The sequence below is a fragment of the Somniosus microcephalus genome, chromosome 24, assembly GCF_052327205.1.
Source record: "Somniosus microcephalus isolate GS21.2 chromosome 24, FLI_Smic_1.0, whole genome shotgun sequence".
NCBI classification, from domain to species: Eukaryota; Metazoa; Chordata; class Chondrichthyes; order Squaliformes; family Somniosidae; genus Somniosus; species Somniosus microcephalus.
In genome coordinates this window covers 61,371,866-61,443,954 of record NC_141010.1, presented here as the reverse complement: position 1 = coordinate 61,443,954, position 72,089 = coordinate 61,371,866, and positions in this window count along the sequence as shown.

Sequence of the window (72,089 nt, the reverse complement as noted above, 5' to 3'; positions counted from 1 at the left end):
GGGAAGTAGGGAAAAACCGGGGAACTACAGGCCAGTGAGCCTAACATCAGTGGTAGGAAAATTATTGGAAAAAATTCTGAGGGACAAAATTAGTCTCCATTTGGAGAGGCAAGGATTAATCGGGGATAGTCAACATGGCTTTGTCAAGGGAAGATCATGTCTGACTAATTTGATTGAATTTTTTCAGGGGGTGACTAGGTGTGTGGATGAGGGTAATGCAGTGGATGTGGTATACATGGATTTCAGTAAGGCCTTCGATAAAGTCCCACACAGGAGACTGGTCAAGAAGGTAAGAGCCCATGGAATCCAGGGTGCCTTGGCACATTGGATACAAAACTGGCTTAGTGGCAGAAGGCAGAGGGTGATGGTCGAAGGTTGTCTTTGTGACTGGAAGCCTGTGGCCAGTGGGGTACCACAGGGATCGGTGCTGGGTCCCTTGCTGTTTGTGGTCTACATTAATGACTTGGATATGAATGTAAAAGGTATGATCAGTAAGTTCGCGGATGATACAAAAATTGGTAGGGTGGTAAATAGCGAGGAGGGTAGCCTCAGTCTGCAGGACGATATAGATGGGTTGGTCAGATGGGCGGAACAGTGGCAAATGGAATTTAAAACATAGAGATAGGAACAGGAGTAGGCCATTCGGCCCTTCGAGCCTGCTCCGCCATTCAATGAGATCATGGCTGATCTTCGTCTGAGATCATAGCTGATCTTACCAGTTCAGTACCCCGTCCCCACCTTTTCTCCGTAACCCTTAATCCCCTTAGCCTTCAGAAATATATCCAATTCTCTCTTGAAAATATTTATTGAATTAGCCTTCACAGCCCTCTGTGGCAGGGAATTCCACAGGCTCACCACTCTTTGAGTGAAGAAATTCTTCCTCATCTCTGTTTTAAATGATTTGCCCGCTATTTTTAGACTGTGGCCCCTGGTTCTGTGCTCCCCGGCCATTGGAAACATTCTCTCTGAATTCAGCCTGTCCAGGCCTGCCATAATTTTATATGTTTCGATGAGATCCCCTCTCAATCTTCTAAACTCCAGTGAGTACAAGCCCAAACTATTTAATCTCTCTTCGTAGGTCATTCCCGCCATTCCAGGTATCAGCCTGGTGAATCGCCGTTGCACTCTTTCCATGGCAAGAACATCCTTCTGCAGATGGGGCGACCAAAACTGTACACAATACTCCAGATGCGGTCTCACCAGCACCTTGTACAGCTGTAGTAAGGTATCCCTATTCCTATACTCGAACCCCCTTGATATGAAGGCCAACATACCATTTGCCTTCTTAATCGCCTGTTGCACCTGCATGCTCTCCTTCAGTGACTGGTGCACAAGAACACCCAGGTCCCTCTGCACTTCCCCATCTCCCAATCTATTGCCATTTAGATAATAATCTACCCTCCTGTTTTTACCCCCAAAGTGGATAACCTCGCATTTATCCACATTATAGTGCATCTGCCACGTATCCGCCCATTCCCCCAACCTGTCCAAATCGCACTGTAGCCTCCTGACATCCTCATCAGAGCCCACCCCTCCTCCTAGTTTAGTGTCGTCAGCGAATTTGGAAATATTGCATCCAATTCCCTGATCCAGATCATTTATATATATTGTGAACAGCTGGGGTCCCAGGACAGATCCTTGTGGCACCCCGCTGGTCACTGCCTGCCACTCCGAAAATGAGCCGTTTATTCCAACTCTCTGTTTTCTATCCGCCAGCCAGTTCTCTATCCACGTTAATACTTTGCCCCCAATCCCATGAGCCTTAATTTTGCATGATAATCTTTTGTGTGGAACCTTATCGAAGGCTTTCTGGAAGTCAAGGTACACCACATCCACTGGCTCTCCCCCATCTATTTTACCAGTTACTTCCTCAAAAAATTCCAGCAGATTAGTCAAACACGATTTACCCTTTGTAAATCCATGTTGACTCTGTCCGATCCTTTCCCCATTTGTCAAGTGCTCCGCTATTTTATCCTTAATAATGGACTCTAGCATTTTGCCCACAACCGATGTAAGGCTTACTGGTCTATAATTCCCTGCTTTCTCTCTACCCCCCTTTTTAAATATTGGGGTAACATTAGCTACCCTCCAATCCACGGGTACTGTTCCCGAGTCAATGGAGTTCCGGAAGATGATCCTTAGAGCATCTGCTATCTCCAGGGCCACCTCCTTAAGTACCCTAGGATGTAGTTTATCAGGCCCCGGGGATTTGTCGGCCTTCAGTCCCCTCAACTTACCCAACACCATATCCCTAGAGATACTAATTTCTGTCAGCTCCTCCCTCTCATTAGTCCCTATGTTTGCCGATATTCCTGGGAGGTTATTTGTGTCCTCCTTTGTGAATACAGAACCAAAGTATGAGTTTAATTGGTCTGCCATTTCCTTATTCTCCATTATATATTCTCCCGAATCGGACTGCAAGGGACCGACTTGGGATTTTACCAGTCTTTTCCTCCTGATATACCGATAAAAGCTTTTGCAGTCTGTCTTTATATTTGCTGCAAGTTTACTTTCATATTCTATTTTCCCCTTCCTGATTAATCCCTTTGTCCTCTTTTGCTGTATCCTGTACTGCCCCCAATCTTCCGGTCTGGTGCTTTTTTTTGCCAGTTGATATGCCCTTTTTTTTGATTTTATGCTGTCCCTAATTTCCCTCGTTATCCACGGTTGAGTCACCTTTTTAGGTTTATTTTTATGCCAAACCGGTATAAACATGTTCTGGAATTCTTCCATTCTATCTTTGAATGCTTGCCATTGTCTATCCACTGTCAATCCCCCCAGAAACACCACCCAATCAATCTTACCCAATTCCCGTCTCATACCCTCGTAATTCCCTTTATTTAAGTTCTGGACCTTAGTCTCTGATTCAATTTCCTCACTCTCCATCTCGACTGAGAGCTCGATCATATTATGATCGCTCTGACCCAAGGGGCCTCGTACAAGAAGATTGCTGATAAGTCCCTTCTCATTGCACAATACCCAGTCTAAAATGGCCTGATCTCGAGTCGGCTCCTTGACATATTGGTCCAGATAACCGTCCCGAAAACATTCCAGGAATTCCTCCTCCTCAGAATTTTTACTAATTTGGGTAGTCCAATCAATATGTAAATTAAAGTCACCCATGATGACAGCTGTGCTCTTATCGCACGCTTCTCTAATTTCCCTTTTTATGCCTTCCCTCACCTCCATATTACTATTTGGAGGCCTATATATCACACCCACTAACGTTTTCCTCCCCTTGCTATTTCTCATTTCTACCCATACAGATTCCGTTTCATCCGAGTTAATATCCTTCCTTTCCATTGCATTAATCCCCTCCTTTACCAGCAATGCTACCCCACCTCCCCTACCTTTTTGCCGATCCTTCCTAAATATTGTATATCCCTGGATGTTAAGTTCCCAGCCTTGCCCACCCTGCAGCCACGTTTCTGTAATCCCAATCAAATCATACTTGTTTACCTCTATTTCCACAACTAATTCATCCACCTTGTTCCTAATGCTTCTAGCATTAAGATACAAAGCCTTCAGGCTTGCTTTTTTCACACTCTCATTATGAATTAGTTTGGCCCTTTGTGTTTCTCTCCTTTGCTTATTGCTTCTCACCTTTCTACCATCTATTTCTAACTTCATATGACTTCCCTCTTTTCCACTACCTAGGTTCCCATCCCCCTGCCAAATTAGTTTAAATCCTCCCGAACCGCCCTAGAAAATATTACCCCGAGGACATCGGCTCCCTCACAGTTCAGGTGTAGACCGTCCCCTTGGTACAGGTCACTCCTCCCCAAGAACTGGTTCCAGTGCCTCAAGAATTTAAATCCCTCTCCCTTGCACCACTGCTCAAGCCACGTATTTAGCTTATCTATCTTACTCTCTCTAAACTTATTAGCTCGTGGCACTGGTAGCAATCCAGAGATTACTACCTTTGAGGTCCTACTTTTCAATTTAGCTCCTAACTCCCTAAATTCAGCTTGTAGGACCTCCTCCCTCTTTTTACCTACATCGTTGGTACCTACATGTACCATGACAACTGGCTGATCCCCCTCCCCCTTCAGAATGCTCTGCACCCGCTCCGAGACATCCTTGACCCTTGCACCAGGGAGGCAACATACCATCTTGGAGTCTCGGTCTCGGCCACAGAAACTCCTATCTATCCCCCTTACAATTGAATCCCCTATCACTATAGCCCTATCCCTCTTTTTCCCGCCCTTCTGTGCAGCAGAGCCAGTCATGGTGCCCTGAACCTGGCTGCTGGTGCCTTCCCCTGATAAGTCATCTCCCCCAACAGTACCCAAAACGGTAAACCTGTTTTGGAGGGAGATGACCGCAGGTGACTCCTGCACTACCTTCCTGCCTTTACCCTGCCTTTTGGTCACCCATTTACTGTCTGAGCTAGCCTTTACCTGCGGTGTGACCAACTCACTGAATGTGCTATCCACAACATCCTCAGCATCGCGTATGCTCCAGAGTGAGTCCATTCGCAGCTCCAGCGCCGCCATGCGGTCCGCTAGGAGCTGCAGCTGGACACACTTCCTGCACACATAGTTCACAGAATCACAGAATCACAGAAACCCCACAGTGCAGATAGAGGCCATTTCGGCCCATCGAGCCTGCACCGACACATATCCCAACCGATCCCCGTAACCCCTGCACCAACACATATCCCACCCTATCCCCGTAACCCCACGTATTTAATCCCCCTAACACTAAGGGTCAATTTATCATAGCCAATCAACCTAACCCGCACATCTTTGGACTGTGGGAGGAAACCGGAGCACCCGGAGAAAACCCACGCAAACACGGGGAGAATGTGCAAACTCCACACAGACAGTCACCCGAGGCCGGTGACTGTCAGGGACAGTGTCCCTGATTTCCCACATGGCACAGGAGGAGCATGACACGGGTCCGAGCTGCCCTTCCATGACTTAACCCTTACAATACCCTTTTATTTACTACGATTTAGCTTAATTATTGAATTCTACTTAGAATAAGTTTGTGAAAGTACTCACCAACCAGTCACCTACCTGTTTTCTGGTGTTGTATTTTCACTGCTGCCTCCTGTCCTGGAACCTTTTCCACCTAGGTTCGGCTCCTGAAATAAAATAAATTGAACCTACCTTTTCAACTTCCCCTAACCCCTAAAACCCCGGAAAAGTGCGAGGTGATGCACTTTGGGGGGACTAACAAGGCAAGGGAATACACAATGAATGGTAAGACCCTAGGCAAGACGGAGGGTCAGAGGGATCTGGGTGTGCAAGTACACAGATCCCTGAAGGCGGCGGAACAGGTGGATAAGGTGGTAAAAAAGGCATATGGGATACTTGCCTTCATTAGCCGAGGCATAGAATATAAGAGCAAGGAGGTTATGATGGAGCTGTATAAAACACTGGTTAGGCCACAGCTGGAATACTGTGTGCAGTTCTGGTTGCCACACTACAGGAAGGATGTGAACGCTTTGGAGAGGGTGCAGAGGAGGTTCACCAGGATGTTACCAGGGCTGGAGCGCTTCAGCTATGAAGAGAGACTGGGCAGATTGAGTTTGTTTTCCTTGGAGCAGAGGAGGCTGAGGGGGGACATGATTGAGGTGTACAAAATTATGAGGGGCATAGATAGGATGGATACTGAGGAGCTTTTTCCCTTAGTAGAAGGGTCAATAACTAGGGGGCATAGATTCAAGGTAAAGGGCGGGAGGTTTAGAGGGGATTTGAGAAAGAACTTTTTCACCCAGAGGGTGGTTGGAGTCTGGAACTCACTGCCTGAAAGGGTTGTGGAGGCAGAAACCCTCACAACATTTAAGAAGCATTTGGATGAGCACTTGAAATGCCATAGCATACAAGGCTACGGACCAAATGCTGGAATATGGGATTAGATTAGACAGGGCTTGATGGCCGGCACGGACATGATGGGCCAAAGGGCCTCTATCCGTGCTGTATAACTCTATGACTCTATGACTATACCATTTTATAAAGTCCCGCAATCTTACCCACTCCATCGAGGAGGTCAGGGCAATGACCAGAGCCTGCCTCATCTGTGCGGAATGCAAGCCTCGTTTCTACAGGCCTGACCTTGCACACCTTATCAAAGCCACACGGCCATTCGAGCGCCTAAGTCTGGACTTCAAGGGACCCCTTCCCTCTGCCGACCGTAACGTATACTTCCTCAATATCATTGATGAATATTCCCGCTTCCCCTGCGCCATTCCCTGCCCAGACATGACCAGTGCCACGGTCATCAAGTGTCTCTGTAATCTATTCTGCATGTTTGGCATGCCGAACTACATACACAGCGATAGGGGGACATCATTTATGAGTGACGAGCTGCGCCAGTTCTTGCTCTCGAAGGGGATAGCCACTAGCAGAACCACTAGCTACAACCCCCGGGGTAATGGGCAAGTGGAAAGGGAGAATGCTACTGTTTGGAAGGCTGTCACGTTAGCCTTAAAGTCAAAAGGCCTTCCGACCTCCCGCTGGCAGGAAGTCCTCCCAGACGTGCTCCACTCCATAAGGTCCCTGTTATGTACAGCCACTAACGCTACCCCTCACGAAAAGATGTTCGTTTTCCCCCGGAAATCCACCTCGGGCATATCTCCACCCACGTAGCTGACGTCTCCGGGGACAGTACTATTGCGGAAGCACGTGAGAGGCCATAAAATGGACCCCCTTGTGGAAAAGGTACAGCTCCTCCACGCAAACCCTCAGTACGCCTATATCGAATACTCTGACGGGCGAGAGGACACTGTTTCCATAAAAGACCTCGCTCCCTCGAGGAGCAGAGAGAACGATGGGAGACTACCCGATGAAGACCTACACTACAAAGAGACAGGACGCCCAAAGGTATCAATACCCAACTTTAACCTGGAGGACACTGCAGATAACCTGGAAGACACTGCGGAGGCCCGGACAGCGGAGGAACCAGAATCCACTCCCCTAGAGGCACCCCAACCGGCTTTGCGCCGATCACTGAGAACTGCAAAACCTCCTGACAGACTCACTTATACCAACTTTTAAGAAACATCACCCCGATGGACTAAATCTATAGAAGGGGTGAATGTAATGAAATCTGTTTGTCTTGATCCTGTATTCGTTTTGCACTCATGTATATTACCCTCCCCCACTGTGTATAGTTTCACTTCCTCTTTCCCGACTAACCTGGGAGGTTCCAGGTCTTGGCTCTTGGCTCCGCCCCTGACCTCTCTTACATAAAGATCCCAGGATCTGTATGACTCATTCCTGTGAACCAGTCGGCGTGTTGAGATGTTAGCTCTGATCTTAGTGATTAAAAGCCAACTTGTTTAAGTCTATAACTTCTAGTTTTGTGGTTATTGAAGGCCCATCAATTTTAATCACTAAAGAATACTAGGATGGATCGACTCCTAAAACCAGAGCGTCTGGACTTGGATCCACATTCTGCTGAGGCATCAAATCAATTTGGACACTGGCTCAAATGCTTCGATCTCTTCGCGGGGGCCTCATCCGCTAGCGAGGTAGATAAACTGAGTCTACTGACTACTCGCATAAGTCATTGGATTTATTCATTCATCCGGGATGCCACCTCTTACACGGAGGCCATCACTATCCTGAAGGCCCAATACCAGAGGCCGGTAAACGAAGTGTATGCCAGACATCTGCTGGCTACACGCAGGCAGCGACCAGAGGAATCAATGGACGATTACTTACAGGGCCTAAAGGACCTGGTCCGGGACTGTAACTGCAAGGCCGTGACGGCCAATGCATACTCTGATGAATTGGTACGCGATTCCTTCATCACGGGCCTCAAATCGAATTATATCCGGCAGAGACTGCTGGAGAAGGAGGTCCTGGACTTAAAAAAGGCAGTGGCCACTGCGCGATCGCTGGACATGGCCCAGAAAAACTCTGACTCTTATTCTTCCGGCCATGCGGCCCTCACCGCCTCGTGCGCGCCGAGGGGGCCGCCATCTTGGAATCAGCCATCTTCCCCATCCAGGTCTCAGACCAGCTCTACGCCGCCGGAGTCCCCACACAGAAGTTCACCCAGGAGTCCTACTACAGCGGCAATGTCTCAAGGCCCGAAATGCTACTTCTGCGGCCAGGCCAAGCACCCCAGACAACGATGCCCAGCGAAGGACGCTACATGCTTCAAATGTAAGAAAAAGGGGCATTTTAGCAAAGTCTGCAGGGGGAATCCGATTTCCAACTCCGTCACCGCCTCGTGCGTGCCGTGCGGGCCGCCACCTTGGGATCCGCCATCTTTTCCCGATTCAACGGCCGCCCAGGGCCCAACAGTGGCTTCGATCACGGTGGATCAATCCAGGCCACACCCGTTGACAAAATCCATGATGGACATACAGGTAAATGGGAATTTAACGAAATGTTTAATTGACTGTGGGAGTACCGAGAGTTTTATCCACCCTAGCCTGGTACGGCGGCACTCATTAACGGTAACCCCTACACGGAGCAGAATTGCTATGGCTGCTAAGCCCCACACTTCGGACATTTTGGGCTACTGTGTGGTAACACTGACTGTAAAAGGCACGGACTACAAGGATTTTAAACTCCTCGTGATGCCAGAACTCTGTGTTAATGTAATCTTGGGCCTGGACTTCCAGTGCCACCACGAAAGTGTCACGCTAGCATATGGCGGGTCCCAGCCGCCACTCACAGTCTGTGGCCTATCAACCTTAAAAATCAGCCCGCCCTCTTTATTCGCTAATCTCGCTCCGAACTGTAGGCCCATAGCGACCAAAAGTAGACGGTACAGTCTGGAAGACAGACACTTTATCAAGGCGGAAGTGGACAGACTCCTGCGGGAAGGCATTATTGAATGCAGTACCAGCCCGTGGCGTGCCCAAGTAGTCATAGTTAAAAATAGCGAAAAGAAACGGATGGTAATTGACTACAGCCAGACTGTTAATATTTATACCCAGCTGGACGTCTACCCTTTACCCCGCATATCAGAAATGGTCAACCAGATTGCGCAATACCGAGTCTTCTCGACTATCGACCTCAAATCCGCGTGTCACCAGCTCCCCATTAGAATGGAGGACCGCCCATACACCGCCTTCGATGTGAACGGGAGCCTCTACCATTTTCTCAGAGTGCCCTTCGGAGTAACAAATGGGGTCTCGGTCTTCCAACGTGAGATGGACCGCGTGGTTGATGAGAATAAACTACAAGCTACCTACCCCTATCTGGACAATGTCACTATCTGCGGGCACAACCAGCAAGACCACGATCTAAATCTTGCGAGATTTTTAAAAACTGCCCTAAAGCTGAACCTAACCTACAACGAAGACAAATGTGTCTTCAACACAACCCGCCTCTGTATCCTCGGCTGTGTGGTGGAAGATGGGGTAATTGGACCGGACCCTGACCGATTACGCCCCCCAAAGGAACTGCCCCTGCCACACAATTCCAAAGCTTTAAAAAGGTGCCTGGGATTGTTTTCGTATTATGCCCAATGGGTGCCCAATTACTCTGATAAGGCCCGACCCCTCATTAAATCGACGTCCTTCCCACTATCAGCTGAAGCTCGGGAGGCTTTCACCAGTATTAAACAGGACATTGAAAGGGCTGCAGTGTGTGCAGTGGACGAATGCATTCCCTTTCAAGTCGAAAGCGATGCGTCAGACTTTGCCTTAGCTGCGACCCTCAATCAGGCTGGGAGACCTGTGGCCTTCTTCTCCCGAACCCTTCAGGGACCTGAAATCAGGCACTCTTCTGTCGAGAAGGAGGCACAGGCTATAGTGGAGGCACTGGAGACACTACCTAGCCGGCAAACGTTTCACCCGGCTCACCGACCAGCGGTCGGTGGCTATCATGTTTAATAACAAACAAAGGGGGAAAATCAAGAATGACAAAATACTCAGGTGGAGGATCGAACTATCCACGTTCGACTATGATATTATGTACAGGCCGGGAGCCCTTAATGAACCCCCAGACGCCCTATCGCGGGGAATGTGTGCCAGCATTCATACGGACAAATTACAGGGTCTCCACAACGACCTCTGTCACCCAGGGGTCACCTGGGTGATATGCTCGAACATATTAACATCGAGAGGGAGGAGGTATTGATGGTTTTAGCAGGCCTAAAAATGGATAAATCCCCAGGCCCGGACGAAATGTATCCCAGGCTGCTGTGTGAGGCAAAGGAAGAGATTGCGGGGGCTCTAACACATATATTCAGGACCTCTCTGGCCACAGGGGATGTGCCAGAGGACTGGAGAACCGCTAATGTAGTACCATTATTCAAGAAGGGAAGTAGGGAAAAACCGGGGAACTACAGGCCAGTGAGCCTAACATCAGTGGTAGGAAAATTATTGGAAAAAATTCTGAGGGACAAAATTAGTCTCCATTTGGAGAGGCAAGGATTAATCGGGGATAGTCAACATGGCTTTGTCAAGGGAAGATCATGTCTGACTAATTTGATTGAATTTTTTCAGGGGGTGACTAGGTGTGTGGATGAGGGTAATGCAGTGGATGTGGTATACATGGATTTCAGTAAGGCCTTCGATAAAGTCCCACACAGGAGACTGGTCAAGAAGGTAAGAGCCCATGGAATCCAGGGTGCCTTGGCACATTGGATACAAAACTGGCTTAGTGGCAGAAGGCAGAGGGTGATGGTCGAAGGTTGTCTTTGTGACTGGAAGCCTGTGGCCAGTGGGGTACCACAGGGATCGGTGCTGGGTCCCTTGCTGTTTGTGGTCTACATTAATGACTTGGATATGAATGTAAAAGGTATGATCAGTAAGTTCGCGGATGATACAAAAATTGGTAGGGTGGTAAATAGCGAGGAGGGTAGCCTCAGTCTGCAGGACGATATAGATGGGTTGGTCAGATGGGCGGAACAGTGGCAAATGGAATTTAAAACATAGAGATAGGAACAGGAGTAGGCCATTCGGCCCTTCGAGCCTGCTCCGCCATTCAATGAGATCATGGCTGATCTTCGTCTGAGATCATAGCTGATCTTACCAGTTCAGTACCCCGTCCCCACCTTTTCTCCGTAACCCTTAATCCCCTTAGCCTTCAGAAATATATCCAATTCTCTCTTGAAAATATTTATTGAATTAGCCTTCACAGCCCTCTGTGGCAGGGAATTCCACAGGCTCACCACTCTTTGAGTGAAGAAATTCTTCCTCATCTCTGTTTTAAATGATTTGCCCGCTATTTTTAGACTGTGGCCCCTGGTTCTGTGCTCCCCGGCCATTGGAAACATTCTCTCTGAATTCAGCCTGTCCAGGCCTGCCATAATTTTATATGTTTCGATGAGATCCCCTCTCAATCTTCTAAACTCCAGTGAGTACAAGCCCAAACTATTTAATCTCTCTTCGTAGGTCATTCCCGCCATTCCAGGTATCAGCCTGGTGAATCGCCGTTGCACTCTTTCCATGGCAAGAACATCCTTCTGCAGATGGGGCGACCAAAACTGTACACAATACTCCAGATGCGGTCTCACCAGCACCTTGTACAGCTGTAGTAAGGTATCCCTATTCCTATACTCGAACCCCCTTGATATGAAGGCCAACATACCATTTGCCTTCTTAATCGCCTGTTGCACCTGCATGCTCTCCTTCAGTGACTGGTGCACAAGAACACCCAGGTCCCTCTGCACTTCCCCATCTCCCAATCTATTGCCATTTAGATAATAATCTACCCTCCTGTTTTTACCCCCAAAGTGGATAACCTCGCATTTATCCACATTATAGTGCATCTGCCACGTATCCGCCCATTCCCCCAACCTGTCCAAATCGCACTGTAGCCTCCTGACATCCTCATCAGAGCCCACCCCTCCTCCTAGTTTAGTGTCGTCAGCGAATTTGGAAATATTGCATCCAATTCCCTGATCCAGATCATTTATATATATTGTGAACAGCTGGGGTCCCAGGACAGATCCTTGTGGCACCCCGCTGGTCACTGCCTGCCACTCCGAAAATGAGCCGTTTATTCCAACTCTCTGTTTTCTATCCGCCAGCCAGTTCTCTATCCACGTTAATACTTTGCCCCCAATCCCATGAGCCTTAATTTTGCATGATAATCTTTTGTGTGGAACCTTATCGAAGGCTTTCTGGAAGTCAAGGTACACCACATCCACTGGCTCTCCCCCATCTATTTTACCAGTTACTTCCTCAAAAAATTCCAGCAGATTAGTCAAACACGATTTACCCTTTGTAAATCCATGTTGACTCTGTCCGATCCTTTCCCCATTTGTCAAGTGCTCCGCTATTTTATCCTTAATAATGGACTCTAGCATTTTGCCCACAACCGATGTAAGGCTTACTGGTCTATAATTCCCTGCTTTCTCTCTACCCCCCTTTTTAAATATTGGGGTAACATTAGCTACCCTCCAATCCACGGGTACTGTTCCCGAGTCAATGGAGTTCCGGAAGATGATCCTTAGAGCATCTGCTATCTCCAGGGCCACCTCCTTAAGTACCCTAGGATGTAGTTTATCAGGCCCCGGGGATTTGTCGGCCTTCAGTCCCCTCAACTTACCCAACACCATATCCCTAGAGATACTAATTTCTGTCAGCTCCTCCCTCTCATTAGTCCCTATGTTTGCCGATATTCCTGGGAGGTTATTTGTGTCCTCCTTTGTGAATACAGAACCAAAGTATGAGTTTAATTGGTCTGCCATTTCCTTATTCTCCATTATATATTCTCCCGAATCGGACTGCAAGGGACCGACTTGGGATTTTACCAGTCTTTTCCTCCTGATATACCGATAAAAGCTTTTGCAGTCTGTCTTTATATTTGCTGCAAGTTTACTTTCGTATTCTATTTTCCCCTTCCTGATTAATCCCTTTGTCCTCTTTTGCTGTATCCTGTACTGCCCCCAATCTTCCGGTCTGGTGCTTTTTTTTGCCAGTTGATATGCCCTTTTTTTTGATTTTATGCTGTCCCTAATTTCCCTCGTTATCCACGGTTGAGTCACCTTTTTAGGTTTATTTTTATGCCAAACCGGTATAAACATGTTCTGGAATTCTTCCATTCTATCTTTGAATGCTTGCCATTGTCTATCCACTGTCAATCCCCCCAGAAACACCACCCAATCAATCTTACCCAATTCCCGTCTCATACCCTCGTAATTCCCTTTATTTAAGTTCTGGACCTTAGTCTCTGATTCAATTTCCTCACTCTCCATCTCGACTGAGAGCTCGATCATATTATGATCGCTCTGACCCAAGGGGCCTCGTACAAGAAGATTGCTGATAAGTCCCTTCTCATTGCACAATACCCAGTCTAAAATGGCCTGATCTCGAGTCGGCTCCTTGACATATTGGTCCAGATAACCGTCCCGAAAACATTCCAGGAATTCCTCCTCCTCAGAATTTTTACTAATTTGGGTAGTCCAATCAATATGTAAATTAAAGTCACCCATGATGACAGCTGTGCTCTTATCGCACGCTTCTCTAATTTCCCTTTTTATGCCTTCCCTCACCTCCATATTACTATTTGGAGGCCTATATATCACACCCACTAACGTTTTCCTCCCCTTGCTATTTCTCATTTCTACCCATACAGATTCCGTTTCATCCGAGTTAATATCCTTCCTTTCCATTGCATTAATCCCCTCCTTTACCAGCAATGCTACCCCACCTCCCCTACCTTTTTGCCGATCCTTCCTAAATATTGTATATCCCTGGATGTTAAGTTCCCAGCCTTGCCCACCCTGCAGCCACGTTTCTGTAATCCCAATCAAATCATACTTGTTTACCTCTATTTCCACAACTAATTCATCCACCTTGTTCCTAATGCTTCTAGCATTAAGATACAAAGCCTTCAGGCTTGCTTTTTTCACACTCTCATTATGAATTAGTTTGGCCCTTTGTGTTTCTCTCCTTTGCTTATTGCTTCTCACCTTTCTACCATCTATTTCTAACTTCATATGACTTCCCTCTTTTCCACTACCTAGGTTCCCATCCCCCTGCCAAATTAGTTTAAATCCTCCCGAACCGCCCTAGAAAATATTACCCCGAGGACATCGGCTCCCTCACAGTTCAGGTGTAGACCGTCCCCTTGGTACAGGTCACTCCTCCCCAAGAACTGGTTCCAGTGCCTCAAGAATTTAAATCCCTCTCCCTTGCACCACTGCTCAAGCCACGTATTTAGCTTATCTATCTTACTCTCTCTAAACTTATTAGCTCGTGGCACTGGTAGCAATCCAGAGATTACTACCTTTGAGGTCCTACTTTTCAATTTAGCTCCTAACTCCCTAAATTCAGCTTGTAGGACCTCCTCCCTCTTTTTACCTACATCGTTGGTACCTACATGTACCATGACAACTGGCTGATCCCCCTCCCCCTTCAGAATGCTCTGCACCCGCTCCGAGACATCCTTGACCCTTGCACCAGGGAGGCAACATACCATCTTGGAGTCTCGGTCTCGGCCACAGAAACTCCTATCTATCCCCCTTACAATTGAATCCCCTATCACTATAGCCCTATCCCTCTTTTTCCCGCCCTTCTGTGCAGCAGAGCCAGTCATGGTGCCCTGAACCTGGCTGCTGGTGCCTTCCCCTGATAAGTCATCTCCCCCAACAGTACCCAAAACGGTAAACCTGTTTTGGAGGGAGATGACCGCAGGTGACTCCTGCACTACCTTCCTGCCTTTACCCTGCCTTTTGGTCACCCATTTACTGTCTGAGCTAGCCTTTACCTGCGGTGTGACCAACTCACTGAATGTGCTATCCACAACATCCTCAGCATCGCGTATGCTCCAGAGTGAGTCCATTCGCAGCTCCAGCGCCGCCATGCGGTCCGCTAGGAGCTGCAGCTGGACACACTTCCTGCACACATAGTTCACAGAATCACAGAATCACAGAAACCCCACAGTGCAGATAGAGGCCATTTCGGCCCATCGAGCCTGCACCGACACATATCCCAACCGATCCCCGTAACCCCTGCACCAACACATATCCCACCCTATCCCCGTAACCCCACGTATTTAATCCCCCTAACACTAAGGGTCAATTTATCATAGCCAATCAACCTAACCCGCACATCTTTGGACTGTGGGAGGAAACCGGAGCACCCGGAGAAAACCCACGCAAACACGGGGAGAATGTGCAAACTCCACACAGACAGTCACCCGAGGCCGGTGACTGTCAGGGACAGTGTCCCTGATTTCCCACATGGCACAGGAGGAGCATGACACGGGTCCGAGCTGCCCTTCCATGACTTAACCCTTACAATACCCTTTTATTTACTACGATTTAGCTTAATTATTGAATTCTACTTAGAATAAGTTTGTGAAAGTACTCACCAACCAGTCACCTACCTGTTTTCTGGTGTTGTATTTTCACTGCTGCCTCCTGTCCTGGAACCTTTTCCACCTAGGTTCGGCTCCTGAAATAAAATAAATTGAACCTACCTTTTCAACTTCCCCTAACCCCTAAAACCCCGGAAAAGTGCGAGGTGATGCACTTTGGGGGGACTAACAAGGCAAGGGAATACACAATGAATGGTAAGACCCTAGGCAAGACGGAGGGTCAGAGGGATCTGGGTGTGCAAGTACACAGATCCCTGAAGGCGGCGGAACAGGTGGATAAGGTGGTAAAAAAGGCATATGGGATACTTGCCTTCATTAGCCGAGGCATAGAATATAAGAGCAAGGAGGTTATGATGGAGCTGTATAAAACACTGGTTAGGCCACAGCTGGAATACTGTGTGCAGTTCTGGTTGCCACACTACAGGAAGGATGTGAACGCTTTGGAGAGGGTGCAGAGGAGGTTCACCAGGATGTTACCAGGGCTGGAGCGCTTCAGCTATGAAGAGAGACTGGGCAGATTGAGTTTGTTTTCCTTGGAGCAGAGGAGGCTGAGGGGGGACATGATTGAGGTGTACAAAATTATGAGGGGCATAGATAGGATGGATACTGAGGAGCTTTTTCCCTTAGTAGAAGGGTCAATAACTAGGGGGCATAGATTCAAGGTAAAGGGCGGGAGGTTTAGAGGGGATTTGAGAAAGAACTTTTTCACCCAGAGGGTGGTTGGAGTCTGGAACTCACTGCCTGAAAGGGTTGTGGAGGCAGAAACCCTCACAACATTTAAGAAGCATTTGGATGAGCACTTGAAATGCCATAGCATACAAGGCTACGGACCAAATGCTGGAATATGGGATTAGATTAGACAGGGCTTGATGGCCGGCACGGACATGATGGGCCAAAGGGCCTCTATCCGTGCTGTATAACTCTATGACTCTATGACTATACCATTTTATAAAGTCCCGCAATCTTACCCACTCCATCGAGGAGGTCAGGGCAATGACCAGAGCCTGCCTCATCTGTGCGGAATGCAAGCCTCGTTTCTACAGGCCTGACCTTGCACACCTTATCAAAGCCACACGGCCATTCGAGCGCCTAAGTCTGGACTTCAAGGGACCCCTTCCCTCTGCCGACCGTAACGTATACTTCCTCAATATCATTGATGAATATTCCCGCTTCCCCTGCGCCATTCCCTGCCCAGACATGACCAGTGCCACGGTCATCAAGTGTCTCTGTAATCTATTCTGCATGTTTGGCATGCCGAACTACATACACAGCGATAGGGGGACATCATTTATGAGTGACGAGCTGCGCCAGTTCTTGCTCTCGAAGGGGATAGCCACTAGCAGAACCACTAGCTACAACCCCCGGGGTAATGGGCAAGTGGAAAGGGAGAATGCTACTGTTTGGAAGGCTGTCACGTTAGCCTTAAAGTCAAAAGGCCTTCCGACCTCCCGCTGGCAGGAAGTCCTCCCAGACGTGCTCCACTCCATAAGGTCCCTGTTATGTACAGCCACTAACGCTACCCCTCACGAAAAGATGTTCGTTTTCCCCCGGAAATCCACCTCGGGCATATCTCCACCCACGTAGCTGACGTCTCCGGGGACAGTACTATTGCGGAAGCACGTGAGAGGCCATAAAATGGACCCCCTTGTGGAAAAGGTACAGCTCCTCCACGCAAACCCTCAGTACGCCTATATCGAATACTCTGACGGGCGAGAGGACACTGTTTCCATAAAAGACCTCGCTCCCTCGAGGAGCAGAGAGAACGATGGGAGACTACCCGATGAAGACCTACACTACAAAGAGACAGGACGCCCAAAGGTATCAATACCCAACTTTAACCTGGAGGACACTGCAGATAACCTGGAAGACACTGCGGAGGCCCGGACAGCGGAGGAACCAGAATCCACTCCCCTAGAGGCACCCCAACCGGCTTTGCGCCGATCACTGAGAACTGCAAAACCTCCTGACAGACTCACTTATACCAACTTTTAAGAAACATCACCCCGATGGACTAAATCTATAGAAGGGGTGAATGTAATGAAATCTGTTTGTCTTGATCCTGTATTCGTTTTGCACTCATGTATATTACCCTCCCCCACTGTGTATAGTTTCACTTCCTCTTTCCCGACTAACCTGGGAGGTTCCAGGTCTTGGCTCTTGGCTCCGCTCCTGACTTCTCTTACATAAAGATCCCAGGATCTGTATGACTCATTCCTGTGAACCAGTCGGCGTGATGAGATGTTAGCTCTGATCTTAGTGATTAAATGCCAACTTGTTTAAGTCTATAACTTCTAGTTTTGTGGTTATTGAAGGCCCATCAGGGAGGGTTTAAACTAAAATGGCAGGGGGTTGGGAACCTGTGCAAGGAGACAGAGGAAAGGGAAGCAAGGATAGAAGCAAAAGACAGGAGGGAGAAAAGCAAAAGTGGCAGTCAGAGAAATCAAGGGTTTAAATCAAACATGGCCACAGTAAATAATAATTCTAAAAGGTCTAAGAGTGTTAAAAAAACAAGCCTGAAGGCTTTGTGTCTTAATGCGAGGAGCATTCTTAATAAGGTGGATGAATAAGCTGCGCAAATAGATGTAAACGGATATGATGTGATTGGGATTACGGAGACATGGCTCCAGGGTAACCAAGGCTGGGAATTCAACATCCAGGGGTATTCAATATTCAGGAAAGACAGGCAAAAAGGAAAAGGAGGTGGGGTCGCATTGCTGGTTAAAGAGGAGATTAACAATAGTAAGGAAGGATATTAGCTCTGATGATGTGGAATCTGTATGGGTAGAGCTGAGAAATACCATGGGGCAGAAAACGTTAGTGGGAGATGTATACAGACCCCCAAACAGTAATGCTGAGGTTGGGGATGGCATTAAACGGGAAATTAGAAACGCGTGCAATAAGGGCACAGCAGTCATCATGGGTGACTTTAATCTACATATAGATTGGGCTAACCAAATTAGTAACAATACTGTGGAGGAGGAATTCCTGGAGTGTATACGGGATGGTTTCCTGGACCAATATGTCGAGGAGCCAACTAGGGATCAGGCCATCTTAGACTGGGTATTATGTAATGAGAAAGGATTCATTAGCTATCTTGTTGTGCGAGGCCCCTTGGGGCGGAGCAATCATAATATTATAGAATTCTTCATTACGATGGAGAGTGAAGTAGTTGACTCAGAGACTAGGGTCCTGAATTTAAATAAAGGAAACTACGATGGTATGAGGCGCAAGTTGGCTAGGATGGATTGGGGAACGTTACTTAAAGGGTTGACGGTGGATAGGCAATGGCAAACATTTAAAGATTGCATGGATGAACTACAGAATTTGTTCATCCCTGTTTGGCATAAAAATAAAACAAAAATGATGACTCAACCATGGCTAGCAAGGGAAATTAGGGATAGCATAAGATCCAAGGAGAGGACATATAAATTGGCCAGAAAAAGCAGAAAACCTGAGGATTGGGAGCAGTTTAGGATTCAGCAAAGGAGGACAAAGGGATTAGTTAAGAAGGGGAAAATAGTGTATGAGAGTAAGCTTGCAGGGAACATAACAACTGACTGTAAAAGCTTCTATAGATATGCGAAAAGAAAAAGATTGGTGAAGTCAAGCGTAGGTCCCTTGCAGTCAGAATCAGGGGAATTTATAATGGGGAACAAAGAAGTGGCTGACCAATTAAATACATACTTTGGTTCTGTCTTCACAAAGGAGGACACAAATAACCTCCCAGAGATGTCGGGGAACATAGGGTCTAATGAGAGGGAGGAACTGAAAGAAATCAGTATTTGTACGGAAATGGTGTTAGGGAAATTGACGGGATTGAAGGCCGATAAATCCCCAGGGCCTGATAATCTACATCCTAGGGTACTTAAGGAAGTGGCCCTAGAAATAGTAGATGCATTGCTGGTCATCTTCCAAAATTCTATAGACTCTGGAACAGTTCCCACGGATTGGAGGGTAGCTAATGTAACCCCACTATTCAAAAAAGGTGGTAGAGAGAAAATGGGAAATTATAGACCGGTAAGCCTGACATCGGTAGTGGGGAAAATGCTAGAGACAATTATAAAAGATGTAATGGCAGAGCACTTGGAAAACAGTGACAGGATTGGACAAAGTCAACATGGATTTACAAAAGTTAAATCATGCTTGACTAATCAACTGGAATTTTTTGAGGATGTAACTGGCAAAATAGATAAGGGAGAACCAGTGGATGTGGTGTATTTGGACTTTCAGAAGGCTTTCGATAAGGTCCCGCATAAAAGATTAGCGTGTAAAGTTAAAGCACATGGGATTGGGGTAAGGTACTGACTTGGATAGAGAACTGGTTGGCAGACAGGAAGCAAAGAGTTGGAATAAACAGGTCTTTTTCCAAGTGGCAGGCAGTGACTAGTGGGATAGCGCAGAGATCGGTGCTAGGACCCCAGCTATTCACAATATATATTAATGATCTAGATGAGGGGATTAGATGTAATATCTCCAAGTTTGCAGATGACACAAAGCTGGGTGGGCGTGTGTGCTGTGAGGAGGATGCTGAGAAACTCCAGGATGATTTGGACAGGTTGGGTGCTTGGGCTGATGCATGGCAGATGCAGTATAATGTGGATAAATGCAAGGTTATCCACTTTTGTGGCAAAAACAGGAAGGCAGCTTATTATCTGAACGGCAATAGATTGAGAGAAGAGAAAGTGCAATGAGACCTGGGTGTCCTTGTGCACCAGTCGCTGAAGGTGCAGCAGGCGGTTAAGAAGGCAAATGGTATGTTGGCCTTCGTAGCGAGAGGGTTTGAGTACAGGAGCAAGGATGTCTTGCTGCAGTTGTACAGGGCCTTGGTGAGACCACACCTTGAGTATTGTGTGCAGTTTTGGCCGCCTTATCTGAGGAAGGGTGTTCTTGCCATGGAGGGAGTGCAGCGAAGATTCACCAGACTGATACCTGGGATGGCAGGGATGACGTATGAGGAGAGATTGGGTCGATTGGGCTTGTATTCACTGGAGTTTAGAAGAATGAGAGGGGATCTCATTGAAACTTATAGAATTCTAACAGGACTAGACAGACTAGATGCAGGAAGGATGTTCCCGATGGCGGGGGAGTCCAGAACCAGGGGTCACAGTCTAAGGATAAGGGGTAAGCCATTTAGGACAGAGATGAGGAGGAATTTCTTCACCCAGAGAGTGGTGAACCTGTGGAATTCTCTACCACAGAAGGCAGTTGAGGCCAATTCATTAAATATATTCAAGAAGGAGTTAGATATATTTTGTGAGGCTAAAGGGATCAAGGGATATGGGGAGAAAGCAGGGACAGGGTACTGAATTTGGATGATCAGCCATGATCTCATTAAATGGCGGAGCAGGCTCGAGGGGCCGAATGGCCTACTCCTGCTCCTATCTTCTATGTTTCTATGTTTATAGACTAATACCTGGAATGGTCGAGTTGTTTTATGAGGAAAGGTTGGACAGGCTAGGCTTGTATCCGTTGGAGTTTAGAAGAATAACGGGTGACTTGATTGAAACATATAAGATCCTGGATCCTGCAAATCCATTGGCAGGATAGGCGCACCAACGTCAGTGTTCTTGCTCAGGTCAACATCCGCAGCATCGAAGCTTTGACCACGCTCGATCAGCTCCAATGGACGGTTCACATTGTCCGCATGCCCGATACGGGACTCCCAGAACAAGCGCTCTACTCAGAGCTCCGGTGCGGCAAGAGAGCCCCAGGTGGGCAGAGGAAACACTTCAAGGACACCCTCAAAGCCTCCTTGAAAAAGTGTAACGTCCCCACTGACACCTGGGAATCCCTGGCCCAAGACTGCACAAAGTGGAGGGGAAGCATCCGGGAAGGTGCCGAACACCTCAAGTCTCTTCGCCGGGAGCAAGCAGAAGCCAAGCGCAGGCAGCGGAAGGCGCGCTTGTCAACCCAAGCACCCCACCCACCCGTCCCTTCAACCACTGTCTGCCCCACCTGTGACAGAGACTGTAGGTCCCGCATTGGACTCATCAATCACCTGTGAACTCATTTTTAATGTGGAAGCAAGTCATCCTCGGTTCCGAGGGACTGCCTAAACGAAGAGGATAAGATCCTGGGGGGTCTGGACAGGGTGGATGTGGAGAGGATGTTTCCTCTTGTGGGAGAATCTAGAACTAGGGGTCACTGTTTAAAAATAAGGGGTCGCCCATTTAAGACAGAGATGGGGAGAATTTTTTTCTCAGAGGGTCGTGAGTCTTTGGAACTCTCTTCCTCAGAGTGCGGTGGAAGCAGAGTCTTTGAATATTTTTAAGGCAGAGGTAGATAGATTCTTGGTAAGCAAGGGGGTGAAAAGTTATCGGGGGTAGGCGCGAATGTGGAGTAATCTAATCAGCTATGATCTTATTGAATGGCGGAGCAGGCTCGACGGGCCGAGTGGCCTCCTCCTGCTCCTAATTCGTATGTTTGTATGTATGTTCGTATGTAGTGCCCAAAGAAGACAAAACTGTACGCTTGTGTGGTGACTACAAAGTTACTATCAACCGAGTAGTTGACGATGAGCAGTACCCATTACCTACATCGCAAGATTTGTATGCAGCACTCTCTGGGTCAAAGGTTTTCTCCAAGCTTGACCTGTCGCACGCTTACGCTTAGCTGAATGTTGACAAAGAGAGTCAGCAGTATCTCACCATCAACACACACAGGGGACTGTACTCATACACCAAGCTACCGTATGGTGTAAAGTCCTCCCCCAAAATCTTCCAGGCTATGATGGATAAGATTCTGCAAGGAATTCCAAATTGCTTATGCAATCAAGATGATGTGCTGATCCCAACAAGTAGCGAGGAAGAAAATCTAGAAGTGTTAGATTTAGTGCTTCAAAGGTTGAATTCCCACAATGTCAAATTGAGAAGGAGCAAATGTACTTTTGTGCAGCCCGAGATTGTGTACCTTGGTCTGAAAGTTGATGCAAATGGCTTGCAGCCAGTTAAGGAAAAGGTTGATGCTGTCATCAATGCTCCAAAGCCACAGAACGTGTCTGAGGTAAGATCTTTCCTTGGAATTGTCCAGCACTATACACGTTTCTCACCTGAGTTAGTGATCATGTTAGCGCCATTGCACGAGCTCCTCAAGAAGGATGTCCAGTGGAAGTGGACAAAAGCGCAACAGGAAGCTTACGACGCTTGTAAGAGAAGTCTCTCTAGCAATGCTCTACTTGTGCACTATGACACAGAGCGTGAGCTTAAGTTAGTGTATGTTGCTTCTAGCTACAGTGTGGGAGCTGTCGTAAGCCATGTAATGGATGACAGCTAAGAGAAACCAAACGCGTTTGCATCGCAAACCCTCACAAAGAGTGAAAGAAAGTAGGTGCAAATTGAAAAGGAAGCACTCACCATTGTTGGATCCGTGGTTCAGTGGATATGCTGTTATTAAATAATCACACGGATGCTGTACATTAACAATAAACAGGTCTTTACTGGAGGAGGGTAGTCTCAAGACTGGGGGTACAGAGGCATGCGCAAAGCTTATATACAGGTGTGGTCACTGCCGGTACTACAGTATACAGGAGCTGTAAAAGTAGTTCTGACTTAAAGGCACATACACTACAATTCCTCCCCTTTTAGATTAGTAGTACCCCTAATATTCAAATAACAATTAACATTTCAACATGTACATTAAACAACAAAAGCCCATTTATAGATTCAGTCTTTAGGGCGGCTTCCTGACCCTTTCGGGATAGTGCCTTTCCGGAGGTTCTTGTTCTTGGTGCAGAGGCGATTCTGACCCCTTTTCATCGGGTAGTTCATCGGGTTCCACTGCTACTGAGTCTGAGGTAGATGCTACCGGTATGTCGGGTTCATCCCCAGGTACTCGAGTCATGGGGTTGACGCATTCCTGTGACGCTAAGATCTGATCGACGTGGCGTCTCACAATGTTCTCCCCGACATCCACTGTGTACATTAATGGCACCTGTCTTGTACATATCGTTCCGGGTTGCCATTTCTCTGTTCGATAGTCATGGGCCAAGACTGGTTGCCCTACATTGAAGTTCCTTGTCGGCTTCTCATTGATGTGCTGGAATTGTTTGTCATCAACATTTCTTCGCACACTTGGTCTGAGCAAGTCCAGACGAGATCTCAACCTTCGGTTAAAGAACATCATGGCCGGGGTCTGGTTGGTAACTGCATGTGTTGCGTTTCGGTAGGCTAATAAGAAATTGTCCATCTTATGCTGTAGTGGAATTTCATCATCGCACATGGCCTTTATCGCCTTCTTAAAGGTTTGTACGAACCTCTCAGCCAATCCATTTGTGGCTGGATGATACGCGGCAGATGTGTAATGCCTTACCCCATTCCTTCTCATAAATTTTTGGAACTCGTCGGACTCAAACTGTGGTCCATTATCAGAGCAAATCTGCTCTGGCAAACCATTTCTGGCAAATATGGTCCGTAGGACTGCAATCGTTTTCTCTGTAGTGGTTGAAGACATTTTTATAACCTCAGGCCACTTTGAATGAGCATCCACTGCTATTAAGAACATTGAGTCCATGAATGGACCAGCGAAATCAATATGCACCCGTTGCCATGGAGAGGAGGGCCACTTCCATGGGTGTAGAGGGGCATGTGGTGGTGCATTTTGGACCTTCTGGCATCCTAAGCAGCTCTTAGTTAGGTCTTCGATTTGTTGATCGATTCCCGGCCACCACACATAAGCCCTAGCAAGGCTTTTCATTTTCACTCCCCCCAGATGACCTTCATGTAGCTCATTTAACACTCTCTCCCTTAACTTGGGTGGAATCACCACTCTGGATCCACACATCACTGTCCCCTGGCATACTGACAGCTGTTCTCCTCTGGATGAGAATGCTGGCAACAGTGAGTCGCCAAGAGTTGGCCAACCCCTCACCGTCAATTCATATACCCGAGACAGCGCGGATCATTGCGGGTCTCCTTCACTATATCCGCGTTCGTTACTGGCAATCGTTCAATTATTGACGAATAAAATATCTCGATAGGGTCCACTGCTGGTGCTTCCTCCACAGTAGGCAGTGGCAGCCGCGATAGCCCATCAGCGTTCCCATGCTGTTTCGTGCCTTTATATTCTATTTCATATTGATTCGCCCCTAGAAACAGGGACCATCTTTGTAACCACTGTGCAGTCATCACTGGAACGCCCTTCTTAGGGTTAAAGATGGAGACAAGTGGTTGGTGGTCAGTCAGCAAGGTGAACTTCTGCCCATGCAGATAGTGGTTGAATTTTTTTACTCCCCATACTAGGCTGAGGGCCTCCCTGTCAATCTGGGCATAGTTGCGCTCGGCTGAGGTTAGTGACTGAGACGCAAAGGCTACTGGCCTCTCCAACCCGTCAGGGAATTTGTGCGACAGCACCGCTCCAATACCATAGGGTGATGCATCACATACCAAACAAATTGGTAGTGCTGGGTTGAAATGGGCCAACACCTCTTTTGATGTGATCAATTCTTTACACTTCTGGAAAGCTCGTCTACGTTTGTCATCCCACTTCCATGGTACCCCTGTTTGCAGTAGGGTGTTCAGTGGGTGTAATACCGTAGACAAATTTGGTAAGAACTTGTGGTAGTAGTTTACCAGCCCGAGGAACGACCTCAGTTGTGACACATTTTCCGGTGCTGGAGCCTTGACTACTGCCTCAATCTTGTCAGGGGACTTATGTAACCTCTCTTCATCGATGACGTGGCCACAATACGAGATCTGTTTGTGGAAAAACTCGCACTTGTGGCGATTAGCTCGTAGCCCATACTCCTTTAATCTGGTGAGCACCTTCTCCAAGTTGGCGAGGTGATCACCGTCATTTTTGCCCGTGACCAAGATGTCGTCCGAATAACACTGGGTCCCTGGAATCCCTTGCAGGACCTGATCCATCGCCCTTTGCCAGGTAGCCGGAGCTGAGGCTACTCCAAACACCAGCCGGTTGTACTGATAGAGACCTTTATGAGTGTTGGGTCTCTGTGGTGTAGTGGGGACAGCTGGTAAATAAGCGCCCTAGAGTATATCTTTAACTGGTGGTATTGAATTGATTTAAATTAATTAAAGGGGTAAGTCATGCCAGGAGAGCCCAGCCCCGTGTTATGCTCCTCTTGCTCTATGTGGGAATTCAGGGACGCTGCCAGTGTCCCTGATGACCACGTGTGCCAGAAATGCATCCAGCTGCAGCTACTAACAGGCCGCATGGAGGCGCTGGAGCTGCAGATGGATGGGTTGTAGAGCATTCATGATGCTGAGAGGGTCGTGGATTACACATTTGATGAGTTGGTCACGCCGCAGGGTAGGGCTGCACAGGCAGAAGGGAAATGGGTGACCACCAGGTGGAGCAGTAGAAGCAGGCAGGTAGTGCAGGAGACCCCTGTGGCCATCCCCCTTTCAAACAGGTATACCAATTTGGATACTGTTGAGGGGGATGACTCACCAGAGGAAGGCAGCAGCAGCCAATTTCCTAGCACCGGGGGTGTTGCTGCTGCTCAGGAAGGGAGGAAAAAGAGTGGGAGAGCAATAGTGGTAGGGGATTCTGTCGTAAGGGGAACAGATAGACAGTTCTGTGGCCGTAGATGTGACTCCAGGATGGTTTGTTGCCTCCCTGGTGCCAGGGTCAAGGATGTCACTGAACTGCTGCAGGGCATTCTCAAGGGGAAGGGTGAACAGGCAGAGGTTGTGGTTCACATTGGGACCAACGACATAGGTAGGAAGAGGGATGAGGTCCTGCAACAAGAATTTAGGGAGCTAGGTAGCAGGTTAAAGAGCAGGACCTCAAAGGTTGTAATCTCTGGATTACTCCTGGTGCCATGTGCTAGTGAGTATAGGAATAGGAGGATAGAGCAGATGAATGCATGGCTAAAGAGTTGGTGCAGGAGGGAGGGCTTTAGTTTCCTGGATCACTGGGCCTGCTTCTGGGAAAGGTGGGACATGTACAAGTCGGACGGGTTGCACCTGAACCAGAGCGGGACAAATATCCTTGCGGGGAGGTTTGCTAGCACTGTTCGGGGGGGTTTAAACTAAAATGGCAGGGGGTTGGGAACCTGAGCAGGGAGACAGAGGAAAGGAAATCAGGGATAAAAGCAAAAGATAGGAAGGAGAAAAACAAATGTGGCAGTCAGAGAAATCAACGATTTAAATCAAACGTGGCCACAGTAAATAATAATTCTAATAAGTTTAAGAGCATTAAAAAAACAAGCCTGAAGGCTTTGTGTCTTAATGCGAGGAGCATTTGTAATAAGATGGATGAATTGGCTGCGCAAATAGAGGTAAACGAATACGATTTGGTTGGGATTACAGAAATGTGGCCCAAAGATGGCCAAGACTGGGAACTCAACATCCAGGGGTATTCGATATTCAGGAAAGATAGGCAAAAAGGAAAGGGAGGTGGGGTAGCATTACTGGTTAAAGAAGGGATTAATACAATTGTAATGAAGGATATTAGCTCTGATGATGTGGAATCTGTATGGGTAGAATTGAGAAATACTAAGGGGAAAAAAACATTAGTGGGAGTGGTATATAGACCTCCAAACAGTAAGGTGAAGGTTGGGGATTGCATTAAAAGGGAAATTAAAGAAGCATGCAATAAGGGCACAGCAGTCATCATGGGTGACTTTAATCTACATATAGATTGGGCCAATCAAATTAGTAACAATACTGTGGAGGAGGGATTCCTGGAGTGTTTACGGGATGGTTTCCTGGACCAATATGTCGAGGAACCAACCAGAGATCAGGCCATCTTAGACTGGGTATTATGCAACGAGAAAGGATTAATTAGCAATCTTGTTGTACGAGGCCCCTTGGGTCAGAGCGATCATAATATGATCGAATTCTTCATTAAGATGGAGAATGAAGTAGTTGACTCAGAGACAAGGGTCCTCAATTTAAATAAAGGAAACTACGATGGTCTGAGAAACGAGTTGGGTAGGATTGAGTGGGGAATGGCACTCAAAGGGTTGATGGTGGATAGGCAATGGCAAACATTCAAAGACCAAATGGATGAGCTACAGAATTTGTTCATCCCAGTTTGGCGTAAAAATAAAACAAAAAAGGTGGCTCAACCGTGGCTAACAAGGGAAATTAGGGATAGCATAAGATCCAAGGAGAGAACATATAAATTGGCTAGAAAAAGCAATAATCCTGAGGATTGGGAGCAGTTTAGGAGTCAACAAAGGAGGACAAAGGGATTAATTAAGAAAGGGAAAATAGGATATGAGAGTAAGCTTGCAGGGAACATAAAAACTGACTGTAAAAGCTTTTATAAATATGTGAAGAGAAAAAGATTAGTGAAGTCAAGCGTAGGTCCCTTACAGTCAGAATCAGGGGAATTTATAATGGGAAACAAGGAAATGGCAGACCAACTAAATGCATACTTTGGTTCTGTCTTCACAAAGGAGGACACAAATAACCTCCCAGAGATGCCGGGGAACATAGGGTTGGATGAAAGCGAGGAACTGAAAGAAATCAGTATTTGTAGGAAGATGGTGTTAGGAAAATTGATGGGACTGAAGGCCGATAAATCCCCAGGGCCTGATGGTCTACATCCCAGGGAACTTAAGGAAGTGGCCCTAGAGATAGTAGATGCATTACTGATCATCTTCCAGAACTCGATAGACTCTGGAACGGTACCCATGGATTGGAGGGTAGCTAATGTTACCCCACTATTCAAAAAAGGTGGTAGAGAAATCTGATGTAACACCCTCCCTGCCATCTGTAATCTGATGTAACACACTCCCCGCTATCTGTAATCTGATGTAACACACACCCCGCTATTTGTAACCTGATGAAACAGACTCCCCGCTATCTGTAATCTGATGAAATACACTCCCCGCCATCTGTAATCTGATGTAACACACTCCCCGCTATCTGTAATCTGATGTAACACACTCCCCGCCATCTGCACTCTGATGTAACACACACCCTGCCATCTGTAATCTGATGTAACACACTCCCCGCCATCTGTAATCTGATGTAACACACTCCTCCCTATCTGTAATCTGATGTAACATACTCCCCGACATCTGTACTCTGATGTAACACACTCCCCGCTACCTGTAATCTGATGTAACACACTCCCTGCCATCTGCAATCTGATGTAACACACTCCCCGCTACCTGTAATCTGATGTAACACACTCCCCGCTACCTGTAATCTGATGTAACACACTCCCCGCTATCTGTAATCTGATGTAACACACTCCCTGCCATCTGTACTCTGATGTAACACACTCCCTGCCATCTGTACTCTGATGTAACACACTCCCCGCTACCTGTAATCTGATGTAACACACTAACTGCCATCTGCACTCTGCTGTAAAAAATCCCCGCTACCTGTAATCTGATGTAACACACTCCTCCCTATCTGTAATCTGATGTAACACACTCCCCGCTATCTGTAATATGCTGTAACACACTCCCCGCTATCTGTAACCTGATGTAACACACTCCCCGCTATCTGTAATCTGATGTAACACACTCCCCGCCAGCTGTATTCTGAAGTAACACACTCCCTGCTATCTTTAATCTGATGTAACACACTCCCCTCCATCTGTAATCTGATGTAACACACTCCCCTCCATCTGTAATCTGATGTAACACACTCCCCTCCATCTGTAATCTGATGTAACACACTCCCTGCCATCTGTAATCTGATGTAACACACTCCCCGACATCTGTACTCTGATGTAACACACTCCCCGCTACCTGTAATCTGATGTAACACACTCCCTGCCATCTGTAATCTGATGTAACACACTCCCCGACATCTGTAATCTGATGTAACACACTCCCCGCTATATGTACTCTGATGTAACACACTCCCCGACATCTGTAATCTGATGTAACACACTCCCCGCTATATGTACTCTGATGTAACACACTCCCCGACATCTGTACCCTGATGTAACACACTCCCTGCCATCTGTAATCTGATGTAACACACTCCCCGCTATCTGTAATCTGATGTAACACACTCCCTGCCATCTGTAATCTGATGTAACACACTCCCCGACATCTGTACCCTGATGTAACACACTCCCTGCCATCTGTAATCTGATGTAACACACTCCCCGCCATCTGTAATCTGATGTAACACACTCCCCGCCATCTGTAATCTGATGTAACACACTCCCCGCTACCTGTAATCTGATGTAACACACTCCCCGCCATCTGTAATCTGATGTAACACACTCCGCGCCATCTGTAATCTGTTGTAACACACATCCCGCTATCTGTACTCTGATATAACACACTCCCCGCCATCTGTAATCTGATGTAACACACTCCCCGCTATCTGTAATCTGATGTAACACACTCCGCGCCATCTGTAATCTGTTGTAACACACATCCCGCTATCTGTACTCTGATATAACACACTCCCCGCCATCTGTAATCTGATGTAACACACTCCCCGCTATCTGTAATCTGTTGTAACACACATCCCGCTATCTGTACTCTGATGTAACACACTCCCCGCTATCTGTAATCTGATGTAACACACTCCCCGCCATCTGTACTCTGATGTAACACACTCCCCGCTATCTGTAATCTGATGTAACACACATCCCGCCATCTGTAATCTGATGTAACACACTCCCCGCTATCTGTAATCTGATGTAACACACTCCCCGCCATCTGTAATCTGATGTAACTCACTTCCCGCTATCTGTAATCTGATGTAACACACTCCCCGCTATCTGTAATCTGATGTAACACACTCCCCGCTATCTGTACTCTGATGTAACACACTCCCCGCTATCTGTAATATGATGTGACAAACACCCCGCCATCTGTAATCTGATTTAACACACTCCCCGCCATCTGTAATCTGATGTAACACACACCCCGCAATCTGTAATCTGATGGAACACACTCCCTGCTATCTGTAATCTGATGGAACACACTCCCCGCTATCTGTAATCTGATGGAACACACTCCCCGCTATCTGTAATCTGATGGAATACACTCCCCGCTATCTGTAATCTGATGTAACACACTCCCTGCTATCTGTAATCTGATGTAACACACTCCCTGCTATCTGTAATCTGATGGAACACACTCCCTGCTATCTGTAATCTGATGGAACACACTCCCCGCTATCTGTAATCTGATGTAACACACTCCCCGCCATCTGTAATCTGATGTAACACACTCCCTGCTATCTGTTATCTGATGTAACACACTCCCCGCAATCTGTAATCTGATGGAACACACTCCCCGCCATCTGTAATCTGATGGAACACACTCCCCGCTATCTGTAATCTGATGTAACACACTCCCCGCTATCTGTAATCTGATGGAACACACTCCCTGCTATTTTAATCTGATGTAACACACTCCCCGCTATCTGTAATCTGATGTAACACACTCCCTGCTATCTGTAATCTGATGGAACACACTCCCCGCTATCTGTAATCTGATGGAACACACTCCCTGCTATTTTAATCTGATGTAACACACTCCCCGCTATCTGTAATCTGATGTAACACACTCCCCGCTATCTGTAATCTGATGTAACACACTCCGTGCTATTTTAATCTGATGTAACACACTCCCCTCCATCTGTAATTTGATGTAACACACTCCCTGCTATTTTAATCTGATGTAACACACTCCCCTCCATCTGTAATCTGTTGTAACACACTCCCTGCTATTTTAATCTGATGTAACACACTCCCCGCTATCTGTAATCTGATGTAACACACTCCCCGCTATCTCTACTCTGATGTAACACACACCCTGCCATCTGTAATCTGATGTAACACACTCCTCCCTATCTGTAATCTGATGTAACACACTCCCCGCTACCTGTAGCCTGATGTAACACACTCCCCGCTATCTGTAATCTGATGTAACACACTCCCTGCTATCTGTTATCTGATGGAACACACACCCCGCCATCTGCAATCTGATGTAACACACTCCCTGCTATCTGTTATCTGATGGAACACACACCCCGCCATCTGTAATCTGATGTAACACACTCCCTGCTATTTTAATCTGATGTAACACACTCCCCTCCATCTGTAATTTGATGTAACACACTGCCTGCTATCTGTAATCTGATGGAACACACTCCCCGCTATCTCTACTCTGATGTAACACACACCCTGCCATCTGTAATCTGATGTAACACAATCCCCGCCATCTGTAATCTGATGTAACACACTCCCCGCTACCTGTAATCTGATGTAACACACTCCCCGCTATCTGTACTCTGATGTAACACACTCCCCGCCATCTGTAATCTGATGTAACACACTCCCCGCCATCTGTAATCTGATGTAACACACTCCCCGTTATCTGTAATCTGATGTAACACACTCCCTGCCTTCTGTAATCTGATGTAACTCACCCCCCGCCATCTGTAATCTGATGTAACACACTCCCCGTTATCTGTAATCTGATGTAACACACTCACCGCTACCTGTAATCTGATGTAACACACTCCCCGCCATCTGTAATCTGATGTAACACACTCCCCGCTATCTGTAATCTGATGTAACACACTCCTCCCTATCTGTAATCTGATGTGACACACTCCCCGCCATCTGTAATCTGATGTAACACACTCCTCCCTATCTGTAATCTGATGTAACACACTCCCCGCTATCTGTAATCTGATGTAACACATTCCCGCCATCTGTAATCTGATGTAACACACTCCCCGCTATCTGTAATCTGATGTAACACATTCCCGCTATCTGTAATCTGATGTAACACACTCCCCGCTATCTGTACTCTGATGTAACACACTCCTCGCTATCTGTAATCTGATGTAACTCACTCCTCGCCATATGTAATCTGATGTAATACACTCCCCGCCATCTGTAATCTGATGTAACACACTCCATGCTATCTGTAATCTGATGGAACACACTCCCCGCTATCTGTAATCTGATGTAACACACTCCCCGCCATCTGTAATCTGATGTAACACACTCCATGCTATCTGTAATCTGATGTAACACACTCCCCGCTATCTGTAATCTGATGTAACACACTCCCCGCTATTTGTAACCTGATGTAACACACTCCCCGCTATCTGTAATCTGATGAACTACACACCCCGCCATCTGTAATCTGATGTAACACACTCCCCGCTATTTGTAACCTGATGTAACACACTCCCCGCTATCTGTAATCTGATGTAACACACTCCCCGCCATCTGTAATCTGATGTAACACACTCCCCGCTATTTGTAACCTGATGTAACACACTCCCAGCTATTTGTAACCTGATGTAACACACTCCCCGCTATCTGTAATCTGATGTAACACACTCCCCGCTATCTGTAACCTGATGTAACACACTCCCCGCTATTTGTAACCTGATGTAACACACTCCCCGCTATCTGTAATCTGATGTAACACACTCCCCGCTATTTGTAACCTGATGTAACACACTCCCCGCTATCTGTAATCTGATGAAATACACACCCCGCCATCTGTAATCTGATGTAACACACTCCCCGACATCTGTAATCTGATGTAACACACTCCCCGCTATATGTACTCTGATGTAACACACTCCCCGACATCTGTACCCTGATGTAACACACTCCCTGCCATCTGTAATCTGATGTAACACACTCCCCGCTATCTGTAATCTGATGTAACACACTCCCTGCCATCTGTAATCTGATGTAACACACTCCCCGACATCTGTACCCTGATGTAACACACTCCCTGCCATCTGTAATCTGATGTAACACACTCCCCGCCATCTGTAATCTGATGTAACACACTCCCCGCCATCTGTAATCTGATGTAACACACTCCCCGCTACCTGTAATCTGATGTAACACACTCCCCGCCATCTGTAATCTGATGTAACACACTCCGCGCCATCTGTAATCTGTTGTAACACACATCCCGCTATCTGTACTCTGATATAACACACTCCCCGCCATCTGTAATCTGATGTAACACACTCCCCGCTATCTGTAATCTGATGTAACACACTCCGCGCCATCTGTAATCTGTTGTAACACACATCCCGCTATCTGTACTCTGATATAACACACTCCCCGCCATCTGTAATCTGATGTAACACACTCCCCGCTATCTGTAATCTGTTGTAACACACATCCCGCTATCTGTACTCTGATGTAACACACTCCCCGCTATCTGTAATCTGATGTAACACACTCCCCGCCATCTGTACTCTGATGTAACACACTCCCCGCTATCTGTAATCTGATGTAACACACATCCCGCCATCTGTAATCTGATGTAACACACTCCCCGCTATCTGTAATCTGATGTAACACACTCCCCGCCATCTGTAATCTGATGTAACTCACTTCCCGCTATCTGTAATCTGATGTAACACACTCCCCGCTATCTGTAATCTGATGTAACACACTCCCCGCTATCTGTACTCTGATGTAACACACTCCCCGCTATCTGTAATATGATGTGACAAACACCCCGCCATCTGTAATCTGATTTAACACACTCCCCGCCATCTGTAATCTGATGTAACACACACCCCGCAATCTGTAATCTGATGGAACACACTCCCTGCTATCTGTAATCTGATGGAACACACTCCCCGCTATCTGTAATCTGATGGAACACACTCCCCGCTATCTGTAATCTGATGGAATACACTCCCCGCTATCTGTAATCTGATGTAACACACTCCCTGCTATCTGTAATCTGATGTAACACACTCCCTGCTATCTGTAATCTGATGGAACACACTCCCTGCTATCTGTAATCTGATGGAACACACTCCCCGCTATCTGTAATCTGATGTAACACACTCCCCGCCATCTGTAATCTGATGTAACACACTCCCTGCTATCTGTTATCTGATGTAACACACTCCCCGCAATCTGTAATCTGATGGAACACACTCCCCGCCATCTGTAATCTGATGGAACACACTCCCCGCTATCTGTAATCTGATGTAACACACTCCCCGCTATCTGTAATCTGATGGAACACACTCCCTGCTATTTTAATCTGATGTAACACACTCCCCGCTATCTGTAATCTGATGTAACACACTCCCTGCTATCTGTAATCTGATGGAACACACTCCCCGCTATCTGTAATCTGATGGAACACACTCCCTGCTATTTTAATCTGATGTAACACACTCCCCGCTATCTGTAATCTGATGTAACACACTCCCCGCTATCTGTAATCTGATGTAACACACTCCGTGCTATTTTAATCTGATGTAACACACTCCCCTCCATCTGTAATTTGATGTAACACACTCCCTGCTATTTTAATCTGATGTAACACACTCCCCTCCATCTGTAATCTGTTGTAACACACTCCCTGCTATTTTAATCTGATGTAACACACTCCCCGCTATCTGTAATCTGATGTAACACACTCCCCGCTATCTCTACTCTGATGTAACACACACCCTGCCATCTGTAATCTGATGTAACACACTCCTCCCTATCTGTAATCTGATGTAACACACTCCCCGCTACCTGTAGCCTGATGTAACACACTCCCCGCTATCTGTAATCTGATGTAACACACTCCCTGCTATCTGTTATCTGATGGAACACACACCCCGCCATCTGCAATCTGATGTAACACACTCCCTGCTATCTGTTATCTGATGGAACACACACCCCGCCATCTGTAATCTGATGTAACACACTCCCTGCTATTTTAATCTGATGTAACACACTCCCCTCCATCTGTAATTTGATGTAACACACTGCCTGCTATCTGTAATCTGATGGAACACACTCCCCGCTATCTCTACTCTGATGTAACACACACCCTGCCATCTGTAATCTGATGTAACACAATCCCCGCCATCTGTAATCTGATGTAACACACTCCCCGCTACCTGTAATCTGATGTAACACACTCCCCGCTATCTGTACTCTGATGTAACACACTCCCCGCCATCTGTAATCTGATGTAACACACTCCCCGCCATCTGTAATCTGATGTAACACACTCCCCGTTATCTGTAATCTGATGTAACACACTCCCTGCCTTCTGTAATCTGATGTAACTCACCCCCCGCCATCTGTAATCTGATGTAACACACTCCCCGTTATCTGTAATCTGATGTAACACACTCACCGCTACCTGTAATCTGATGTAACACACTCCCCGCCATCTGTAATCTGATGTAACACACTCCCCGCTATCTGTAATCTGATGTAACACACTCCTCCCTATCTGTAATCTGATGTGACACACTCCCCGCCATCTGTAATCTGATGTAACACACTCCTCCCTATCTGTAATCTGATGTAACACACTCCCCGCTATCTGTAATCTGATGTAACACATTCCCGCCATCTGTAATCTGATGTAACACACTCCCCGCTATCTGTAATCTGATGTAACACATTCCCGCTATCTGTAATCTGATGTAACACACTCCCCGCTATCTGTACTCTGATGTAACACACTCCTCGCTATCTGTAATCTGATGTAACTCACTCCTCGCCATATGTAATCTGATGTAATACACTCCCCGCCATCTGTAATCTGATGTAACACACTCCATGCTATCTGTAATCTGATGGAACACACTCCCCGCTATCTGTAATCTGATGTAACACACTCCCCGCCATCTGTAATCTGATGTAACACACTCCATGCTATCTGTAATCTGATGTAACACACTCCCCGCTATCTGTAATCTGATGTAACACACTCCCCGCTATTTGTAACCTGATGTAACACACTCCCCGCTATCTGTAATCTGATGAACTACACACCCCGCCATCTGTAATCTGATGTAACACACTCCCCGCTATTTGTAACCTGATGTAACACACTCCCCGCTATCTGTAATCTGATGTAACACACTCCCCGCCATCTGTAATCTGATGTAACACACTCCCCGCTATTTGTAACCTGATGTAACACACTCCCAGCTATTTGTAACCTGATGTAACACACTCCCCGCTATCTGTAATCTGATGTAACACACTCCCCGCTATCTGTAACCTGATGTAACACACTCCCCGCTATTTGTAACCTGATGTAACACACTCCCCGCTATCTGTAATCTGATGTAACACACTCCCCGCTATTTGTAACCTGATGTAACACACTCCCCGCTATCTGTAATCTGATGAAATACACACCCCGCCATCTGTAATCTGATGTAACACACTCCCCGCCATCTGTAATCTAATGTAACACACTCCCCGCAATCTGTAATCTGATGTAACACACTCCCCGCTATCTGTAATCTGATGTAACACACTCCTCGCCATCTGTAATCTGATGTAACACACTCCTCGCCGTCTGTAATCTGATGTAACACTCTCCCCGCTGTCTGTAATCTGATGTAACACACTCCCCGCTGTCTGTAATCTGATGTAACAGACTCCCCGCTATCAGTAATCTGATGTCACACACACCCCGCTATCTGTAATCCGATGTAACTCTCTCCCCGCTATCTGTAATCTGAAGTAACACAATCCCCGCCATCTGTAATCGGATGTAACACACTCCCCGCTATCTTTAATCTGATGTAACACACTCCCCGCTATCTGTAATCTGATGTAACACACTCCCCGCCATCTGTAATCTGAAGAAACAAACTCCCAGCTATCTGTAATCTGATGTAACACATTCCACGCTATCTGTACTCTGATGTAACACACTCCCCGCTATCTGTAATCTGATGTAACACATTCCACGCTATCTGTAATCTGATGTAACACACTCCTCGCCATCTGTAATCTGATGTAACACACTCCCCACCATCTGTAATCTGAAGTAACACACTCCTCACCATCTGTAATCTGATGTAACACTCTCCCCGCTATCTGTACTCTGATGTAACACACTCCTCGCCATCTGTAATCTGATTTAACACACTCCCAGCTATCTGTAATCTGATGTAACACTCTCCCCGCTATCTGTAATCTGTTGTAACACACTTCCCGCTATCTGTAATCTGTTGTAACACACTCCCTGCCGTCTGTAATTTGATGTAACACACTCCCCGCTATCTGTAATCTGATGTCACACACTTCCCGCTATCTGTAATCTGATGTAACACAATCCCCACCATCTGTAATCTGATGTAACACACTCACCGCCATCTGTACTCTGATTTAACACACACCCCGCCATCTGTAATCTGATGTAACACACTCCCCGCCATCTGTAATCTGATGTAACACAATCCCCGCCATCTGTAATCTGATGTAACACACTCCCCGCCATCTGTAATCTGATGTAACACACTCCCCGCTATCTGTAATCTGATGTAACACACTCCCCGCTATCTGTAATATGATGTAACAAACATCCCGCCGTTTGTAATCTGATGTAACACATTCCCCGTTATCTGTAATCTGATGTAACACACTCCCCGCTATCTACAATCTGAGGTAACACACTCCTCGCCATCTGTAATCTGATGTAACACACTCCCCGCTATGTGTAATCTGATGTAACACACTCCGCGCCATCTATAATCTGATGTAACACACTCCCCGCTATCTGTACTCTAATGTAACACAATCCTCGCTATCTGTAATCTGATGTAACACACTCCCCGCCATCTGTAATCTGATGTAACACACTCCCCGCTATATGTACTCTGATGTAACACACTCCCCGCTATCTGTAATCTGATGTAACACACTCCCCGCTATCTGTAATCTGATGTAACACACTCCCCGCTATATGTACTCTGATGTAACGCACTCCCCGCTATCTGTAATCTGATGTAACACACTCCCCGCTATCTGTATTCTGGTGTAACACACTCCCCGCTATCTGCAATCTGATGTAACACACTCCTCGCCATCTGTAATCTGATGTAACACACTCCCCGCTATGTGTAATCTGATGTAACACACTCCGCGCCATTTGTAATCTGATGTAACACACTCCCCGCTATATATAATCTGATGTAGCACACTCCCCGCTATCTGTACTCTGATGTAACACAATCCTCGCTATCTGTAATATGATGTAACACACTCCCCGCCATCTGTAATCTGATGTAACACACACCCCGCTATCTGTAATCTGATGTAACACACTCCCCGCTACATGTTCGCTGATGTAACACAATCCCCGCTGTCTGTAATCTGATGTAACACACTCCCCGCTATCTGTAATCTGATGTAACACACTCCGCGCCATTTGTAATCTGATGTAACACACTCCCTGCTATTTTAATCTGATGTAACACACTCCCCTCCATCTGTAATCTGATGTAACACACTCCCCGCTAACTGTAATCTGATGTAACACACTCCCCGCTATCTGTAATCTGATGTAACACACTCCCCGCCATCTGTAATCTGATGTAACACACTCCCCGCTATCTGTAATCTGATGTAACACACTCCCCGCTATGTGTAATCTGATGTAACACACTCCGCGCCATCTATAATCTGATGTAACACACTCCCCGCTATCTGTACTCTAATGTAACACAATCCTCGCTATCTGTAATCTGATGTAACACACTCCCCGCCATCTGTAATCTGATGTAACACACTCCCCGCCATCTGTAATCTGATGTAACACACTCCCTGCTATTTTAATCTGATGTAACACACTCCCCTCCATCTGTAATCTGATGTAACACACTCCCCGCTAACTGTAATCTGATGTAACACACTCCCCGCTATCTACAATCTGAGGTAACACACTCATCGCCATCTGTAATCTGATGTAACACACTCCCCGCTATGTGTAATCTGATGTAACACACTCCGCGCCATCTATAATCTGATGTAACACACTCCCCGCTATCTGTACTCTAATGTAACACAATCCTCGCTATCTGTAATCTGATGTAACACACTCCCCGCCATCTGTAATCTGATGTAACACACTCCCCGCTATATGTACTCTGATGTAACACACTCCCCGCTATCTGTAATCTGATGTAACACACTCCCCGCTATCTGTAATCTGATGTAACACACTCCCCGCTATATGTACTCTGATGTAACACACTCCCCGCTATCTGTAATCTGATGTAACACACTCCCCGCTATCTGTATTCTGGTGTAACACACTCCCCGCTATCTGCAATCGGATGTAACACACTCCTCGCCATCTGTAATCTGATGTAACACACTCCCCGCTATGTGTAATCTGATGTAACACACTCCGCGCCATTTGTAATCTGATGTAACACACTCCCCGCTATCTATAATCTGATGTAACACACTCCCCGCTATCTGTACTCTGATGTAACACAATCCTCGCTATCTGTAATATGATGTAACACACTCCCCGCCATCTGTAATCTGATGTAACACACACCCCGCTATCTGTAATCTGATGTAACACACTCCCCGCTGCATGTTCGCTGATGTAACACAATCCCCGCTGTCTGTAATCTGATGTAACACACTCCCCGCTATCTGTAATCTGATGTAACACACTCCCCGCCATCTGTAATCTGATGTAACACACTCCCTGCTATTTTAATCTGATGTAACACACTCCCCTCCATCTGTAATCTGATGTAACACACTCCCCGCTAACTGTAATCTGATGTTACACACGCCCCGCTATCTGTAATCTGATGTAACACACTCCCCGCTATGTGTAATCTGATGTAACACACTCCGCGCCATCTATAATCTGATGTAACACACTCCCCGCTATCTGTACTCTAATGTAACACAATCCTCGCTATCTGTAATCTAATGTAACACACTCCCCGCCATCTGTAATCTGATGTAACACACTCCCCGCCATCTGTAATCTGATGTAACACACTCCCTGCTATTTTAATCTGATGTAACACACTCCCCTCCATCTGTAATCTGATGTAACACACTCCCCGCTAACTGTAATCTGATGTAACACACTCCCCGCTATCTGTAATCTGATGTAACACACTCCCCGCTATCTGTAATCTGATGTAACACACTCCCCGCTATGTGTAATCTGATGTAACACACTCCGCGCCATCTATAATCTGATGTAACACACTCCCCGCTATCTGTAATCTGATGTAACGCACTCCCCGCCATCAATAATCTGATGTAACACACTTCCCGCCATCTGTACTCTGATGTAACACACTCCCCGCCATCTGTACTCTGATGAAACACACTCCTCGCCATCTGTAATCTAATGTAACACACTCCCCACCATCTGTAATCTCATGTAACACACTCCCCGCCATCTGTCCTCTGATGTAACACACGCCCCGCCTTCTGTACTCTGATGTAACACACTCCTCGCCATTTGTAATCTGATGTAACACACGCCCTGCCTTCTGTAATCTGATGTAACACACTCCCCGCTATCTGTGCTCTGATGTAACACACTCCCCGCTATCTGTAATCTGATGTAACACACTCCCCACCATCTGTAATCTGATGTAACACACTCCCCGCTATCTGTAATCTGATGTAACACACTCCCCGCTATCTGTAATCTGATGTAACACACTCCCTGCTATCTTTAATCTGATGTAACACACTCCCCTCCATCTGTAATCTGATGTAACACACTCCCCGCTATCTGTAATCTGATGTAACACACTCCCCGCTATCTGTACTCTAATGTAACACACACCCTGCCATCTGTAATCTGATGTAACACACTCCCCGCCATCTGTAATCTGATGTAACACACTCCCCGCCGTCTGTAATCTGATGTAACACACACCCTGCCATCTGTAATCTGATGTAACACACTCCTCGCTACCTGTAATCTGATGTAACACACTCCCCGACATCGGTACTCTGATGTAACACACTCCCCACTACCTGTAATCTGATGTAACACACTCCCCGCTATCTGTAATCTGATGTAACAGACTCCCCGCTACCTGTAATCTGATGTAACACAATCTCCGCCATCTGTAATCTGATGTAACACACTCCCCGCTATCTGTAATCTGATGTAACACACTCCCCGCTACCTGTAATCTGATGTAACACACTCTCCGCCATCTGTAATCTGATGTAACACACTCCCCGACATCGGTACTCTGATGTAACACACTCTCCGCTACCTGTAATCTGATGTAACACACTCCCCGCTACCTGTAATCTGATGTAACACACTCCCCGCCATCTGTAATCTGATGTAACACACTCCCCGCTATCTGTAATCTGATGTAACACACTCCCCGCCATCTGTAATCTGATGTAACACACACCCCGCTATCTGTAATCTGATGTAACACACTCCCCGCTATCTGTAATCTGATGTAACACACTCCCCGCCATCTGTAATCTGATGTAACACACTCCCCGCTATCTGTAACCTGATGTAACACACTCCCGGCCATCTGTAATCTGATGTTACACACTCCCCGCTATCTGTAATCTGATGTAACACACTCCCCGCCATCTATAATCTGATGTAACACACTCCCCGCCATCTTTAACCTGATGTAACACACTCCCCGCCATCTGTAACCTGATGTAACACACTCCCCGCCATCTGTAATCTGATGTAACACACTCCCCGCCATCTGTAATCTGATGTAACACACTCCCCGCCATCTGTACTCTGATGTAACACACTCCCTGCCATCTGTAATCTGATGTAACACACTCCCCGCTATCTGTACTCTAATGTAACACAATCCTCGCTATCTGTAATCTGATGTAACACACTCCCCGCCATCTGTAATCTGATGTAACACACTCCCCGCTATATGTACTCTGATGTAACACACTCCCCGCTATATGTAATCTGATGTAACACACTCCCCGCTATCTGTAATCTGATGTAACACACTCCCCGCTATATGTACTCTGATGTAACACACTCCCCGCTATCTGTAATCTGATGTAACACACTCCCCGCTATCTGTATTCTGGTGTAACACACTCCCCGCTATCTGCAATCGGATGTAACACACTCCTCGCCATCTGTAATCTGATGTAACACACTCCCCGCTATGTGTAATCTGATGTAACACACTCCGCGCCATTTGTAATCTGATGTAACACACTCCCCGCTATCTATAATCTGATGTAACACACTCCCCGCTATCTGTACTCTGATGTAACACAATCCTCGCTATCTGTAATATGATGTAACACACTCCCCGCCATCTGTAATCTGATGTAACACACACCCCGCTATCTGTAATCTGATGTAACACACTCCCCGCTGCATGTTCGCTGATGTAACACAATCCCCGCTGTCTGTAATCTGATGTAACACACTCCCCGCCATCTGTAATCTGATGTAACACACTCCTCGCTACCTGTAATCTGATGTAACACACTCCCCGACATCGGTACTCTGATGTAACACACTCCCCACTACCTGTAATCTGATGTAACACACTCCCCGCTATCTGTAATCTGATGTAACACACTCCCCGCTCCCTGTAATCTGATGTAACACAATCTCCGCCATCTGCAATCTGATGTAACACACTCCCCGCTATCTGTAATCTGATGTAACACACTCCCCGCTACCTGTAATCTGATGTAACACACTCTCCGCCATCTGTAATCTGATGTAACACACTCCCCGACATCGGTACTCTGATGTAACACACTCTCCGCTACCTGTAATCTGATGTAACACACTCCCCGCTACCTGTAATCTGATGTAACACACTCCCCGCCATCTGTAATCTGATGTAACACACTCCCCGCTATCTGTAATCTGATGTAACACACTCCCCGCCATCTGTAATCTGATGTAACACACACCCCGCTATCTGTAATCTGATGTAACACACTCCCCGCTATCTGTAATCTGATGTAACACACTCCCCGCCATCTGTAATCTGATGTAACACACTCCCCGCTATCTGTAACCTGATGTAACACACTCCCGGCCATCTGTAATCTGATGTTACACACTCCCCGCTATCTGTAATCTGATGTAACACACTCCCCGCCATCTATAATCTGATGTAACACACTCCCCGCCATCTTTAACCTGATGTAACACACTCCCCGCCATCTGTAACCTGATGTAACACACTCCCCGCCATCTGTAATCTGATGTAACACACTCCCCGCCATCTGTAATCTGATGTAACACACTCCCCGCCATCTGTACTCTGATGTAACACACTCCCTGCCATCTGTAATCTGATGTAACACACTCCCCGCTATCTGTAATCTGATTTAACACACTCCCCGCTATGTGTAATCTGATGTAACACACTCCGCGCCATCTATAATCTGATGTAACACACTCCCCGCTATCTGTACTCTAATGTAACACAATCCTCGCTATCTGTAATCTGATGTAACACACTCCCCGCCATCTGTAATCTGATGTAACACACTCCCCGCTATATGTACTCTGATGTAACACACTCCCCGCTATCTGTAATCTGATGTAACACACTCCCCGCTATCTGTAATCTGATGTAACACACTCCCCGCTATATGTACTCTGATGTAACACACTCCCCGCTATCTGTAATCTGATGTAACACACTCCCCGCTATCTGTGTTCTGGTGTAACACACTCCCCGCTATCTGCAATCGGATGTAACACACTCCTCGCCATCTGTAATCTGATGTAACACACTCCCCGCTATGTGTAATCTGATGTAACACACTCCGCGCCATTTGTAATCTGATGTAACACACTCCCCGCTATCTATAATCTGATGTAACACACTCCCCGCTATCTGTACTCTGATGTAACACAATCCTCGCTATCTGTAATATGATGTAACACACTCCCCGCCATCTGTAATCTGATGTAACACACACCCCGCTATCTGTAATCTGATGTAACACACTCCCCGCTGCATGTTCGCTGATGTAACACAATCCCCGCTGTCTGTAATCTGATGTAACACACTCCCCGCTATCTGTAATCTGATGTAACACACTCCCCGCCATCTGTAATCTGATGTAACACACTCCCTGCTATTTTAATCTGATGTAACACACTCCCCTCCATCTGTAATCTGATGTAACACACTCCCCGCTAACTGTAATCTGATGTTACACACTCCCTGCCATCTGTAATCTGATGTAACACACTCCCCGCTGCATGTTCGCTGATGTAACACAATCCCCGCTATCTGTAATCTGATGTAACACACTCCCCGCCATCTGTAATCTGATGTAACACACTCCCCGCTATCTGTAATCTGATGTAACACACTCCCCGCTATGTGTAATCTGATGTAACACACTCCGCGCCATCTATAATCTGATGTAACACACTCCCCGCTATCTGTACTCTAATGTAACACAATCCTCGCTATCTGTAATCTGATGTAACACACTCCCCGCCATCTGTAATCTGATGTAACACACTCCCCGCCATCTGTAATCTGATGTAACACACTCCCTGCTATTTTAATCTGATGTAACACACTCCCGTCCATCTGTAATCTGATGTAACACACTCCCCGCTAACTGTAATCTGATGTAACACACTCCCCGCTATCTGTAATCTGATGTAACACACTCCCCGCCATCTGTAATCTGAAGTAACACACTCCCCGCTATCTGTAATCTGATGTAACACACTCCCCGCTATGTGTAATCTGATGTAACACACTCCGCGCCATCTATAATCTGATGTAACACACTCCCCGCTATCTGTAATCTGATGTAACGCACTCCCCGCCATCAATAATCTGATGTAACACACTTCCCGCCATCTGTACTCTGATGTAACACACTCCCCGCCATCTGTACTCTGATGAAACACACTCCTCGCCATCTGTAATCTAATGTAACACACTCCCCACCATCTGTAATCTCATGTAACACACTCCCCGCCATCTGTCCTCTGATGTAACACACGCCCCGCCTTCTGTACTCTGATGTAACACACTCCTCGCCATTTGTAATCTGATGTAACACACGCCCTGCCTTCTGTAATCTGATGTAACACACTCCCCGCTATCTGTGCTCTGATGTAACACACTCCCCGCCATCTGTAATCTGATGTAACACACTCCCCGCCATCTGTAATCTGATGTAACACACTCCCTGCTATTTTAATCTGATGTAACACACTCCCGTCCATCTGTAATCTGATGTAACACACTCCCCGCTAACTGTAATCTGATGTAACACACTCCCCGCTATCTGTAATCTGATGTAACACACTCCCCGCCATCTGTAATCTGAAGTAACACACTCCCCGCTATCTGTAATCTGATGTAACACACTCCCCGCTATGTGTAATCTGATGTAACACACTCCGCGCCATCTATAATCTGATGTAACACACTCCCCGCTATCTGTAATCTGATGTAACGCACTCCCCGCCATCAATAATCTGATGTAACACACTTCCCACCATCTGTACTCTGATGTAACACACTCCCCGCCATCTGTACTCTGATGAAACACACTCCTCGCCATCTGTAATCTAATGTAACACACTCCCCACCATCTGTAATCTCATGTAACACACTCCCCGCCATCTGTCCTCTGATGTAACACACGCCCCGCCTTCTGTACTCTGATGTAACACACTCCTCGCCATTTGTAATCTGATGTAACACACGCCCTGCCTTCTGTAATCTGATGTAACACACTCCCCGCTATCTGTGCTCTGATGTAACACACTCCCCGCTATCTGTAATCTGATGTAACACACTCCCCACCATCTGTAATCTGATGTAACACACTCCCCGCTATCTGTAATCTGATGTAACACACTCCCCGCTATCTGTAATCTGATGTAACACACTCCCTGCTATCTTTAATCTGATGTAACACACTCCCCTCCATCTGTAATCTGATGTAACACACTCCCCGCTATCTGTAATCTGATGTAACACACTCCCCGCTATCTGTACTCTGATGTAACACACACCCTGCCATCTGTAATCTGATGTAACACACTCCCCGCCATCTGTAATCTGATGTAACACACTCCTCGCTACCTGTAATCTGATGTAACACACTCCCCGACATCGGTACTCTGATGTAACACACTCCCCACTACCTGTAATCTGATGTAACACACTCCCCGCTATCTGTAATCTGATGTAACACACTCCCCGCTACCTGTAATCTGATGTAACACAATCTCCGCCATCTGTAATCTGATGTAACACACTCCCCGCTATCTGTAATCTGATGTAACACACTCCCCGCTACGTGTAATCTGATGTAACACACTCTCCGCCATCTGTAATCTGATGTAACACACTCCCCGACATCGGTACTCTGATGTAACACACTCTCCGCTACCTGTAATCTGATGTAACACACTCCCCGCTACCTGTAATCTGATGTAACACACTCCCCGCCATCTGTAATCTGATGTAACACACTCCCCGCTATCTGTAATCTGATGTAACACACTCCCCGCCATCTGTAATCTGATGTAACACACACCCCGCTATCTGTAATCTGATGTAACACACTCCCCGCTATCTGTAATCTGATGTAACACACTCCCCGCCATCTGTAATCTGATGTAACACAGTCCCCGCTATCTGTAACCTGATGTAACACACTCCCGGCCATCTGTAATCTGATGTTACACACTCCCCGCTATCTGTAATCTGATGTAACACACTCCCCGCCATCTATAATCTGATGCAACACACTCCCCGCCATCTTTAACCTGATGTAACACACTCCCCGCCATCTGTAACCTGATGTAACACACTCCCCGCCATCTGTAATCTGATGTAACACACTCCCCGCCATCTGTAATCTGATGTAACACACTCCCCGCCATCTGTAATCTGATGTAACACACTCCCCGCCATCTGTACTCTGATGTAACACACTCCCCGCCATCTGTACTCTGATGTAACACACTCCCTGCCATCTGTAATCTGATGTAACACACTCCCCGCTATCTGTAATCTGATTTAACACACTCCCCGCCATCTGTACTCTGATGTAACACACTCCCCGCTCCCTGTAATCTGATGTAACACACTCCTCGCTGTCTGTAATCTGATGTAACACACTCCCCGCTATCTGTAATCTGATGTAACACATTCCCGCCATCTGTAATCTGATGTAACACACTCCCCGCTATCTGTAATCTGATGTAACACATTCCCGCTATCTGTAATCTGATGTAACACACTCCCCGCTATCTGTACTCTGATGTAACACACTCCTCGCTATCTGTAATCTGATGTAACTCACTCCTCGCCATATGTAATCTGATGTAATACACTCCCCGCCATCTGTAATCTGATGTAACACACTCCATGCTATCTGTAATCTGATGGAACACACTCCCCGCTATCTGTAATCTGATGTAACACACTCCCCGCCATCTGTAATCTGATGTAACACACTCCATGCTATCTGTAATCTGATGTAACACACTCCCCGCTATCTGTAATCTGATGTAACACACTCCCCGCTATTTGTAACCTGATGTAACACACTCCCCGCTATTTGTAACCTGATGTAACACACTCCCCGCTATCTGTAATCTGATGAAATACACACCCCGCCATCTGTAATCTGATGTAACACACTCCCCGCTATTTGTAACCTGATGTAACACACTCCCCGCTATCTGTAATCTGATGTAACACACTCCCCGCCATCTGTAATCTAATGTAACACACTCCCCGCAATCTGTAATCTGATGTAACACACTCCTCGCAATCTGTAATCTGATGTAACACACTCCTCGCCATCTGTAATCTGATGTAACACACTCCCCGCTGTCTGTAATCTGATGTAACACACTCCCCGCTGTCTGTAATCTGATGTAACACACTCCTCGCCGTCTGTAATCTGATGTAACACACTCCCCGCTGTCTGTAATCTGATGTAACACACTCCCCGCTGTCTGTAATCTGATGTAACAGACTCCCCGCTATCAGTAATCTGATGTCACACACACCCCGCTATCTGTAATCCGATGTAACTCTCTCCCCGCTATCTGTAATCTGAAGTAACACAATCCCCGCCATCTGTAATCGGATGTAACACACTCCCCGCTATCTTTAATCTGATGTAACACACACCCCGCTATCTGTAATCTGATGTAACACACATCCCGCCATCTGTAATCTGATGTAACACACTCCCCGCCATCTGTAATCTGAAGAAACAAACTCCCCGCTATCTGTAATCTGATGTAACACATTCCACGCTATCTGTACTCTGATGTAACACACTCCCCGCTATCTGTAATCTGATGTAACACACTCCTCGCCATCTGTAATCTGATGTAACACACTCCCCACCATCTGTAATCTGAAGTAACACACTCCCCGCAATCTGTAATCTGATGTAACACTCTCCCCGCTATCTGTACTCTGATGTAACACACTCCTCGCCATCTGTAATCTGATTTAACACACTCCCAGCTATCTGTAATCTGATGTAACACTCTCCCCGCTATCTGTAATCTGTTGTAACACACTTCCCGCTATCTGTAATCTGTTGTAACACACTCCCTGCCGTCTGTAATTTGATGTAACACACTCCCCGCTATCTGTAATCTGATGTCACACACTTCCCGCTATCTGTAATCTGATGTAACACAATCCCCACCATCTGTAATCTGATGTAACACACTCACCGCCATCTGTACTCTGATTTAACACACACCCCGCCATCTGTAACCTGATGTAACACACTCCCCGCTATATGTACTATGATGTAACGCACACCCCGCCATCTGTAATCTGATGTAACACAATCCCCGCCATCTGTAATCTGATGTAACACACTCCCCGCTATCTGTAATCTGATGTAACACACTCCCCGCTATCTGTAATATGATGTAACAAACATCCCGCCATTTGTAATCTGATGTAACACATTCCCCGTTATCTGTAATCTGATGTAACACACTCCCCGCTATCTACAATCTGAGGTAACACACTCCTCGCCATCTGTAATCTGATGTAACACACTCCCCGCTATGTGTAATCTGATGTAACACACTCCGCGCCATCTATAATCTGATGTAACACACTCCCCGCTATCTGTACTCTAATGTAACACAATCCTCGCTATCTGTAATCTGATGTAACACACTCCCCGCCATCTGTAATCTGATGTAACACACTCCCCGCTATATGTACTCTGATGTAACACACTCCCCGCTATCTGTAATCTGATGTAACACACTCCCCGCTATCTGTAATCTGATGTAACACACTCCCCGCTATCTGTAATCTGATGTAACACACTCCCCGCTATCTGTAATCTGATGTAACACACTCCCCGCTATCTGTAATCTGATGTAACACACTCCCCGCTATCTGTAATCTGATGTAACACACTCCCCGCTATCTGTAATCTGATGTAACACACTCCCCGCTATCTGTAATCTGATGTAACACACTCCCCGCTATCTGCAATCTGATGTAACACACTCCTCGCCATCTGTAATCTGATGTAACACACTCCCCGCTATGTGTAATCTGATGTAACACACTCCGCGCCATTTGTAATCTGATGTAACACACTCCCCGCTATATATAATCTGATGTAACACACTCCCCGCTATCTGTACTCTGATGTAACACAATCCTCGCTATCTGTAATATGATGTAACACACTCCCCGCCATCTGTAATCTGATGTAACACACACCCCGCTATCTGTAATCTGATGTAACACACTCCCCGCTACATGTTCGCTGATGTAACACAATCCCCGCTGTCTGTAATCTGATGTAACACACTCCCCGCCATCTGTAATCTGATGTAACACACTCCCCGCAAACTGTAATCTGATGTAACACACTCCCCGCTATCTGTAATCTGATGTAACACACTCCCCGCCATCTGTAATCTGATGTAACACACTCCCCGCTATCTGTAATCTGATGTAACACACTCCCCGCTATCTGTAATCTGATGTAACACACTCCCCGCTATCTGTAATCTGATGTAACACACTCCCCGCTATCTGCAATCTGATGTAACACACTCCTCGCCATCTGTAATCTGATGTAACACACTCCCCGCTATGTGTAATCTGATGTAACACACTCCGCGCCATTTGTAATCTGATGTAACACACTCCCCGCTATATATAATCTGATGTAACACACTCCCCGCTATCTGTACTCTGATGTAACACAATCCTCGCTATCTGTAATATGATGTAACACACTCCCCGCCATCTGTAATCTGATGTAACACACACCCCGCTATCTGTAATCTGATGTAACACACTCCCCGCTACATGTTCGCTGATGTAACACAATCCCCGCTGTCTGTAATCTGATGTAACACACTCCCCGCTATCTGTAATCTGATGTAACACACTCCCCGCCATCTGTAATCTGATGTAACACACTCCCTGCTATTTTAATCCGATATAACACACTCCCCTCCATCTGTAATCTGATGTAACACACTCCCCGCAAACTGTAATCTGATGTAACACACTCCCCGCTATCTGTAATCTGATGTAACACACTCCCCGCCATCTGTAATCTGATGTAACACACTCCCCGCTATCTGTAATCTGATGTAACACACTCCCCGCTATGTGTAATCTGATGTAACACACTCCGCGCCATCTATAATCTGATGTAACACACTCCCCGCTATCTGTACTCTAATGTAACACAATCCTCGCTATCTGTAATCTGATGTAACACACTCCCCGCCATCTGTAATCTGATGTAACACACTCCCCGCCATCTGTAATCTGATGTAACACACTCCCTGCTATTTTAATCTGATGTAACACACTCCCCTCCATCTGTAACTTGATGTAACACACTCCCCGCTAACTGTAATCTGATGTAACACACTCCCCGCTATCTACAATCTGAGGTAACACACTCATCGCCATCTGTAATCTGATGTAACACACTCCCCGCTATGTGTAATCTGATGTAACACACTCCGCGCCATCTATAATCTGATGTAACACACTCCCCGCTATCTGTACTCTAATGTAACACAATCCTCGCTATCTGTAATCTGATGTAACACACTCCCCGCCATCTGTAATCTGATGTAACACACTCCCCGCTATATGTACTCTGATGTAACACACTCCCCGCTATCTGTAATCTGATGTAACACACTCCCCGCTATCTGTAATCTGATGTAACACACTCCCCGCTATATGTACTCTGACGTAACACACTCCCCGCTATCTGTAATCTGATGTAACACACTCCCCGCTATCTGTATTCTGGTGTAACACACTCCCCGCTATCTGCAATCGGATGTAACACACTCCTCGCCATCTGTAATCTGATGTAACACACTCCCCGCTATGTGTAATCTGATGTAACACACTCCGCGCCATTTGTAATCTGATGTAACACACTCCCCGCTATCTATAATCTGATGTAACACACTCCCCGCTATCTGTACTCTGATGTAACACAATCCTCGCTATCTGTAATATGATGTAACACACTCCCCGCCATCTGTAATCTGATGTAACACACACCCCGCTATCTGTAATCTGATGTAACACACTCCCCGCTGCATGTTCGCTGATGTAACACAATCCCCGCTGTCTGTAATCTGATGTAACACACACCCCGCTATCTGTAATCTGATGTAACACACTCCCCGCTACATGTTCGCTGATGTAACACAATCCCCGCTGTCTGTAATCTGATGTAACACACTCCCCGCTATCTGTAATCTGATGTAACACACTCCCCGCCATCTGTAATCTGATGTAACAGACTCCCTGCTATTTTAATCTGATATAACACACTCCCCTCCATCTGTAATCTGATGTAACACACTCCCCGCTAACTGTAATCTGATGTAACACACTCCCCGCTATCTGTAATCTGATGTAACACACTCCCCGCCATCTGTAATCTGATGTAACACACTCCCCGCTATCTGTAATTTGATGTAACACACTCCCCGCTATGTGTAATCTGATGTAACACACTCCGCGCCATCTATAATCTGATGTAACACACTCCCCGCTATCTGTACTCTAATGTAACACAATCCTCGCTATCTGTAATCTGATGTAACACAATCCCCGCCATCTGTAATCTGATGTAACACACTCCCTGCTATTTTAATCTGATGTAACACACTCCCCTCCATCTGTAATCTGATGTAACACACTCCCCGCTAACTGTAATCTGATGTAACACACTCCCCGCTATCTACAATCTGAGGTAACACACTCATCGCCATCTGTAATTTTGATGTAACACACTCCCCGCTATGTGTAATCTGATGTAACACACTCCGCGCCATCTATAATCTGATGTAACACACTCCCCGCTATCTGTACTCTAATGTAACACAATCCTCGCTATCTGTAATCTGATGTAACACACTCCCCGCCATCTGTAATCTGATGTAACACACTCCCCGCTATATGTACTCTGATGTAACACACTCCCCGCTATCTGTAATCTGATGTAACACACTCCCCGCTATCTGTAATCTGATGTAACACACTCCCCGCTATATGTACTCTGATGTAACACACTCCCCGCTATCTGTAATCTGATGTAACACACTCCCCGCTATCTGTATTCTGGTGTAACACACTCCCCGCTATCTGCAATCGGATGTAACACACTCCTCGCCATCTGTAATCTGATGTAACACACTCCCCGCTATGTGTAATCTGATGTAACACACTCCGCGCCATTTGTAATCTGATGTAACACACTCCCCGCTATCTATAATCTGATGTAACACACTCCCCGCTATCTGTACTCTGATGTAACACAATCCTCGCTATCTGTAATATGATGTAACACACTCCCCGCCATCTGTAATCTGATGTAACACACACCCCGCTATCTGTAATCTGATGTAACACACTCCCCGCTGCATGTTCGCTGATGTAACACAATCCCCGCTGTCTGTAATCTGATGTAACACACTCCCCGCTATCTGTAATCTGATGTAACACACTCCCCGCCATCTGTAATCTGATGTAACACACTCCCTGCTATTTTAATCTGATGTAACACACTCCCCGCCATCTGTAATCTGATGTAACACACACCCCGCTATCTGTAATCTGATGTAACACACTCCCCGCTGCATGTTCGCTGATGTAACACAATCCCCGCTGTCTGTAATCTGATGTAACACACTCCCCGCTATCTGTAATCTGATGTAACACACTCCCCTCCATCTGTAATCTGATGTAACACACTCCCCGCTAACTGTAATCTGATGTTACACACACCCCGCTATCTGTAATCTGATGTAACACACTCCCCGCCATCTGTAATCTGATGTAACACACTCCCCGCTATCTGTAATCTGATGTAACACACTCCCCGCTATGTGTAATCTGATGTAACACACTCCGCGCCATCTATAATCTGATGTAACACACTCCCCGCTATCTGTACTCTAATGTAACACAATCCTCGCTATCTGTAATCTGATGTAACACACTCCCCGCCATCTGTAATCTGATGTAACACACTCCCCGCCATCTGTAATCTGATGTAACACACTCCCTGCTATTTTAATCTGATGTAACACACTCCCCTCCATCTGTAATCTGATGTAACACACTCCCCGCTAACTGTAATCTGATGTAACACACTCCCCGCTATCTGTAATCTGATGTAACACACTCCCCGCCATCTGTAATCTGATGTAACACACTCCCCGCTATCTGTAATCTGATGTAACACACTCCCCGCTATGTGTAATCTGATGTAACACACTCCGCGCCATCTATAATCTGATGTAACACAGTCCCCGCTATCTGTAATCTGATGTAACACACTCCCCGCCATCAATAATCTGATGTAACACACTTCCCGCCATCTGTACTCTGATGTAACACACTCCCCGCCATCTGTACTCTGATGAAACACACTCCTCGCCATCTGTAATCTAATGTAACACACTCCCCACCATCTGTAATCTCATGTAACACACTCCCCGCCATCTGTCCCCTGATGTAACACACGCCCCGCCTTCTGTACTCTGATGTAACACACTCCTCGCCATTTGTAATCTGATGTAACACACGCCCTGCCTTCTGTAATCTGATGTAACACACTCCCCGCTATCTGTGCTCTGATGTAACACACTCCCCGCTATCTGTAATCTGATGTAACACACTCCCCACCATCTGTAATCTGATGTAACACACTCCCCGCTATCTGTAATCTGATGTAACACACTCCCCGCTATCTGTAATCTGATGTAACACACTCCCTGCTATCTTTAATCTGATGTAACACACTCCCCTCCATCTGTAATCTGATGTAACACACTCCCCGCTATCTGTAATCTGATGTAACACACTCCCCGCTATCTGTACTCTGATGTAACACACACCCTGCCATCTGTAATCTGATGTACCACACTCCCCGCCATCTGTAATCTGATGTAACACACTCCTCGCTACCTGTAATCTGATGTAACACACTCCCCGACATCGGTACTCTGATGTAACACACTCCCCACTACCTGTAATCTGATGTAACACACTCCCCGCTATCTGTAATCTGATGTAACACACTCCCCGCTACCTGTAATCTGATGTAACACACTCTCCGCCATCTGTAATCTGATGTAACACACTCCCCGCTATCTGTAATCTGATGTAACACACTCCCCGCTACCTGTAATCTGATGTAACACACTCTCCGCCATCTGTAATCTGATGTAACACACTCCCCGACATCGGTACTCTGATGTAACACACTCCCCGCTACCTGTAATCTGATGTAACACACTCCCCGCCATCTGTAATCTGATGTAACACACTCCCCGCTATCTGTAATCTGATGTAACACACTCCCCGCCATCTGTAATCTGATGTAACACACACCCCGCTATCTGTAATCTGATGTAACACACTCCCCGCTATCTGTAATCTGATGTAACACACTCCCCGCCATCTGTAATCTGATGTAACACACTCCCCGCTATCTGTAACCTGATGTAACACACTCCCGGCCATCTGTAATCTGATGTTACACACTCCCCGCTATCTGTAATCTGATGTAACACACTCCCCGCCATCTATAATCTGATGTAACACACTCCCCGGCATCTGTAACCTGATGTAACACACTCCCCGCCATCTTTAACCTGATGTAACACACTCCCCGCCATCTGTAACCTGATGTAACACACTCCCCGCCATCTGTAATCTGATGTAACACACTCCCCGCCATCTGTAATCTGATGTAACACACTCCCCGCCATCTGTACTCTGATGTAACACACTCCCTGCCATCTGTAATCTGATGTAACACACTCCCCGCTATCTGTAATCTGATTTAACACACTCCCCGCCATCTGTACTCTGATGTAACACACTCCCCGCTCCCTGTAATCTGATGTAACACACTCCCCGCTGTCTGTAATCTGATGTAACACACTCCCCGCCATCTGTAATCTGATGTAACACACACCCCGCTATCTGTAATCTGATGTAACACACTCCCCGCTATCTGTAATCTGATGTAACACACTCCCCGCTATCTGTAATCTGATGTAACACACTCCCCGCCATCTGTAATCTGATGTAACACACACTCCGCCATCTGTAATCTGATGTAACACACTCCCCGCCATCTGTAACCTGATGTAACACACTCCCCGCCATCTGTAATCTGATGTTACACACTCCCCGCTATCTGTAATCTGATGTAACACACTCCCCGCCATCTATAATCTGATGTAACACACTCCCCGCCATCTTTAACCTGATGTAACACACTCCCCGCCATCTGTAACCTGATGTAACACACTCCCCGCCATCTGTAATCTGATGTAACACACTCCCCGCCGTCTGTAATCTGATGTAACACATTCCCCGCCATCTCCCTGCCATCTGTAATCTGATGTAACATACTCCCCGCTATCTGTAATCTGATGTAACACACTCCCCGCCATCTGTAATCTGATGTAACACACTCCCCGCCATCTGTTATCTGATGTAACACACTCCCCGCCATCTTTAACCTGATGTAACACACTCCCCGCTATCTGTAATCTGATGTAACACACTCCCCGCTATCCGTAATCTGATGTAACTCACTCCGCGCTACCTGTAATCTGATGTAACACACTCCCCGCTACCTGTAATCTGTTGTAACACACTCCCCGCCATCTGTAACCTGATGTAACACACTCCTCGCTATCTGTAATCTGATATTACATAGAATTTGCAGCGCAGAAACAGGCCATTCACCCCAACAGGTCTATACTGGTGTTTATGCTCCTCATGGGCATCCTCTCATACTACTACATCTAACCCTATCAGCTGAAGATTGTTGGGCCTAGGACACTCCCCTGAGGAACTCCTGCGGTAATGTCCTGGGGCTAACATGATTTGCCTCCAACAACCACAACCATCTTACTTTCTGCTAGATATGATTTCAGCCAGTGGTGTGTTTTCCCCGATTCCCATTGACTTCAATTGTACTGGGGCTCCTTGATGCCACACTCGGTCAAATGCTGCCTTGATGTCAAGGGCAGTCACTCTCACCTCAACTCTAGAATTCAGCTCTTTTATCCATGTTTGGAACAAGGCTGTAATGAGGTCTGGAGCCGAGTGGTCCTGGCGGAACCCAAACTGAGCATCAGTGAGCAGGTTATTGGTGAGTAAGTGCCACTTAATAGCACTGTTGACGACACCTGCCATCACTTTGCTGAAGATTGAGCATAGACTGATGGGGCGGTGATTGGCTGGATTGGATTTGTCCTGCTTTTTGAGGACAGGACATACCCGGGCGATTTTCCACTGTGTCGGGTAGATGCCAGTGTTATAGCTGCACTCTAAGGGAATCAAGGGATATAGGGATCTGGCGGGAAAATGGAATTGAGGTCAAAGATCAGCCATGATCTTATTAAATGGCGGAGCAGGCTCAAAGGGTAATATGGCCTACTCCTGCTCTTATTTCTTATGTTCTTATGTACTGGAACAGCTTGGCTAGAGGCGCGGCTAGTTCTGGAGCACAAGTCTTCAGCCCGACAGCCGGGATGTTGTCGGGGCCCAGAGCTATTGCTGTATCCAGTGCGTTCAGCTGTTTCTTGATATCACGTGGAGTGAATCGAATTGGCTGAAAACTGGCTTCTGTGGTGGTGGGGACCTCAGGAGGAGGCCGAGATGAATCATCCACTTGACACTTCTGGCTGAAGATGGTTGCAAATGCTTCAGCTTGTCTTTTTCACTCATGTGCTAGGCTCCACCATCATTGAGGATGGGAGATATTCATGGAGCCACCTCCTCCCATTAGTTGTTTAATCCATCACCATTCACGACTGGATTTGGCAGGACTGCAGAGCTTTGATCTGATCCATTGGTTGTGAGATTGCTTAGCTCTGTCTATAGCATGCTGCTTCCGCTGATTAGCATTCATGTAGTCCTGTGTTGTAGCTTCCCCAGGTTGGCACCTCATTTTTAGGTACGCCTGGTGCTGCTCCTGGCATGCTCTTCTACACTCCTCTTTGAAGCAGGGTTGGTCCCCTGGCTTGATGGTAATGGTAGAGTGAGGGATATGCCGGGCCATGAGGTTACAGATTGTGGTGGAATACAATTCTGCTGCTGCTGATGGTCCACAGCACCTCGTGGATGCCCAGTTTTGAGCTGCTAGATCTGTTCTGAATCTATCCCATTTAGCACGGTGGTAGTGCCACATAACACAATGGAGGGTGTCCTCAGTGTGAAGGCGGGTCTTTGTCTCCACAGGATGACAAAGATGGTCACTGCTACCAATACTGTCGTGGACAGATGCATCTGCGACAGGTAGATTGGCGAGGACAAGGTCAAATAGTTTTTTCCCTTGTGTTCGTTCTCTCACCACCAGCCACAGTCCTAGCCTGGCAGCTATGTCCTTCAAGACTTGGCCAGCTCAGTCAGTAGTGGTGCTACCGAGCCACTCTTGGTGATGGACATTGAAGTCACCCAGCCTGAGTACATTCTGTGCCCTTGCTACTCTCAGTGCTTCTTCCAAGTGGTGTTCAACATGGAGGTGTACTGATTCATCAGCTGGTGGAGGGCGGTAGGTGGTAATCAGCAGGAGTTTTCCTTGCCCATGTTTGACCTGATGCCTCACCCGATTTTAACCCAACCCACCTGCGGGCACAGTCTGATGCCCAGTCTACACCTTGCCCACTTTTACTCTTTATTGACTTCAATGGAGCCTAAATTCGAATGGGGTGTAAAACTGGCTACGGACCCCAACAGCCCCATCCCCGCTGGGTGGGTCAGGTTATAATCAGGGCTTTAAGTGTTGGCTTGGCATTGGAGAGTGGTCGAGGCCAACCCTGTCTCAGCAGGTATCTGCACACAGGCATTTTCCAGCAGGAATCACTGGATAGCGAGCCGTCGCAGAAACCCTGACTGATTATTGCCCTCCCTGAGCCAGGAATCCTGGAGCCTCTCTCAGCAGCCTGAATTCAGGCCCTAGTTGAGCTAAAGTAGAACGTGCCGGGGTCAAAGTTCATGTCTCACTCACTGCTCCATTGGAGAAGCTAAACAGTGTTGCTAATAACGGAAAGGTACTGAACCTGTGCAGAGCAGCACGGCAGCGATGTATATGTGTGGGCCGAGTACAGTGCTGGACAGGCCCAAGGGAAATTATTCTTTAAACTGTGGTTGATGAAACAAGCAAGCAGATTCTAAAGAAAGCATGGAAAGATATTGCAGTGTAAGCGATCAGACTAGTTTTGGTTGCACTCTGAGGATTCAACGGGCCATTCATTATGAGATGTGTGAGCTGAGGAGACACCTTGTGGGAAGTCTGGAGTTTAACAGAATGAATAGTGTCCTGCTCCTTCACCGCTGATACTCCTGTCCTCTGCTGGAGAATTAGAAAATGTAGACTGTGTCTGAACTATAACTAGGGCGGTAGACATGGCTTTAAGCTAACAAAGGCGGAGTGGGAGGATTCAGGAAAGGGTAAATTCAAAAGCAGTAAGAGAAAGGGCAAGGCTGTAGAGCAGAGCAGTGATCTGGGTAAAGAAAAGCAGAGAGGGTCAGGAAGGGACAGAGAGATTAATAAAGGCATTAGGGCACCAGTGACTAAAGTGACATCAGGAAAAAATAGAAAAAAGTTAAAGCTAAAGCTATTATATCTGATTGCATGAAGCATTCGCAACAAAATAGATGAATTAATAGCACGGGTAGAAATAAATGGGTTTGATTTAATAGCCATTACAGAGACGCGGTTGCAGAGTGACCAAGGTTGGGAACTAAATATTCCAGGATATTTGACTTTTAGAAGAGATAGGCAGAATGGAAAAGGAGGCAGGGTAGCCCTGATAATAAAGGAGGGGATAAAGACAGCAGAGAGAAAGGATCTTGGCTCAGAAAAACAAAATGTAGAATCAGTTTGGGTGGAGCTAAGAAACAACAAAGGGCAGAAAACACTAGTGGGAGTGGTTTATAGGCCCCCTAACAATAGTTGCAGTGGCGGGCAGAGTATAAATTAGGAAATTAGGGATGCATGTAACAAGGATAATACAGTAATCATGGGGGACTTTAACTTTCTTATAGACTCGGCAAACCAAATTTGCAGAAATAGTGCAGAGGAAGAGTTCATGGAATGCATTCAAGATAGTTTTCTAGATCAGTATTTTGAGGAGCCAATGAGGGCTTTGCCTATTTTAGATCTAGTATTGTGCAATGAGACAGGGTCAATTATCCTTGTAGTAGAGGAGCCTCTGGGGAGCAGTGATCACAATATGATAAAATGTTATATTGAGCTTGAGAGTGATATGAGCTAAGTCTGAAATTAGGGACCTAAATCTGAACAAAGCAAACTACATAGGTATGAGAGGCGAGTTGGCTAAGGTAGGTTGGGCAACTAGATTAAAAGATAGAAAAGCAATGGCAAACATTTAAAGAAATAATTCATAATTCACAATGAATATATATTCCCTTAAGGAATAAAAACACCTTGTGGCTAACAAGAGAAATTAAAGATAGTATTATGTTAAAGGAAGAGGCCTATAATGTTGCCAAAAAGAGTAGTAAGCCTCAGGATTGGGAGGATTTTAGAATTCAGCAAAGGAGGACCAAGACATTGATAAAGAAAGGGAAAATAGAATGAGAGTAAACTAGCGAGAGACATAAAAACAGACTGTAAAAGCTTCTATAGGTATGTAAAAATGAAAAGATTAGCAAAAGTAAACATGGGTCCCTTACAGGCTGAGACAGGAGAAATTATAATTTGGGTTGGCAGGCATTAACTAGTGGGGTCCCGCAAGGATCAGTGCTTGGGCCTCAGCTATTTGCAATCTATATCAATGATTTAGATGAGGGGACCGAGTGCAACATATCCAAGTTTGTTGACGATATAAAGCTAGGTGGGAAAGTAACCAATGAGGAGGATGCAAGGAGGCTTCAAGGGGATATAGACCAGTTAAGTGAGTGGGCAATAATATGGCAGATGGAATATAATGTGGAGAAATGTGAAGTTATCCACTTTGGTAGGTAAAATAGAAAAGCAGAGTATTTTTTAAATGGTGAGAGATTGGGAAATGTTGGTGTTCAGAGGGACCTGGGTGTCCTTGTACACGAATCACTGAAAGTTAACATGCAGGTACAGCAAGCAATTAGGAAAGCAAATGGTATGTTGGCCTTTATTACAAGAGGATTTGAGTATAAGAGTAAAGGGCCTAGAAATTGAGTTCGCGCTGCGCCAGGGCTTTAGCGCCGGAAGTTAGCGCTGGCGCTAAGTCCCTTTGCGCGCGCCAAAAATTCAGTAGCGCCGCGCCCAAACGGCTGCCGGCGCTACTGAAGGGTTTTAGCGCCTGAAAACTGGCGCAACGCGCCGCATTGCGGCGCTATTCCGGCGCTGCGGCGCCCGCTGCGGTGCGGCAGGCTCGGGAAGTGCAGGCCTCCTCCTTCCGTTAAGGAGGAGCTGCCTGCACCCGGCCGCGGCCCGCGCAAATCTCTTCAAAAATGAGCCCGGCACCTCGGACAAGTGCTGGGCTTGCATCTGTTCCGGGGGGGGGGGGAGAAGTCCGGGGAGGGAGCTGCGGGCAGGCGGCCGGCGGGAAAGCGGCCGGCCGCCGCGCCTCCTTAAAGCGCCGGCGCAGACTCCGGCAACACTCGTTTGCCGGAGTCTTAGTTGCGGCTGCCACTGGCGAGGCGGCCGCAACTGAATTTCGGCTTGGGGCCGGGTTACCACGGCAACCGGGACGCTGCGCATACCGATGACGTCATCGGTGCCGGCGCAGCGCTACCGGTCTACCGCCGCGGAAGGGCCCCAGGCAATTTAGGAACCGGCGCCAATTGCAGCGCTAGGCCCTCTAGCTCCGCAAAATCGGTGCTAAGGGCACTGAATTTCTAGGCCAAGACGTCTTACTGCAATTATATAGGACCCTGGTGAGACCACACCTGGAGTATTGTGTATAGTTTTGGTCTCCTTACCTAAGGAAGAATATACTTGCCTTGGAGGGAGTGCAACGAAGGTTCACCAGACTGGTTCCTGGGATGGGGGGATTGTCCTATGAGGAGAGATTGAGTAGACTAGGCCTATATTCCCTAGAGTTTAGAAGAATAAGAGATAATCTCATGGAAATGTATAAAATTCTTAGAGCGCTTGACAGGATAGAGACTGGAAGGATGTTTCCCCTGGCTGGGGAGTCTAGAACCAGGGGTCACAGTCTCAGAGTAAGGGGCTGGCCATTTAGGACTGAGATGAGGAGAAATTTCTTCACTTAAAGGGTGGTGAATCTCTACCCCAGAGAGCTGTGGATGCTCCGTCATTGAGTATATTCAAAACAGAGATCAATAGATTTTTGGATACCAAGGAAATCAAAGGATATGAGGATAGTGCAGGAAAGTAGAGTTGAGGTCGATGATCAGCCATGATCTCATTGAATGGCAGAGCAGGCTCGAGGGGCCGAATGGCCGACTCCTGCTCCTGTTTCTTACGTTCTTATCTCAGAGGGTTGTAGGGCTGGGGGAGGTCGCACTAAGATGTGATTTTATAGATAACTCTTAAATACCTTGGCCAGAATTTTCTGGGGTCCGTGTGAGCGCAATTGGAGGCGGGTCGGGTGGGAAATTTGAAAAAGTCTGAGCAGGTCGGGAACCCGCCATCATCCCGCCCCCACGCACCTTTACCTCGGGCGCGTTTGCCGGTGCGGCAGCGACCCGACTGGCAGAGGCAGGCGACCTAATTGAAATAATTATCAGCTTGTTGTCAAAGATTTAAGCATCTTTTTTCCCCTTCCTTTCAAATTTCCCCGGCTGCCCACGGGATTCACACAGCTTAGGAACCACATCTGTCAGCCTGAGGCAGGAGTTGAGTGGCCATTGCGCCAGCTGATTAGTTGACAGCATCAAATGTAGTATAAAAGCTCTGACCTCACAGCTGATCACTTTCCTCAGGCAGAAGCTGTTGCTGACTGGATTCCCAGCACAGATTTACCTTTCTAGAGGGTGCAAGTGTTGCCAGCAAAGTCAGGATCCACTTTCACCTCATTGGAAGAACCTATCACACCAATGACAGATTGCTTCTGTCAACTCTACTTGACCTACCATCTATTCCATCAGCATGGGTGCCGTTTATACTGTCTCACCTTGGTCCTCAGAATCCCACCACTATCAGCCCCAACACCAGCAGCACCAGGCACACCAGCAGCACCAACAACAACACCACCAACCTTCTCCTCAACCACCTGATGCTGCATAGGACAGAGGGCATCAGCACCCAAGCACATTGCTGCCCGGGATGCCAGGGATGGCCTCACCATGGCCAGATTTATTTAACTTTATGCTGTATACACATATGGCTGCCACATGCTGCACCAGGTTGACACCACCCCACAACAACACCATAAATCTGGTGTGGTATAGTGGTGGCACGGTGGCATAGTGGTTAGCACTGTTGCCTCATAGCGCCAGAGACCCGGGTTCAAATTTGGCCTCGGGCAGCTGTCTGTGTGGAGTTTGCACATTCTCCCTGTGTTTGCGTGGGTTTCCTCCGGGTGCTCCGGTTTCCTCCCACAGTCCAAAGATGTGCTGGTTAGGTTGATTTGGCTATTATAAATTGACCCTTAGTGTTAGGGGATTAAATACGTGGGGTTACGGGGATAGGGTGGGATATGTGTCGGTGCAGGCTCGATGGGCCGAAATGGCCTCTATCTGCACTGTAGATTCTGTGATTCTGTGATAAACCATCCTTACAATGCCCAAGCCATTCCTTTCACACTCATCACCATTGCTGGAGGTACCGTTATGTCTCACCATTCACTGCAACTCACTAAGCCACTTCCAAAGGTGCACACAAATTTCTCCAAGACCACAAAGTGGTGAAAATAAAGATTTTTATGGTTGAATTCACATTGATGGAAACTTAACATTAACATTGAATAAAATACCCAAATGGCTACCCTTGTGAATCTACTTCTGTGTCATCTTTCTCTTACACGTGCTTCTATGAGGAGCTACCCCTGTGGCTTCAGCAGAGGTAGAGGCAGCCTGCTCACTTCATGCTGCGACTGCTTAGACATTTTTGGCGGACATCCTCTGGGTTTTGGAGCCTCAGATAACTCCACCAATGTCTGCTCCTCCTGTGACTGTGCAGGGGCAGACTCAGCCATCACTGTCCGAGGAGGCATGTGGGGCTCTGACTGAGGGGGTGGCAATGGGGAAGAAGTATGAGCACTTTGAGAGGAGCCCCCACTTCCATGTCCCCTCTCTCCATTATCCCTCTCATGGGCCACCCGCACATCCCAGCTAGCAAGGAGCTGGAGAGCACCTTGCTGCACAGCAGTGGGGCCATGAGGACCCACATCTATGCTGACATCCCTCGTAGAGAGGAGGTCTATGAGCTTCTGTATAGAAGCGATCTGTTACATAGTTTCAGAATAAAGGGTTGCACTTTTAGAACTTAGATGAGGAGGAATTTCTTCTCTCAAAGGGTCGTAAATCTGTGGAATTCTCTGCCTCAGAGAGCCATGGAGGCTGGGTCATTAAATACATTTAAGGTGGAGATAGACAGATTTTTGCAAGATAAGGGAGTGAAGGGTTATGGAGAGCCGGCTGGGAAGTGGCTTTGAGCCCAAGATCAGCTATGATCTTATTGAATGGCGGAGCAGGCTCGAGCGGCCAAGTGGCCTGTTCCTGATCCTATTTCTTATGTTCTGCCACCTGCCCTCCATAGAGACCATGTGCTCCTGTGAGTGGCACATCAGCTGCTCCATGCAGGTGGCCATCCATTCCATGGAAGAGCACATCGTCGCCATCGCCTGCGACACGGTGGTGCTCATGTTGGAGATGGACTCCTCCATTCTCTGAACATTTACAGATATCGCAGCCACAAAACCTGTCAGAGCCCCCTGCACTTCTTCCTGCAGTTCCAGGATCGCCCTCTTTCTGGATGGCCCCCCGAGGCTCAGCATCTGCATGCAGCTAAGCAGAGCTGGGAGCGTCCTGCGCCCTCCGGCGAGGACTCTCCACTGCTGTCCCTGTCTCCACCATCTTCTCTTGCTCACTTGTGAGTTGTGGGACACCAGGTGATATCACAGAAATCACAGAAACCCCACAATGCAGATAGAGGCCATTTCGGCCCATCGAGCCTGCACCGACACATATCCCACCCGATCCCCGTAACCCCACGTATTTAATCCCCCTAACACTAAGGGTCAATTTATTGTAGCCAATCAACCTAACCCGCACATCTTTGGACTGTGGGAGGAAACCGGAGCACCCGGAGGAAACCCACGCAAACACGGGGAGAATGTGCAAACTCCACACAGACAGTCACCCGAGGCCGGATTCGAACCCGGGTCCCTGGCGCTGTGAGGCAACAGTGCTAACCACTATGCCACCGTAACACTACTCTATCTTGTGTGAGACCCACTGAGGTGTGCGTATCTGCGCTGGTGCTGGGTGCGCTTATGTCTGGTGACAGTGCGCCCTCAGGGGCTGGAGGTTCCTCTGAGGAGTCATCTTCCTCTTCCTCCTGGACAGCGGGGGGAGGGGGGGCTCTTAATGGGCCTGTGGGAGAGTAAAGAGATGAGTTAGATATGACATTTGAAGAATGGGTACAGGTACCATTATGCAGATGATGACCATTTAATGGCTGCTGACATCAGTCCCCATATGAGCGACTGTTGTATGCCATGTAGTTGTATGAGATGTAATCCTGTCACCAGGTTGCTAAGATGTCTCCCTCTCTCCGTCTCCCACATCCAGCTGCTCGTCCACTCCCGATACCTCCAACATAGCCACCTCTGCTGTTGTGAGGGTGGCAAATGATGGCTTTCCACCTCCGGTTCTCTCCCTCTCCCTCTTATTGTGGGCTGTCTTTTCCTTCAAGGAGGGAAAGAAGAGAAGGTTGAGTTAGAGTGATGGAATGAGTGCAACGAATGGATGGGTTACATTTTTAGAGGGAGACTATGAGGGAGTGGGGTGGCAATGTCAAAGTGTCAATGCCAAGTGGCCTCCTTGTGTGTTGTTAGTTGGTATGATTGCATTAGGATGAGGGTGAGTGTGAGGGTGGCTAGTGAGATGGGGAAGTGATAATGTAGATAGATAGCGAGTGATGGGTGGAGGTGCAAGGTAAGTTGGTGTGAGTAAGGATGTGCAGGAGTAGGGTTGGGAAGGCAGAGTGATGGGATGTGATGGGTGGCACAGCAGGATGAGGCTGAGTGTGGCTTTGTCCTCACCTTTCCTGATCTAATGAGATCATTGAAACGTTTGCGGCACTGCACCCAGATCCTCCTGACCACATCCCTGCTGTTGACCTCCTCTGCAATTTGAAGTCAGGATCTTTTTGTCTTCTGGGGAGGTGTCTTCCACCCATTGGAAGGGAAGAGGACCTCCCTGCGTGCTCTCACTCCCTTCACAAGCACATGGAGGGAGTCATTGGAGAACCTGGGTGCAGCCCGCCCGCACCATTTAATTGGGCCGGGTAACGCAGAGGGCGGGCTTAATAGGCCCCATTGATGCAAAGTCGATTTCTGGAGCGGGGTGGAAGCAGCAACGGGGTCGCGACCCGCCATGGCGCCTACCCGCGCCCGACCCAACCCGCCCAGGTAAGGAAAATTCCGGCCCTTGTGTTTTCCTCTCTTGTCTTATCCCTTCTTGCAAACATTGCGACCAGTTTGACGATCTTCCATTAGCTCACTCAGAGATTAGCTCCGGTCATGCATACACCTGTTCACTGGTTCTTGTGGCATGTTGGGATTTTCCATCGTTGATTCTCAGATTCTGAAGCAATGGGTTGTCATTTTCTAACGGGACAAACCACACAGTCCACGTGTTGAAGAGCAGATTGTCTCTGAAGCTTGCAATTTGAAAACCTGTTTGACTGAGTGTGCAGGATTGCTGAATGTGTTTGGGAGAGGGGCTGGTTTGTTTCTTTGTTACAGGCGGCTGAAACCTTATCAGGGGCCCATTTTCCACTCACCGCGCCGCCTGCTCGCACACTAGACAGGGAAGGCCCAGAGTGTGCTCCTCATCACCTGACCTGAACCTCCTGGGCTCAGGTTCATTACCTGAGGCCCAGCACACCCCAGGGACAGGCCTGACCCCTGGCAGGGCCTAGTGCCTGCACACAGGGTGGAAATCCAGTCACAGATCCAGGCCTGGCAATGTCTCAAGCAGTAATGATCGCTGAAGCAGGTCTTCTGGTGTCTGTCAAATAACAGCAGTGAGAAGGTCTGAACCAAGATGATCTGTGCAGGCACCCATACGAAAGGGCTGCTAATTTTTGGGGTCCTCCGTGCCCCTTCACCCCCCAATCTGAGCAGCGAGGGGCAAGCATTACATCAACGTCTTCATAATAGGCCCACCAGGTGATCACACGGGAATGGGTATTCATTTTCTAATGAAGTGGGAAGTGTCCTTATGTCCCTCCCACCTCATTTAGATGCTGTGCCTACTATGGTCAAACACGCCACTCCCTCCCCAAATCAGAGGAAATGGCTGCGATAGTCTGTATTGTCATGGTCACGGTCGCGGTCGCGGTCGTGGTCATGGTCACGGTCGCGGTCACGGTCACGGTCGCGGTCACGGTTGCGGTCACAGACACGGTCACGGTCATGGTCACAGACACGGCCACAGACACGGTCACGGTCACGGTCACAGACACGGTCACAGACACGGTGGCACCCACTGAAGTGTCTGTGGTTCGGTGACATCGCCGTGCCTCTGGTGCCGCCTGGTGGACTGTATGCGGCACTACCTCCCCATAGCATCATGCACTGTTGGGGTTGCAAAGTTCATCAGGCTGTGTTGTTAAAGGAAAGTCTCAGCCTCAGGTTTATTAACCCACTGTTTCTGTATTGCACAGCCCCCGAATGATGTGAACTGGAGTCAGGGTGACTCCGCCAGCACAGAATGCCAGCCTGCTGGCGTGGAGCGCTGCCCTCTACCCAAAGAGTCTGCGACTGGGAGACTATCTCAGTGTTACAGTGCCGAGAAGAGTCTCCATGGACATCAAGGAGACTATCTGCAGGTTCACCTGCTCGCTAGCGAGTTGAGGGCAGGGTAGGGTCAGATTTTGGTGTCTTTTATGGCCAATGGGCAAGGGGGGATATTTTTCGGGATGGGAGGCCTTTGGATAGGAACTTGCCAAACCAAACATAACTACTTGGAAAGGTCTCTTTCTCAAATCGGAATTTCACAACAAGGTTGAAACAGAAACATTGCTTCCATTAATCTAACAATTCAAATGTCACAAATGAAAAGAACAAGCAGTCTTGTCCGTACTTTTACGAGATTCATCACCATGCCAACCAAAGCAATGTTGAGGCTAGGGATCCCAAACCTGGATAGGTCTGGCTGCTTCCTCTGGAACGGCCAGTCAGAGTGTCAGGGATCAGGGTGATTGCTGCACGTGGCGATATCCCACAAGGAATATACCCGGGGCGGGCGGAGATGGAGGACCATCAGCCTCATGGGGGCTGAGACATGCAGCACAGAGGAGCGTGCTGAGGAAGAACATCGGCAACTGCCAGAGCCAGGAGGCAGCAGCTGATCGATGAGCCCCTCACATCAGGACCGCCACCCCCCCTCCCCCCACCGCCCAACCCTCCCTCCGCATTAACAGTCCTGCCAACCAGTCCCGGCTAAGATGCACCCTCCACACCACAAGCAGCAACTACTGCATAATGTAAACAGATCGTGGATCGCAGCTCCGAGTCCAGTCCGGAAACAAGCTGCACAGAGTACAAAGCAAGTGCCACCATGTTTATTGGCCTCCCTTGCCTGCTGCTGAGAGTGATGGTGGCTGATTGCAGTGGTCCCCCCAGAGAAACCTGCGCTCCCTCCAATTCTGACCTCTTGCGCATCCCCGATTTTAATCGTTCCACCATTGGCGGCCGTGCCTTCAGCTACTGGGGCCCTAAGCTTTGGAATTCCTTCCCTAAACCTCTCCGCCGCTCTGTCTTCCTTAATACCTACCTATTTTATCAAGCGTTTGGTCATCTGCCCTAATATCTTCTTATGTGGCTCGGTGTCATTTTGTCAGATAACGCTCCTGTGAAGCACCTTGGGACATTTTCCTAGGTTAAAGGCGCTGTATCAATGCAAGTTGTGGTTGTTGTTGTCTAGGTGCTCCCCCAGTGGCTGGAGCGGGGAGGTGGCGGGCTGCTGAGTTTCAGTCTTGAATCGGCAGTCGTCATTAACCATTGTGAGCACGGGCATCAGGCTGCTCCACTCTGGCAGCTGCCAGGCCGGCATGGCTCTCGCAGAAGCAGAGGGAAGCGCAAGGATGCGGAGGTGTTGTTATCCACAGTGGCAGCAGCATCATCCCTGCCCATTGCAGGCCTACTCCCTCTGCTGGGCTCTGCCCCTGACACTCACTCACAGAAGAGGGGTAACTATTGGGCTCAGACCGCGGGTGTCGGTGGGAGGCGCGAGCGGGAAGCTTAAAAAGGCCTCAGAGACCCAGGTAAGGCCTCAGACCATGGGTGTCGACGGGAGGCGCGAGCGGGAAGCTTAAAAAGGCTTCAGAGATCCAGGTAAGGCCTCAGACCGCGGGTGTCGGCGGGAGGCGCGAGCGGGAAGCTTAAAAAGGCTTCAGAGACCCAGGTAAGGCCTCAGACCGCGGGTGTCGGCGGGAGGCGCGAGCGGGAAGCTTAGAAAGGCTTCAGAGACCCAGGTAAGGCCTCAGACCGCGGGTGTCGGCGGGAGGCGCGAGCGGGAAGCTTAAAAAGGCTTCAGAGACCCAGGTAAGGCCTCAGACCGCGGGTGTCGGCGGGAGGCGCGAGCGGGAAGCTTAAAAAGGCTTCAGAGACCCAGGTAAGGCCTCAGACCGCGGGTGTCGGCAGGAGGCACGAGAAGGCGTCAGAGACCCAGGTAAGGCACACCAGTTTCCGAAGTCAGAGGGAAGGAGAGAGGTAAAAAGTAATCCAAGTGTGACGTCACCAGAAAGCGGGTAAGTGATTGGTTAGTAAGTATTTACTCATTCTCCTTCTTCACAAAACTTAAATTCTGTGGTTTATAGTTTCTAGGGTCTCTGTGGTGTAGCGGGGACTGCTGGCAGGCAAGCGCCCTTGAGTGTATCATTAAATTGGTGGTATTGATTTAATTTAAATTAATTAAAGGGTAAGTCATGTCAGGACAGCCCAGCTCCGTGTTATGCTCCTCTTGCTCTATGTGGGAATTCAGGGACACTGCCTGTGTCCCTGATGACCATGTGTGCTAGAAATGCATCCAGCTGCAGCTACTAGCAGACCGCATTGCAGCGCTGGAGCTCCGGATGGATGGGCTTTGGAGCATTCACAATGCTGAGAGGGTCATGGATAACACGTTTACTGAGTTGGTCACACCGCAGGTAAGGGATGCACAGGCAGAAGGGAAATGGGTGACCATCAGGCAGAGTAGTAGAGGCAGGCAGGTAGTGCAGGGGACCCCTGTGGCCATCCCCCTCTCAAACAGGTATAACGATTTGGATACTGTTGAGGGGGATGACTCACCAGAGGAAGGCAGCAGCAGCCAACTTCCTGGCACCAGGGTTGCTTCTGCTGCTCAGGAAGGGAGGAAAAAGAGTGCGAGAGCAATAGTGGTAGGGGATTCCATCGTAAGTAGAACAGATATGCATTTCTGTGGCCGTAGACGTGACTCCAGGATGGTTTGTTGCCTCCCTGGTGCCAGGGTCAAGGATGTCACTGAACGGCTGCAGGGCATTCTGAAGGGGGAGGGTGAACAGTCAGAGGTCGTGGTTCACATTGGGACCAATGACATGGGTAGGAAGAGGGATGAGGTCCTGCAGCAAGAATTTAGGGAGCTAGGTAGCAGATTAAAGAGCAGGACCTCAAAGGTTGTAATCTCTGGATTACTCCTGGTGCCGCGTGCTAGTGAGTATAGGAATAGGAGGATAGAGCAGATGAATGCGTGGCTAAAGAGTTGGTGCAGCAGGGGGGGCTTTAGTTTCCTGGATCACTGGGCCTGCTTCTGGGGAAGGTGGGACTTGTACAAGTCGGACGGGTTGCACCTGAACCAGGACGGGACAAATATCCTTGCGGGGAGGTTTGCTAGCACTGTTCGGGGGGGTTTAAACTAAAATGGCAGGGGGTTGGGAACCTGAGCAGGGAGATAGAGGAAAGGGAAACAGGGATAAAAGCAAAAGATAGGAAGGAGAAAAACAGAAGTGGCAGTCAGAGAAATCAACGGTTTAAATCAAACGTGGCCACAGTAAATAATAATTCTAATAGGTCTAAGAGCATTAAAAAAACAAGCCTGAAGGCTTTGTGTCTTAATGCGAGGAGCATTTGTAATAAGGTGGACGAATTGGCTGCGCAAATAGAGGTAAACAAATATGATTTGGTTGGGATTACGGAAACGTGGCTCAAGGATGGCCAAGACTGGGAACTCAACATCCAGGGGTATTCGATATTCAGGAAAGATAGGCAAAAAGGAAAGGGAGGTGGGGTAGCATTACTGGTTAAAGAAGGGATTAATACAATTGTAATGAAGGATATTAGCTCTGATGATGTGGAATCTGTATGGGTAGAATTGAGAAATACTAAGGGGAAAAAAACATTAGTGGGAGTGGTATATAGACCTCCCAACAGTAAGGCGGAGGTTGGGGATGGCATTAAAGGGGAAATTAAAGAAGCGTGCAATAAGAGCACGGCAGTCATCATGGGTGACTTTAATCTACATATAGATTGGGCTAACCAAATTAGTAACAATACTATGGAGGAGTAATTCCTGGAGTGTTTACGGGATGGTTTCCTGGACCAATATGTCGAGGAACCAACCAGAGATCAGGCCATCTTAGACTGGGTATTATGTAATGAGAAATGATTAATTAGCAATCTTGTTGTACAAGGCCCCTTGGGTCGGAGCGATCATAATATGATCGAATTCTTCATTAAGATGGAGAATGAAGTGGTTGACTCAGAGACTAGGGTCCTCAATTTAAATAAAGGAAACTACGATGGTCTGAGGAGCGAGTTGGGTAGGATTGATTGGGGAATGTCACTCAAAAGGTTGACGGTGGATAGGCAATGGCAAACATTCAAAGACCAAATGGATGAGGTACAGAATTTGTTCATCACAGTTTGGCATAAAAATAAAACAAGAAAGGTGACTCAACCGTGGCTAACAAGGGATATTAGGGATAGCATAAGCTCCAAGGAGAGGACATATAAATTGGCCAGAAAAAGCAATAATCCTGAGGATTGGGAGCAGTTTAGGATTCAACAAAGGAGGACAAAGGGATTAATTAAGAAAGGGAAAATAGAATATGAGAGTAAGCTTGCAGGGAACATAAAAACTGACTGTAAAAGCTTTTATAGATATGTGAAGAGAAAAAGATTGGTGAAGTCAAGCGTAGGTCCCTTGCAGTCAGAATCAGGCGAATTTATAATGGGAAACAAAGAAATGGCAGACCAACTAAATTCATACTTTGGTTCTGTCTTCACAAAGGAGGACACAAATAGCCTCCCAGAGATGCCGGGGAACATAGGGTCTGATGAAAGGGTGGAACTGAAAGAAATCAGTATTTGTAGGGAAATGGTGTTAGGAAAATTGATGGGACTGAAGGCCGATAAATCCCCAGGGCCTGATAATTTACATCCCAGAGGACTTAAGGAAGTGGCCCTAGAAATAGTAAATGCATTGCTGGTCATCTTCCAGAACTCGATAGACACTGGAACAGTACCGATGGATT